The sequence below is a fragment of the Pseudopipra pipra genome, chromosome W (assembly GCF_036250125.1).
Source record: "Pseudopipra pipra isolate bDixPip1 chromosome W, bDixPip1.hap1, whole genome shotgun sequence".
In the NCBI taxonomy this organism is placed as follows: domain Eukaryota; kingdom Metazoa; phylum Chordata; class Aves; order Passeriformes; family Pipridae; genus Pseudopipra; species Pseudopipra pipra.
The window spans coordinates 63,855,143-63,927,231 of record NC_087580.1 but is presented as its reverse complement, the minus strand read 5'-3'; the positions used below and the strand labels follow the sequence as shown (position 1 = coordinate 63,927,231).

The 72,089-nt window shown below is 44.2% G+C and overlaps 1 protein-coding gene and 1 long non-coding RNA gene across 2 annotated transcripts; both read left to right on the top strand.

The window, feature by feature from the left end:
* The first annotated feature begins 3,077 nt into the window (after positions 1-3,077).
* On the top strand, positions 3,078-12,866 carry LOC135406505 (uncharacterized). The gene is made up of 2 exons (XR_010426303.1): positions 3,078-3,813; positions 10,044-12,866. It is a non-coding gene; the product is annotated as an uncharacterized LOC135406505 (long non-coding RNA).
* Positions 12,867-40,024: 27,158 nt separating this feature from the next.
* LOC135405075 (uncharacterized) lies at positions 40,025-59,538 on the top strand. Its single transcript, XM_064639793.1, has 7 exons — positions 40,025-40,122; positions 40,789-41,638; positions 42,210-42,248; positions 43,470-43,543; positions 44,490-44,558; positions 46,595-46,664; positions 59,316-59,538. Exons 2-7 carry the CDS (start codon positions 40,956-40,958, stop codon positions 59,536-59,538), a joined length of 1,158 nt encoding a protein of 385 aa, XP_064495863.1. The 5' UTR covers positions 40,025-40,122; positions 40,789-40,955.
* The last annotated feature ends 12,551 nt before the right edge of the window (positions 59,539-72,089 follow it).

Below are 72,089 nucleotides of genomic sequence, written 5' to 3'. Positions count from 1 at the left end.
GAAGGACATGGACCAAGTCCAGAGGAGGGCCACTAAGGGAACTGAGCCACCGAAGGTCTATCAATATTATTAAAGATTGAAGAAAAAAATAGCGTTGAATGTCTCTGATTTTTCTTCATCCCTATTTGTCAGGTGACCATCTTCAACAACTGTTGGTCCAATGTTTTCCTTGGACCTCCTCTTGCTATTAACATACTGTGGCAGAGTAGTAGAGAGAAGTATAACACTGATTATGTGGATGATTATGATTAGATATGTTGCCTTAAGAGACCACAGAAAAAGAGACTCCAGGCCAAATTAGTGTAGGAGATAAGATAAAGAGAATAGGTCCTTTAATTTCAGGCCTGAGGCCCACAGGAATGCATATGACCACATATGTGGTGGGGGGAAACAGTTTCCCCCTGAAGTTATAAAATGGTAAAACCCCAGGGGGTGGTGACCCTTGAGGTTTTGAGCCAATGAGCACTTTTGCAAAATATAAACATATCACAAGCAGAACGGAAGAGAAGGTAGTTGTAGTTGTTGTTGAAGAGGTGGCCATGTTGTAGAGCCACGAGGAAGGGGCTCGGAACCCCTTGGGTCCTCTGGGCCCCCCCCAGCCACCAGCAAGGGGGCTACAGGGACTTGGAACAGTGTTAAACTGGGATAAGTGCCTGTAGCTAGAAAGCTGAAGGAGTTTCTCTACTGTAAGAAGCAGCAGGAGCAGCGGCAGGAGCAGTGTCCAGAGAGCAGTGGCAGAGAGCCAGAAGAGATAAGACCAAGCAGCAACAAAGGCATGCAGCAACACAGAGAGTACTCCTGGAAGGAGAGAGAGAGCCAAGAGAGAGAGCCAGCAACAGAGAGAGAACTAGGCTCTACACAGAGAGAGAGAGAAAGTTGGGGTAAGAACTGAACAAACAAACCCCAAACTCCTTGGAGACCCCTCCTAGAGAGAGAAGGATGATGGACTCTTACTTGCAAGAGTCTTAAAGCGCTACAACACTGCAGAAAGGAGCTGAAAAGCTCCGAGAAGGAATGCGGAGGGGGTGACCTTGGCCCCCCCCGCTGCTTGAGACAGAGCACAGAGCAAAGGGACTTGAATCCCCTGAAGATACAGACTGTCACGAAGACCCCCTTGCTTCGTGGTATGACCGTGGTGAAGCAACCGTTGTCTGGGTGAACGCAGCCCACAGATGAGAAGACCCTCGCTTGGAGACGAGTGGCCGAGAGGGCTTGGATACCCCCCTCGTGTGTACTGGCAGAGATCCAGCTACAGTTGCTGCGTGAGAAGAGAGCCTGCTGCCTTAGAGACACTGATGCTCTGAAAGTAGAAAAGATCTTTTCCTTCTTCCCTCCTGGACTTTTATTTGGAGAGGAGAAGAGATTTGATCCATTGTAATTACTTTTATGTCATGATAGAGATAGCTAAGATTGTATATAATGTATTGTAGTATTTATTTGTACAGTCATTGTAATATATATTCCCTTTCCCCCATTTTGAGTCTCGTGTGGTGTCTGGAAAACCCATCTCACATTGGGTTGAGATGTGGGAGGGGGTTTGGACTAAGGAATTGGATTTTGGGGTTCTCAAACCATGACAAGGCCTGAGGCCCACAGGAATACATATGACGCATCTGCCCATGTCCAGGGGTTCCACAATTTAAGGTATTATCCCAACCAATCCCAGATTTGTCTGTCCCCCCGATCCTCCCCCTGACACGCCCCTCTGGAAATTGAGTCAGGGGGCTCTGGGACCCCCTCTTCCTCATCTTCCTCTTCATCGTAGCACCTCCAGTCCTTGGAGTTCCTCCAAAGTTCTGGGTTTGAAGGTCGCTTTTGAAGCCAGGTAACACCTGAGAAGTGAATTTAATAAAGCAATGTAAGGATTAGAGAGAGTTAAGCACAAATGCAGGCTTTCAGCAAAGGCACATAGAGCTCAGTATTAGGAAATAGCGGAGACAATAAATCCACTAGGATACAGGACACCCTGACATAGAAGAACATAGACCTGAACAAAAAATGCTAGCACACACAAAAAAGGACATATGGAAGGAAAACAAAGAGAGATAAGAAGAGGGACAAGCCAAACAATTAAGCACTTTTGCCAGATATTGAGAAACCCTGCCAAATGCATAAGGAAACTACCCAAATTAGGGAAGGTTCAAAAGTTTAAGAAGAAGATGATGGTGAGGACAGCGGGTTCATGATGAAGAAAGGCCGGAACGACCACCAAAGTTCTCCCCAAATTGAAGACCACGCCTCTAACTCCGCCTCAACTCCGCCTATTATGAATATTAAAAGTAGATGTTGCAATGTAATGAATATTCATAATATGTGATGTAATTGCTTAGCAAAAAGTGTATAAAAGCTCAAATTGTAAGTTCTTCGGGGAAGCAGTTTGCCCAGGGCGACCTGGCTGCTTCCCGGCCGTGAAAAATAAATACCTCCTGCTTATAGACTGAAAACTCTGTCTCTGAGCAGTTCCTCTGCGCCTTCTTTGGGGCAAAATTTGGCATCATTTTGGCGAGCCAGGCAGGAGAGAGGGGTCTTCCTGAGCCAGGACCCAAGGGGCCGGGACGCTCTCAGGGCCCCCCGACTGAATTTTTGTCGGCAGAGTCTCCCGGACCCCTTGGATCTGCGCAACGGTGGACAAGAATCTCCTGCTCCAAATTAAGAGGTATTTGATCTTTTATATTTTAGGTAAAAGCGCTTTATTGGTGGGGATAGGACGCTATCGCCCAAAAGGGAGTCGGAGGGACGCCTCGGCATTAGCCCTAAAACTGGGTTCGAGTCCCAGGTATCGAAAGCAGCAGGTTAGAGTCCTGCAAAAGCAGCAGGTTAGAGTCCTGCCAGAAAAAGGGTTAGAGTCCCGACACTGCAGTGTAAGAATTGTCTTTACTTTGTGATGTTGAATTTACCTTTTATGCTTTTGTGTTGTGTCTGAAACTGTTCCGCTTTTGTGTTGTGTCTGAAACTGTTCCTACTTTGATTTCCCTTGTTCACTTTCTGTTCTATGTGAAATATTGACTGGTAGTGCATTTAAACTATGCTTGATTCAAAATTTTAACAATTTTTAACCTTTCTGGGACTGCTCGAGGGGCTCTAGGACCCGGGGAGTTCCTTGTACTATTAGAGAACTCCTGGAATGCAGCAGTTAGGAATGATATATTGAGAGTTTCCCTTGCGAACTGTTCTGGTTTATATCAACGAGTAAAAGAAACTATAACATGCTATTTGAAACTTAAAGGTACAGAAAAAGCTCTATCATTAATCTTAATCACTGTTCTTAGTGGTTTGTTCGTCTTTTAAGAATTATGTATATTGCCTTGTAGAATGTTTTTGTAATATGGTGCATTTCGTAAGACGTCTTACAACTCTATATGGGAAATGGTTGCGATCTCAGTTCTGTAAAAGTGAATAAGCTGTTGCCAGCGCGCATAAATCCTAAGATTAAGATTTGTCCTTTCTGTTACTGCTCGCTGTATGTTAGAGCCTTGTGCAATAATTGTGGTAAATATATATTGGGTCCAAGAGGAACACAAGAAATAGCACTCAATCGGACCCTTAGTTTTTATTGCATACGCTGCTGGTCAAATCAAGATCTAGCAGAAACCAAGTGGGTAAGATTCTATTGCCGCCGCACTCATAGACAAGTATTTGTAACATCCTGGTTGCATTTTCTGTAAGAAGTGTGTTTTATAGTTTGCAGCGGCATCCTGTGATTTTGTGATAACATAAGATCGGACAGCCAACAGCAAACCCATATTTCACGGTCTGCGGCGCCCTCTCGCAGCTTTGTTTGGTGACGTAGATTGCTCAGATAGAAACCAGAAGGTAGGAAAGCTTTTTTATTGAGCGTGCAAGTGTGTGAGTGTGTGAGTGAGTGAGAAGCGGCATTGCTGCGAAGCGAGTGGGAGTCCTGCTCTGCGGTTCCTGTTCTCCGTGAGGAGCCAGGCCAGAAACGGACGAAGCGGCTGGAAATTGCGTACATGAAGTGTTGGGGTAAAGTGAGAAATACCTTGAGACGGTGGAATAGAATAAGGAGAGTATTGCGGTTCAAAGTACAGTTCACTGACATACCGAAAGCTACTCAGCTAGAACACATTGATGGAAGCCTAGCCCGGTTGGATGCAGAAGCACGAATCCAGAGACAAGAATTGCTTGATGTAATAGAGTATCACATAAGAGAATTCATAGCAAAATTAGAAAAAGAAAGTGACAGGTTAGGATACGATCCTCTAGTGATAGAGAATTTTCTTGATTGGGCACCAGTCTGGGAACACGATCCCCAGGTCAGCTGGTATATCACTGACGCTCGAATAATAAGAAAATCTGGTAAGACACCCTATAGGTTTACCTGGTAAACCCCTCTGTCTTCCGTAAAACCTTATCAATCGCTACATAACTTAAACCTTACGATAATAATGGGAACCCAGCAAAGTAAAGACATAAATATGAAAACCCCTCTAGGATGCATCTTAAAACACTGGAGAGATCTAGGGGGAGCCCCAGGAGGAAACATAAGCAAAAAGACACTCTTAAAGTACTGCACGCAATGGTGGCCTCTGTATAAACTAGATGATGATGAAAAATGGCCACCTGAAGGGACAATAAATTACAACACTATTTTACAGCTTATGTTGTTCCTCCGTCGACTGGGCAAGTGGGATGAAGTGATTTATTGCGATATGTTTTTCACGCTCAGGAATAAGCCTGAGTGGCAGAGAGAATGCGGAGTAAATGTTGCACCGCAGGACCCCTTGGTTTTAGCTTTGGAAAAGGATAAGAAAAATTTGAAACCAAAAGAACGCTGTTGTGATGCTTGTAGTATCGGACAACAGTGTCTTAAATTAAAAAGAAGGGACAGTGAAGAAGAAAGTAGAATAAGTCTATGGGAGTACCAACCATATGCTCCAGGATACGGGATACCACGACCAAAGCAGAGAGAAGGTGAAAGAGACACTAGTCTATTAGGAGATATTTCACTAGAGCTAGGAAGATTTAGGACCGGATATAGTCCTCAAAAATCAAAAGACAGTTGGGAAGAAAGTAGCCCATCAAAATCGGAGAGCCCCCAAGGAGAAAGCAGCTCGCAGGGACTGAGTAGTCCACAGGGATCAGAAAGTTACAGAGAAGAAAGCAGTCCACCTAGATTAGAGGTCGATAGGGAAAAAAGTAGCCTGATAAGACCGGAGGGTCACAGGGAAGAGAGTAGTCCGCCTAAACCAAAAGACGACAGAAATAGAGATAGCAGTACACCAAGAAAAGAAGATAGCATCTATAGAGTGGAGAGTAGCACACCAAGAGCTGATTATGAGGGCGAAAGTAGCCCATTGAGACCAGGGGGCAATGAAAAGAAGGGTGATTTCCCCAAGACAAGATGTAGTAAAGAAGATAGTGACATTATAACTCAAGGGGAAAAGGAAAACAACTCACAAAGATTAAACATAGTGATTCAAATAGACGATAAAAGGGATACCAGAGAGATAGAGGAAAATGAGGAGCGCAGCCCCGGGCAGGCTGAGCGCCGACAGCGTCTCCTCCAAACCCAGAGAGAGAGGCGGCTGGACTGTGTGAATCATGCTAGAGGGTTGGCAGAAGATGACTGGGCAGGAACGGGGAGTGAAGACGAGGAACCGAAACGGGGAAAGAGAAAAGAAAAAAGAAAGAATAGCATAGATATCGGGGCCCAAGAAGAAGACCCTGGGGAAGGAACTAGTCACCTACACTATACTAGATCTGTAGCACGAAAAGAGGCAAGAGAAAGGATCGGGGGAAGTCATACAATAGCTCCCCTCCGACAGATAATGCCTATTGCAGGAGACCAGGGACGAGTAAAGGTGCCATTTACGACGAGTGATTTGAACAGCTGGAGAGAAGAAGCCCGGAATTTTAGGAAAAATCCAGAAGGGGTAGCTAAGAGATTCGAGTTAATTGCAAAGAACCTAGACATTGACTGGAATGATGTAGAAGTAATGCTATCAGAATTAACAGAAACGGAAAAGGAACTAGTATTAAAAACGGGGAGAGATCATGCCAGCATGTTCCCTGAAGAGTTAGAAGTTGTATTTCCAAGTAGAAATCCGGAGTGGGATCCAAACAACCCTGATTCTTATGGGAAACTGGTGCAATATAGGAAGCTAATAGCATTAGGTCTGCGGAAAGCAATACCTAAAGCCATTAACTGGGCAGCCTTGTATGATGTTAGACAGGGAAAGGATGAAAGTCCCTCAGAATTTCTGGATAGACTCAGGACCGCCATGAGACAATATACACCCCTAGACCCAGCATCAGAAGAAGGGAGACAACAGCTACTAGGATTGGTAATGGGGCAGTGTACTCCCGACATTAGAAGGAAATTACAAAAACTTAAACATCCAGCAAATAGAGATCTAGAGACATTAATGAATGAGGTCTGGGAAGTATACAACAACAGAGAAAAAGAAGAGAAAAAGAAGGAAGATAAGAGAATTGCTCGAGTCGTGGCAGTAGCAGTAGCAACTCAAAACGCAAAATTCCCAGATGCAGGTGCCAGGGGTAGAGGTCGTGGTTACCCTATGAGGGGGAGAGGGGGATTCAAGCCCCAACCCATCAGAGTAGGACCGGATCAATGCTCCAATTGCTTTCAGATAGGCCATTGGAAACGAGACTGTCCCCAGCTAAGAGAAAGGCTTGCAAACACTGCCATTGCACATCAGAGCAGTGACTGAGGGGGACCGGTGAGTCGTTCCCTAGCAGACCCACTGGTTAAAATGGAGCTAGGGGAAGGTGAAAAAGAATTAGATTTTCTGATTGATACAGGAGCAACATTTTCAGTTTTAAATCAAGAACTAGTACCAAAGAGTGATGAGTTTGTACAAGTTGTGGGAGCAACAGGCCAACCAGAAAAAGCTTACTTCCTAAAACCTATTAAATATAAAATTGGAAAGCAAATGGGGATCCATCAATTTCTATATTTACCAAATTCTCCAAAGCCTTTACTAGGAAGGGATTTACTGGAAAATTTGGGAGCCGTAATAAAATTCAACAAAGACAAACTCGAATTCCAGGTAAATGAAGAACAACTGATTGCAGCTTTAAGTTTGACAATCAGTTGCATAGAACCAAAACCTGAGAGTCGTAATATCGAACGGATTATGAGCGAGGCATACCCATTGGTATGGGCCACTGATGTACCTGGGAGATCCAAACAAGCAACACCTATTGCTATTGAACTTATACCTGGAGCAAGACCAGTGGTAAGAAAGCAGTACCCACTGAGATTAGAAGATAGGAAAGGGATTGAACCCATAATTAGAAAATTCTTAGAGTTAAGGTTATTAATAGAATGTGAATCAGATTATAACACACCAATCCTGCCAGTTAAGAAACCAAATGGAACTTATAGACTGGTTCAAGATTTAAGAGCTGTGAATGCCATAACAAAAACACTACATCCAGTAGTAGCCAATCCTTACACACTCCTAACCAAGTTAAAAGACAATTTGATTTGGTTCACAGTATTGGATCTAAAAGACGCATTCTTTTGCTTTCCCTTAGCCCCCGAAAGCCAAAAGATTTTTGCCTTTGAATGGGAATCTGTGAGCAAAGGGAGAAAGACTCAATTAACCTGGACAGTGTTACCTCAAGGCTATAAGAATAGCCCAACAATTTTTGGGAATCAATTGGCCAAAGAATTAGAACAATGGGAAAGGCCACAGGGAGATGGTACTCTTCTTCAATACGTGGACGATCTACTAATAGCAACTGAGTCAGAAGAAGAGTGTGTTAAATGGACTATTTCTCTGTTGAATTTCTTGGGTTTAAGTGGATATCGAGTCTCTCAACAGAAAGCGCAGCTAGTGCAAGAAAAGGTAGTATACCTGGGATATGAGATCTCCAGAGGACAACGATCTCTAGGAACAGCAAGGAAAGAAGCCATCTGTCAGACGCCCAAACCGGAAACGGTGAGAGATCTACGAGCCTTTCTGGGAATGACAGGTTGGTGTCGCTTATGGATCTACCAATATGGGGTACTCGCTAAGCCATTGTATGATTTATTAAAAGAAGCTAAGAGTATCCTGGTTTGGACTCCCGAAGCAGAGGGAGCTTTTAAGAGACTGAAACAAGAACTCATGAGAGCCCCGGCTTTGGGCCTCCCTGATGTAACAAAACCATTCTGGTTGTTCTCTCATGAACGGCAAGGGATGGCTTTAGGAGTCTTGGCACAACAGTTGGGACCACACAAAAGAGCTGTGGCCTATTTCTCCAAACAGCTGGATGAAGTAAGCAAAGGATGGCCCAGCTGTTTGAAAGCGGTGGCCGCAGTGATCATAAATATAGAAGAGGCCAGAAAACTCACGATGGGCCAGAAAATGACTGTGTTAGTGTCCCACACTGTGTCTGCTGTACTAGAACAAAAGGGTGGCCATTGGTTGTCGCCTTCCAGATTCCTAAAGTACCAAGCAATCCTAGCTGAATCAGATGACGTAACCATTCAAGTAACTAACGTTGTGAATCCAGCCTCATTTCTAGAAGGAAGAATGTCAGCAGAACCAATTGAGCATGACTGCCTGGAAACCATCGAAGCAGTCTACTCCAGCCGCCCGCATCTCAAAGAAGAGCCATTAGAAGATGCAGACAACTGGTTCTCGGACGGCAGTAGCTTCGTGAAGCAAGGAGTAAGGATGGCAGGCTATGCAGTGACCACAACGGAAGAGGTAATCGAATCAAATCCTTTACCTGCAGGGACCTCAGCCCAAAAGGCAGAACTAATAGCTCTCACCCGAGCTCTGGAATTAGCAGAAGGCATACGAATTAATATTTGGACAGACTCTAAGTATGCCTTCTCCGTCGTGCATGCTCATGGAGCAATTTGGAAAGAAAGAGGACTGCTAACTGCTCAAGGGAAAACAGTCAAACATGCAGAAGAAATTCTACGATTGTTAGAAGCAGTCCAGCTCCCAACACAAGTGGCCATAATGCATTGCAAGGGACACCTGAAAGGTAACACTGTTCCAGAAATAGGAAATAGGAGAGCTGATGCAGAAGCTAAATTAGCTGCTGCAAGAACTGAAGAAGTGGTTATAACAGCTCTAATACCAGGGGAACTAGATACTGACTTCCAACCAAATTATCAAGACTCCGATCATAGGTGGATTCAAAAGAACAAAGGTAAATTGTTGGATAATGGATGGGGCCAATTAGAAACAGGACAGCTAATAATACCAGAGAAATTAATGTGGCAATTTGTAAAAACAGAACACGAGAAGGCACATTGGAGTTTAGATCCACTTTATCAGTATTTACAAACTAGAATAGCAGGACCAAAATTATTCACTACCATAAAACAGGTTACATCCCAGTGCGAACGATGCCTGAAGCATAACCCAAATACAGGGACCAAGATACACCAAGGGGCAATAGATCGAGGTAAATTCCCAGGTGAAGCATGGCAAATTGATTTCTCTGAACTCCCAAGAAAAGGGGGGTATCGGTATCTATTGGTACTAACTGATACATTTTCTGGGTGGCCTGAAGCGTTCCCCTGTAGAACAAACAAAGAGAGAGAAGTAACTAAAGTCTTACTAAATGAAATTATACCACGGTTTGGAGTACCAAGAAGTATATCCTCAGACAGGGGTTCACATTTTTGTGCAAAGGTTGTGAGAGCAATAAGCAAAGCACTGCAAATTAAATGGCAATTGCATACGCCCTACAGGCCACAAGCCAGTGGGCAAGTGGAAAAGATGAATCATCTTATTAAACAACAAATTGCTAAAATATGCCAAGAAACTAACTTACAATGGTATCAGGCTCTGCCTATTGCTCTGATTAGATTGAGAGTCAAACCTCGATCGAAAGAAAGGTTGAGCCCATTTGAAATTCTGTATGGTAGACCTTATGCTATGCAGATTGTAAATAGCGATGCTGTAGACCAAATAGGCAATCAATATATATATGATTATGTAATTGCTGTGGGGAAACATTTTGATAAAAATGCCACGATAGTAATAGAACACCAGCCCAAGCAACCTGACTGTAAATTACATCCGTTTAACCCTGGTGATTGGGTGTATGTTAAGAATCTTCTAGGAAAACCCCTACAAGAAAAGTGGGAGGGACCTTTCCAAGTGCTGCTGACCACCTTCACCGCGGTTAGGATCAAAGAACGACCTACATGGATTCACTACTCCCGAGTCAAGAAAGCTCCGGAAGATAAGCGGGAAGACCTGACATCATGAATCCGGCTCTTTCAACATTGATCATTGGACTTTTGATAAGTATTGTTTTATCCCAAAACCCTACTCCAGAAGGGCCGTGGTCTAGTGCACGCACACTACCACGCTCCGAGGAAAACCCAGACTTTGAGATTTATGTTCTACATAACAATCAACCCTATACGATAGATGAATGGGATAGTGGAACCCATTTCATAGCACAAAAAGAAGACCAAATTCAAGTAGGATGCCGAGAAGTCGAGGCTTTAGTGGGAAAAACAGATAAACTAGCATTGACAATTGAATTCTGGCAAGAAGCCCCTAGACAGAACTTAATTACTCATAGCCAAGTAGAAGATGGGAAGCCCATCGTCTGGATTGAACGGAAGGGACCAGTCTCATGTCAATGGGATAGTACTGAAGGGGGTAGAGCACAGTGTGAAATTATATTCAAACTAGATCAATCGATGTCGTTTTCATGTAGCAGAGAAGCCAAGATTCTTGAACCCATTGGTGAACAAGGCATTGTAACCGGTAGAGCCTTTAAGCGGGCCATTAGATTAGCAACAGACTCAATTGTGAGCCCGTCTCGTGAAACCACTCAGCCTCTAGAATGCAGGAAGATACATAATTTAACCTTTATAGGACCTCAAGTAATAAGACAATCGAACGAACTAAAGTTGTTATTAGATCCTACATATTCTCTGAAGAAAATACAGATGAACATTCAGACAGACATTACACACTTACAGGGAGATTGCCGACCATTTATACAGCACAGCCTCAAAGGCTGGAATGCCTGGTTAGCAACTAGATCACACCGCAAACGAACACAAAGAGATATAAGCGGATGGGTTGGTACAGGGTTCGGCATATTGAACACTATAGACCAAGAAGTATTAGTGAACAAATTAAGTACCGTCACTTCTAATTTGGGAAAGCTTAAAGTACCTTTAAGCTCGTCTATGCTAACCTTAGCAGAGACACAGTCATTAGTGGTCAAATTGATGACCTTAGTAGCCAACCACACCGCTGAAGATTTTGTTAAACTTGCTGACTATACTGGAGAGATTAGCAAAGAAATTGCACTTGCTATCCAGTGTGTTCAGACACAGCAATGGGTACAATCAGTAGCAGCGGGAATATTAAGAGAAGGAATGTCAGGTATACTGCCTCAGGAAATAAGGGAGAGTATATTAAGAGGTAGCTCCACCACACAGTTTGAAAGAGACCACCAGGTTTGGTGGCAACTAGTTAATTTCACTTATGATCCACAAGAGGAACACATTGAAACCTATGTCCTTACTATTAGTGCCGCAGAAGAAAGGGTTATATTTCCTGTTTTAACATTAGGAGCTATGTATCAGAATGTCATTGTCAAACCTGTGGACCATAACGTTTGGGCAAATTATGATAGTACTAAGAACAAGTGGCAATCAATTAGTACAGAAGCATGTATTCCTAAAGGGCAATTAGGTTATATCTGCGAAAATGCCATTGTAGAAGCTGAGGATCTATGCTTAGATGCCGAAGACAGTGTATGCACTTTTGAAATGCTTCCACACAATAGAGCGCCATCACAAGTATTCTATATAGGGAATGGATGCGCTTGCATTAGAACTGCCTGTAATGATGTTACTATAGATAATTGTCATGAAGTGACTAACGATACTAACTTTTGCATATGCAACTTCACAAAAGTCATGGGTTGTGACTTTAACTACACTGTTCCCATAACTACACAGCAGTTAATCGAAGCTGAGTATACTTTATATCATGAGATACCCAAGCTACAGATAGGCATGGATGTTAAGCTTCTCAAAGAGATGCTTGTGCATCCTGAAGTAGAAAAGTTAGTTCAGAAGGTGAACCAAACGACCCAACGCATGTTGTGGCAAGTAGAGCATAATTCTAAAGGTATAAAAAATATCCTGACAAAAGTTGCGCAAGTAGGCCAGCATCATTGGTGGGACATTTTCACAGGATACTCCCCAACAGCAACACAAGTCTTTCACTACCTAATACACCCCATATTGATTATAACTATGGCCATGTTCTTGTTAACTCTCATGAATATATGTCTGTGGTATAAGTTAAGATCCATGGTCAGAAGAACCCAAATAATCTGGGCAATGATGAAAGCCTATCAGCGCCCCTTAGGATTAGAACTTGACGAAAGAGTTCGTAAGTTTTAGAAAAGGGGGGAATGAAGCCAGGTAACACCTGAGAAGTGAATTTAATAAAGCAATGTAAGGATTAGAGAGAGTTAAGCACAAATGCAGGCTTTCAGCAAAGGCACATAGAGCTCAGTATTAGGAAATAGCGGAGACAATAAATCCACTAGGATACAGGACACCCTGACATAGAAGAACATAGACCTGAACAAAAAATGCTAGCACACACAAAAAAGGACATATGGAAGGAAAACAAAGAGAGATAAGAAGAGGGACAAGCCAAACAATTAAGCACTTTTGCCAGATATTGAGAAACCCTGCCAAATGCATAAGGAAACTACCCAAATTAGGGAAGGTTCAAAAGTTTAAGAAGAAGATGATGGTGAGGACAGCGGGTTCATGATGAAGAAAGGCCGGAACGACCACCAAAGTTCTCCCCAAATTGAAGACCACGCCTCTAACTCCGCCTCAACTCCGCCTATTATGAATATTAAAAGTAGATGTTGCAATGTAATGAATATTCATAATATGTGATGTAATTGCTTAGCAAAAAGTGTATAAAAGCTCAAATTGTAAGTTCTTCGGGGAAGCAGTTTGCCCAGGGCGACCTGGCTGCTTCCCGGCCGTGAAAAATAAATACCTCCTGCTTATAGACTGAAAACTCTGTCTCTGAGCAGTTCCTCTGCGCCTTCTTTGGGGCAAAATTTGGCATCACTTTGTCTGTGGGGTATCTTGTTGTTCAAGTCAGGGTGCAAATGTTCTCTAACAGAATGAAGGCCTACCTTGAAAAGAAGATTAAATATGCTAATGGAATTTAGAGGAATTGATATGGAATGGGAAAACAGGGTTGGGTAAATGTGTAAACTACTGTGCTAAAGGGTGAGGGATATAATACAGCTACTTCTAAAATCTACAAAAAGTTAAAAATCCAAAAATCCATAGGCATCAACCTGAAGGGGCTCCCCTCTTTGGTGGCTTCCTGCGGGGGCTGGACAAGAACTCTGCCTATTGATAAAAGGTATTTATATTTGGTCTTGCCTATTTTGGTTTTGGAGTTCCCATAAGATGAAGATGGGATGCCGTCTTGCTGGACGTAATGGAAAAGGATGCTTTTCCTGGGGTGATAGCCCTTGAGAGCTGGTATGTTCCAGATTTGTTTGGTTTTGGCCAAATATTGTTCATTTTGAGAGAAACAAGGTATCTAAGTTTCCTTTTGGTTGTTCTTTTGTTTATGGTATTGGTTCCCTTAAGTTCATAACCACCGTATGAACTGGGAATTGGGGCACTGCTATTGTGTTATGTACTCCTGGAGTGTAGCAGTTGTCATAGTATTTTGTTTGTTATATGTTACTTTGGCAATTTTGTGTTGTCTTGTTTTGTGTTGGAAACAAAATCGAACTTCTGAAGTTTTTGTTTGTTCCGAACCAGTCATAGAAACATCTTGTTAAGGGTTTTTATGGGAGGGGGATCTGAAAAATTGACTGTGAATACACCACAGCCTAAGACCTAGAATTAGAATTTGTCTGTTCTGTAATTGTTCATTATATGTACGTACTTCATGTAATATTTGTTTGAAATATATTCTTGGACCCCAGTCTATCCAAGAAATAAGGTTAGATCGGACTCTAAACTTATATTGTATTAGATGTGGAGCTAATCAAAGTTTGTAGGAAACTCGGTGGGCTAGGTTCTATTGTTGCACAACTCATAGATATGTGTATCTCTTGAAACATTCAGATGTTATAGTGTGTATTTTGTGGTCAACAGCGGCATCTTGTGGATTTGTGTGGATATACAGGCTTATTGTGAAGACCAGGTACATTTGTGGTCTAAGATCGACATCTTGTGGATTTGTGCAATAGTACAGATTGGTTGTGAGTTTCATGGATTTAGGAGGTTTCAATCAGTTTAAATTTGAAGAGTAGATATTATTTTGGCAATATAATAGTTGTGATCATTAGTATTTGATAGTTCATGTTAATAATGAGGGTCAAAATGAATAAAGAAATAAATGTCAAAACTCCTGTGGGGTGTATATTAAAACATTGGAGAAATCTGGGAGGAATTCCCAGGGGAAACCTGAGTAAAAAGACTTTTTAAAAATATTGTCAAAATTGGTGGTCGATGTATACATTAGATGATGGTGAGAAATGGCCACTGCAAGGAAGCCTTAATTACAGTACAATTTTACAGCTTATGTTGTTCTTCCACAGGGAGCAGAAGTGGGATGAAGTGATGTATGCAGCTATGTTTTTCACTTTAAGAAATAAACCAGAACGGCAGAAAAGTTGGAATTAATATAGCCACCCAAGATCCTCTTGTTTTGACATTAGAGAAGAGTCAGAAAAATAGTAAGCTGAGAAAACACTGTTGTGATGTATGCAGTATAGGTCAAAGATGTCTTAAGCTAGGAAAGAGAGATAGTGACAAGGAAAGTATCATAGACCCTCAGGAACTGCAGACGACTCATTTTAGAGGACAAGAGCCAGTTAGGCAGGGACCTGGTGTTATTGTTTTCCTTGGCTGAATGCCCAGCCTCCCTCCAGAGGGAAAGGGGAGGAGGGAAGGGGGAGAAGAAGGGAAAAAAACTATGAAAAATCTAAACTGCCAAGAAAAGCAGCTTTATATGTACACAGAGATGGAAAAAAAATAATAAACACTATACACACAGAGAAAAACTAACAACGAAGACTGCTTCCCACAATGAACCCTCTTCTCCCCTGAAGAAGTGGCCCGTCCGCCACCGCGCAGCTACCCGGAAGAGAAGAAAGACCTTACTTCCTTCTCGTCTTTTATATCTGAGCTGACATGACATAACATAGTATGGAATATCTTATTGGTAAAATATACATCAGGTGATCTATCCTATTCCATTTCCCTCTCAGAGAGGGTTTACAATCTCCACCCCTTATTCCTTACCATTTTACGTCACACTCATATCCTATATTCCCTATATTCCACGCTTATACAGGTCTTGTCTTCTGCAGTTGTCTCATCATTGAGCACCAGCATCTGGTTAGTTAAAGTCTTCCTCGTTTAGTGACTTTTCCTGTAACATACAACTCAGAATATGAATTAGTTTTTCCCCAAGGTTAAATTTCCTTAAGGCACACACTGGGTTTCCCCATCTTCTCCCATTATCCACCAAGTATATCCCGGTCCTTGAGCAAAAACAATGCCACAAATGGGTTTGCCTTTGCTTGAGGGAGGGTTAACACAAACTGCTTTTCCTAACGTACCTCTCAAGTGAATTACTGGGACTTTGTCTCCATCCACAGTATGAAGGGACTCTGATTGGGCAGGGCCTGTCCACTACTGCGCAGCTACCTGGAAGAGAAGAAGGACCTTAATTCCTTCTTGTCTTTTATATCTGAGCTGACGTAACATAGTATGGAATATCTCACTGGTAAAATATACATCAGGTGATCTATCCTAGTTCCGTTTCCCTCTCAGAGAGGGTAACAAACCCATTACACCTGGCAGCCCGCAGGAGTTGGGACTAGGTGCAGCAGAAGATTCTGAAAGCATAACAGAGAGCGTAGAGGACCCAGAAAAGGGAGTGAGCAGCACATATCGTGGTCGAACTGTGGGACAGAAAGCCAAGAGTAAGACGGGGTAGAACAAAAGCTAGAACTGAGATTAGCCACACAGTCACTCCTTTGTGGCAGGTAGTAACACCTACAGGTAATCAGACAAGAGTAAAAGCACCTTTTTCAGTGAGTGATTTGAATAACTGGAGGGAGGAAGCTAAATTTTTTAGGGAAAATATTGAGAAGGTGTCTAAGAGATTTGAACTAATTGTGAAAAATCAGGACATTGATTGGTCAGACATAGATATGATACTATCAGAACTGACAGAAACAGAAAAGGACCTTGTAATAAAAACAGCAAGAAATCATGTGGAGGGACAGATTGCCACGAATGTTTTAAGAGGGAATATAGATGTAATTTTTCCACTACAAAATCCTAACTGGGATGCAAACAACCCTGATCGGTATAAATTATTGGAGCAGTATAGGAAATTGGTCCAGACAGGATTGCGAAGCGCTATACCTTAAGCAGTGAATTGGGCTGCCTTGTACTATGTAAGGCAAGGACGGGACAAGTCTCCTACTGCATTCTTAGACAGGCTTAGAGCTGCCATGAGGAAATACATTACCTTGGATCCATCATCAGATGCAGGCAAACAACAGCTGGTGCGGTTGCTAATGGGACACAGTAACCCTGATATTAGAAAAAGGTTACAGAAAATAGATCACTCTGCTAATAAAGATTTAGAGGTGTTAATGAATGAAGCTTGTGTGGTGGTTTGAAACTCCCAAGAATCTAATTTTTAAGTTCAAGCCCCCCTCCCACAGTTTGCCCCTGTGAGAGTGTTTAGTGATGGTATGGACTTGATATCTTTTTAATCTCATGTGGAGAGTTTTCAGACAAAACACAACCATTCGTTATTGGGGGGAAGGGGAAAATATTTACAAAGGTTTATTTACATACATGTATATATTTACATTAAATTAAATTTTTTCTTTTCTTCAATAAAAGTCCAAGAAGAAAAGAGAAAAGTCTGTCACTCCTCAGACCACAGTTCCTTCATTTCAGTTTTTTGTGACACTGGTTAGTGTCCTTCATTTTCCCAAGGCAGCAGATTTGCGTATGGCAGTCAGGATTTTTGTTCTTACTTTGTGGAAATTCCATCCCCGAGCCCGAGCCTTCGGGGGATTTCCTTGTAGATCTTCACTCCTCTTGGGTTAGAACACTGAAGGCAGCTTTCAGTTCAGTCTTACCAAAGCTCTTTTGCTCTGTCTCAGCTCGGTAGCATGATATAAGCAGCAGCAGCAGAGGGCACCTCCTCCGCATTCCGTCCTGGCTCAGATCTCAGGACAATTTTGGGTTTTCAGCTCCTTTCTCTCTCTCTCTCTCTAGCTGCTGCTGCCTTTCGGGACTCCCTAAGGGTTTGGAAGTCCACCCCTCCTCTTCAGAAAGTCTCTGTTTTTTGGGAAAGTAATACAGTCTTACCCCAAACCAGCTCTGTTGAGTTTTCCTGTTTTGTTGCCAACTCTCCCTCCTGCAGGAACATCTCTGCGTCTTTCAGCTGACTTCATGTTATCTCATTGCTACTGGCTATCTTTTGGCTTTTAGCCACCATTGTCTCTGTTCAGGACTGCTCCGCTGCTGCTTTCAGTGTCTTCTGCTACTGCTGACAGTAAGGAAACTCTTCTAACTCTTAATTACAGGACCCGGTCCAGCTTTGACACTACCGGGTCTCCCGTAGCCTCAGCTGAGGGCTGGGGGCCCTTGGCCCCCAGAGGGGCTCACTGGCCCCCTGCTTCCTCCTGGCTCAGATCATGACTACCCACCTTCTAAACTATCTTCCCTACCTTCTCTTCTGTTTTTGTGGGTATGTAATTTCCATAAGAGTGCACATGGACTATTGATTGGTCCAGTATTATCAGTGGGGCAAACCATTACTACCTCAGAGTAAAGGTTTTTCAAACCACCACAGCTTGGAAAATGTACAATAACAGGGAGAAGAGGGAAGGGTAGTGGTCACTGCTCTAACTCAGAATCCAAAGGTACCAGGACATAATATTAGGGGTCGTGGCCGAGGACAGGCAATACAAGGGAGAGGAGGCTCACCTTTCCAGCAAACAAAAGTAGCACAAAATCAATGCGCCTATTGCATGCAGGAGGGACATTGGAAGAGAGATTGCCCTAAATTGGCAAATAGAAACTCAGAAGGGGCTGTCATAGCCCACCAGGATACTGAATGAAGGGGACCAGCTGGTTTATCCCTAGCAGACCCATTGGTTAAAATTGAGCTAGGGGAAGAAAAGGAAAAATTGGACTTTTTAATCAACACTGGAGCTATGTTTTCTGTTTTAAATCAAGAACTGATACCTAAAAGTGATAAATATGTTCAAGTCATGGGAGCCACTGGCCAATCAGAAAAGGCTTTCTTTTTGAAACCACTAAAATTCAAAACTGGGAAACAAATGGGAGTGCATCAGTTTTTGTATTTACCAAATTCACCCAAACTCCTATTGGGCAGAGACCTACTAGAAAATCTGGGAGCTGTAATAGAATTCAAGCAAGGCAAAATTGAATTCAAAGTAAAGGAAGAACAATTGTTAGCAGCTCTGAGTTTGACTGTGAGCTGTACAGAACCAGAACAAAACGATCAAGATATTGACCAAATTATAAATCAAGTGTACCCCCTGGTGTGGGCCACTAACATGCCAGGTAAGTCAAAATGGGCAACTCCTATTCAAATAGAACTACAACTAGGAGCTAGGCCAGTAGTTAAGAAACAATATCCACTGAGGTTAGAAGATAGAAAAGGGATTGAACCAATAATTGAAAACTTTTTGAAATTAGGACTTTTGATAGAGTGTGAATCAGACTTCAACACCCCAATTCTCCCAGTCAAGAAACCAAATGGAACTTATAGGCTAGTTCAAGATTTAAGGGCAGTAAATGAAATAGCTAAAACTACACACCCTGTGGTAGCAAATCCTTATACACTTTTAAGAAAATTAAGGGATAATTTGATTTGGTTCACAGTGTTAGATTTAAAAGATGCCTTTTTCTGTCTACCCCTAGCACAGGAAAGTCAAAAGATTTTTGCTTTCGAATGAGAGTCTGTCAGCAGTGGGAGAAAAATGCAAATCACATGGACAGCGTTGCCCCAAGGATTTAAGAATAGTCCCACCCTTTTTGGTAACCAGCTAGCCAAGGAGCTAGAGCTATGGCAACAGCCACTGGGATATGGCATTCTTCTACAATATGTGAATGATCTAATAGCAACTGAAACAAAAGAGGACTGCATTCAGTGGACATCTCTCTTAAATTTCTTAGGTTTAAGTGGTTATCGAGTCTCTCAACAGAAAGCTCAACCGGTCCAGGAGAAAGTCGTGTACCTGGGATATAAAGTGTCAGGAGGACAACGATCCTTGGGGATGGTGAGAAAGGAAGCCATTTGCCAGACGCCCAGACTAGAAATGGTGAGAGACCTTCGAGCGTTTCTAGGAATGACAGGTTGGTATCGTTTATGGATATATCAGTATGGGCTAATTGCAAAGCCCTTGTATGACCTGCTGAAAATAACTAAGAATAACATAATCTGAACCCCCTAGGCAAGCAAAGCCTTCAAACAACTGAAGTGAGAGCTCATGAGGGCTCTGGCATTGGGTTTGTCTGATGTGATAAAGCTCCACCTGAGCTCCACCTATACTCCGCCTATCATTAATATGTATAGATAGATGTTGCAATCATATGAATATGTGTAAGAATCATATATGAAAATTGTATAAAACCCCTGATTTTGTGTGATATCTCTGAGTAAGTTTACTGTGGTGCAAACCACGCTTGCTCCCAATGTTGTAATAAATACCTTTGTTGCTCAAAAGATTCAAAGTCTCTGAGCAGTTCTTCATACCGGGTTTTTCGGCATCGGGATTTCATCCAAGAAGGTTGGGCCATCTGCGGAGGAACCTTTGAGGGAAGAGGTAGCCCCCTTCCCCCCTCTGTTCTCGTGTTGGCAACAGTTTGTACCCATCGACAAGGGGGGGAAATCTCAGCCAGAACCAACCACCAACAGGGTAAGTCCATAGGAAGAACCCCTTTTTCCCCTTCCCCTTCTCGGAGGGGGGAGGAATCTCCATTTTGGCTTCTCCCAAGCATCGGGGCCACGTGGTCACTGTCAAAGCCCAACAGTGACCCCTGCCGACCACGAGGGAGAAACTGCAGGCTCTGCTCCTCCAGAGATCCAACAACGCCCCCTCCTGATTGTGGTTAGAATTGCGCCAAAAGGCAGAAAGTACTGAACTGTTTTTGGAGAGAACCTTGGGTGCAGGATTGTTTTTTAGTTTTTTTGTGTTCTTTTAATGTTCTACCTATACATGTATATCCTTTAATAAAGGACTGTTATCTTTTCTTTCTCCATATTTCCTCAGTTGGAGCCTCCTAATTTTGGATTTACAATTGCTTAGAGGGAGGAGCTTGGTCTTCCTCATAACTCATCCTCCTTAGTAAACACTTCATTCTCATTAAACTGAGACAGTTGCCCAGAGAGGTGATGCCTCATCCCTGGAAACACTCAAGACAGGGCTCTGAGCAACCTCATGTAGTTGTGGATGAACCTGCTCATTGCAGAGGGTTGGACTAGATAAACTTTAAAGGTTCCTTCCTACCAAAACTCTTCCATCATTCTACTGGACCCAAGACTGACCCAGCTGAGCATCACCTTTGATGACCCATCTGGCAGCTCTGCTAAAAAGCTGCTGCAAATACCTCAAGACCTAAAGGAGCTTTTGTGCTGTGCTGAGCTCTGATTATGAGGGGGTGGGGGTTGGCTTTTGGCTACCATGTGCCCAACAAAGCTCTCTCTCACTCCTCCTCCTTCTTCACTCACCTTGGTGCCTGCAGGGTTGTTTCTCTCACGTTTCTCTCACATTTCTCTCACTCCTCTCAAGCATTGGAACACAATGTCCAGGGAAGTGGTTGAGTCGCCATAGAATCATAGAATTGTTAAGGTTGGAAAAGACCTCTAAGATCATGGAGTCCAATCATTAGCATAACACTGACACCTTCACCAGTAAACCGTGTCCCTAAGTGCCACAGCTCAATGGTTTTTGAACACTTCCAGGGGCGGTGACTGTAAGACCCCAGGTTTGAGCTACGAGCTCTTTGAAGGTGTTTTACTTTAAAAAATACACAAGGTGCCCAAAAGTATCTGCCCTCCAGATATTTTAAAAGGACCTTCACTTCTTTTAGTACCTTGAGAGAGCACAAGGGATAAGATGCTACACACGTTTTCTCAGGAGGTCAAATAATACACTTTTACTGACAAACTTTAGAAAATAAGGGAGCTTGGGAAAAGTTTAAAGGGCAACGTTCAACCAGAATAGAGCATTTCACAAAACATTGACTTAGCGCATGCTAACCCACTTTTCTGGTGCTTGTTCCTGTTCTTCGGCCTCAGGAGGGTCGTCTCTTCTGTTCTTCTTCGTCATGAACTTTTCAACTTTTCCTGACTACGTACTGGGAGCTTGCGAAAATCCCCCCTGATTCAGCTTGTTTATCTCCCCGGATGTCCATTCTATCTAATTCATGACTACTAAGTTGACCTTTCTATTATCTTTTCATTAGTACAGAACATACGTAGGTAGAGCTCTCGGAACAGGGTACCACTTGTCTCTGCTACCCCTTACATTAATGTTGCAATCCTCAGAGCGAGGGTCTGTAATATCTCCTCAGAACAGAATTCCAGCATCTCAGAACCCTTACTCGGTTTCACCCTGTGTGAGAGAGGGAGGGGTGTGCCTGCACAGCCTCTCCGCCGAGCTGCAGGTCCTAGTGTGAGGTAAAAAAAAAAACAAGAAAAAAAGAAAAATTAATTAAAGACCCTACACGCACAATCGCTATTGAAATGGGGGGTAAATCCAGCGAAGAGGCTGCGGAAAAGAAAGAAGACAAGGTATCAGAAAAACCATTTCAAATCCCTAAAGATAGCCCTCTGGGAAGGATGCAAGATTCCTGGGGAGAGACAAAAAGGATGCAGGGAAAGGATAAATCCACAATGATCCAATATTGCATGTACAAATAGACAAAAGGGCCTATAAGGCAAGGCTATCTCTATTGGCCTCAATTTGACTCATTTGAGGGTTGGATTTGCAGAGCATTAAATCACTATGTCAATGCAAAAGAGCCTTTTAATGCAAAAGAGAGTGATTATGCTGCATGCTGGGTGGGGTCTATAGGATTATTCCCAGTCTCTATAACAAACAGAGTTAATAAACACTAGAAGAAAAAGAAGGACCTAATATGGGACCCTTTAGAAAACCTTCCAGAAAATCCTCCTTCCTATAATCCTGAGGAGAACGAAGGAAATCGGGCACAAAATCCAGATACAGCCCCTCCTCCAAGCCCTCCCCGGACACGGGAGAGGGCTAGGAAAAAACAGGAGTCAGAAGCACCTGAAGCACCTGAAAAACTCTATCCCCTTAGAGAGGTTCCAATGCAGGGAATGCAAGGGGATGTGGGATATGTAAATGCCCCATTAACCAGCTCTGAAAGAAATGAAAAAATTATTGGAGGACCCACTGGGCTTGGCTGAACAATTTGATCAATTTTTAGGCCCAAATATGTACATATGGGATGAGATGCAATCTATAATGGGAACATCGTTTTCAGTAGAGGAAAGGAACATGATTAGAACCGCAGGAATCCGGATTTGGGACCGAGAGCATCCCCAAGGGATAAAAGGACAGGGGGGAGAACAAAAAATGCCAATTGCATGTCCAAACTGGGACCAAAATATGGACGGGGGAAGACAGAATATGATAGATTACAGAAATTGCATTATTAAAGGAATTAAAGAGGCAGCCCCTCGAGGACACAATATGGCTAAGGTTTTTGTTGAAAAGCAAACCAAGGATGAGTCATGGTCTGAATGGTTAGAAAGATTAAAGAAAAACATACAACAATATTCAGGGGTCCAGTTGGACAGTCCAGCAGGGCAGCAGTTGTTGAAAGCCTTTTTTGTGACTCATTTGTGGCTGGATATTAGACAGAAATTAGAAAAGTTGGAGGACTGGAATAAGAAAGACATGAATGAGCTATTCAAGGAAGCTCAGAAAGTGTACGTTTGGAGGGACGAAGAGTGGGAAAAGCAGAAGATTCTGTTAATGATAGCTGTGGTTGAGGAAGTGAATAAGCAAGGGGGGAAATGAACCCCAGGGCAGAGAAGAGCATGGGTACCACAAGGGAAATATGGAAATGGTCCAAATAAATATAAAGGACAGGGAACTCAATACCCTGGAGGACCTTCCAGAGCACTAACGAGACCGGGGATGCAAACAACCCCTCCCAATGTACAAAGAAAGGGAAGAGTTTGTTTTTACTGTGGACAGGAAGAACATTTTAAAAAGGAGTACCCTAGGTGCCAAAAAGACATCCAAGTCTTCCAGTTACAGGAGAGCTCAGAATAGGGATGTCAGGGGCTCTACCTCCTGGGGTCAGAAACAGGAAAAGAGTCCTTGATAAATTTAAAACTGGGACCCCAGGAGGATGATACCATCTTTCTAGTAGACTCAGGGGCTCAGAGGATGTGTGTAACTCAACCCCCATCGGGAATAAGAGTATCAAACCAAACAGTCACAGTACAGGGAGCCAAAGGAGAACACTTTGAGGTACCAATAGCCCCATCAGTATTAATAAAAGGAAATGGGAAGGTGATTGAAGCAGATTTACTGATTACACCCCAGGCGGGGGTGAATCTATTAGGTAGAGATCTAATGGGAACCTTGGGAGTAGGGGTGATACCTCAAGGGGAGGGGGCTGAAGCTAAACTCTTCATCTTAAGTGAAGATTTGGGCATAAATCCAGAAGTATGGGCTGAAGACGGGAACAGGGAAAGATTGAAAATAGAACCTTTTACAGTAGAATTGTATACAGAAATTACGATTCGTGTTCGCCAATACCCCATTCCCTTAGAAGGGAAAAGAGACCTTTCACTGATGATAGAGAGTTTAATACATGACGGGTTATTAGAACCTTACATGTCACCATACAATACCCTCATCTTGCCAGTAAGGAAAAGTGATGGGAGGTATCAATTGGTTCAAGACCTGCAAGAAATTAATAAGATAGTTCGTGTTCGACATCCAGTAGTACCAAATACCATGCACCATAATGAGCAAAATACCTCCAGAGTGCAAATGGTTTTCAGTGGTTGACTGGAAAGATGCATTTCGGAATTGTCCCCTGGACAAAAATTCTCGAGATATTTTTGCATTTGAATGGGAGGACATAGAAACAGGTAGGAAACAACAAAGATGGACAGTCCTCCCGCAGGGGTTCTCAGAAGCACATAATTTGTTTGGACAGGCTTTGGAAAAAATAATAAATGGATTTGAACCAAGAGAAGGAATTATTGTTCTACAATATGTAGACGATTTGCTGGTGGCTGGGAAAACTCGAACAGAAGTAGAAAAAGGAACAGTGAGGTTGCTAAACTATTTAGAAGAACAGGGATTGTGTCAAAGAGCAAACTTCAGTTTGTAGAAAAGGAAGTAAAATATCTGGGATACATCATAAGCAATGGTGGATGGAAACTGGGTCCAGAAAGGATAAAGGGAGTCCTGGACCTTCCTCTACCAATGACTAAAAATGAAGTGAGACAATTCTTGGGGTTGGTAGGATTTTGTAGGCTGTGAATTGCAGATTACAGTAGTAAAACAAAGTTCCTATATGAAAAATGAATGGATACTGCCTCAGGAAAAGTTTACGGGGCAGAATATTCCTCAGAAGAAATTGAAAAATTTGAGAAACTAAAAGAAGCCTTGACCCAAGCTCCAGTGTTATCATTACCAGACCTAAAGAAACCTTTTGACCTTTATGTAAATGCCTCAGAAGGGACTGTGAAGGGAGTTGTTACCCAAGACTGGGGGGGAAGTAGGAAACCAGTAGCTTTTCTGTCAAAGATGCTGGATCCAGTAATTAGGACGTGGCTGGCGTGCATGCAGGCAATAGCTGCTATGGCCATCCTTGTGGAAGAAGTGAGAAAACTGACATTTGGAGCAAAAATTAGGGTTCATACACCACATGCAGTAAGAACAATTTTGAGCCAGAAATCTGGGAGATGGATGACAGGCTCCTGAATCTTAAAGCACAAAACCATATTAATAGAAAAAGATGATTTAAGTATAACAACCAATTCATGTGTAGATCCGTCACAGTTCTTATATGGTCAGAACACCATAGAAAATGGTGAAGTTAAACACAATTGTTTAGACATTATTGACTATCAGACAAAAATCCAAGAAGATTTGATGGATATCCCTATAGAAGGAGGGGTGCACCTGTTTACGGATGGGTCATCAAGAGTAGTAGAAGGAAAATGAAAAAGTGGTTATGCAGTGATTGATGGAGAAGATCTCACTGTAATAGAATCAGGCAGTCCCCCAAATACTTGGTCCGCTCAAGCATGCGAGGTGTATGCAGTAATTGGTGCTCTATGCATAATTGGCAGTAGGATGGGAACCATATACACTGATTCTAAATATGCAGCTAATAGAGCTTGCTGTTGTACTACAGATGTAGCTTTCGTCTCTTGTAGCTCTGTTGTCAAGTGCTCCGTTTCTCTAAATCTTCTATTCGACCAATAGCAAACAGGAGTGCTCCTGCCATACAGCCAATATGGATTAAACACTGTGATTTTTGAGTGTAGGATGTTTCCACGAACTGCACCCAATACTTCATTAATTCTGTTGGGCTACTGATATTCCACGGTTCAGGACTGACTCCCATACAGGTCTCTAAGCGGCCCCAGAGAATATACCAGGGCTCCTGAGTCCAACCAGAATGCTCCATAAAAGGGGCACCTGCCAAATCCCCTTTCTGGGAGTTCAAAAGTTTTGCTAACCAACTCATGCTCTTTCCCCTTACCTGTAGTCCCCCAACTCACTCACAAATAAGGTTTTTGTTTTTCTTTTTTTTTTTTTGTTGGCTGGCCAGTAGCCGAGACTGTACGTGGCAACACTGCAGGGGTCTGAGAAGAGAGGGTTGAGGGGAGGGAACACAGACAATACAGCTAGCACAAAAAAACAAGGAGTGGTGGTGTACTGGGATGAAGTTATGCTGATATTTTTGGTCTGTGTTTGGCCCTAACCACCTGCAGTAGTTTATAGTCCTCCCTGTCAAGTTCACTGATAAAACAGTGAATTCGTCCTTGGAGGGAGAACTTCTGTATAAACTGTTTTAATTGGTGTCCTGTGATTGGTTAATTGTCCGTCAAGGGCATTTGGAGGAGAAAGTGATGATGAAGTGAGGAAGGCTCGCCCCCAGACTCAGTTAAGAAAGACCTCCAAAACACACTGCGCATGCGTGAGGGGATTTCCGAAGTTCTCACGCATGCGCAGAAGAGATGCACTTACATAACCAAGAGGGTGGGATTGGGAACCTCTGGCGGGGCGGTACTGGCCACACCTCCCCGGGCAGAGGTGCTCAATGAATTGTATAAAAGCAGACACGTTTTCTGTGGTGGGGGCCGGCTCTACACAAAGGACCAAGTTGCTGTTAGCGGGGACGCCTGCTGAAGTGGGAGTTTGCCAACCCTTCGGAAAATGCAGCTGCTGCAGAGGACTTTATAAGTAGTTAGAGTGGGTAAGACCATCTTATAAGTGACACCTGGGTGAGTAGGGTGTCGTGCCTTCCTCTTTGGTTTTGTTATTTTTCCCCCCTTCCTTTTCCCCTTCTCTCGAGTGTCTGTTTTCATTGTTAGCCACCTTTTGTAATAAATATTTGCTTTGTTGAGTAGCAATGGTGTCTAGTTTTTCACGTTCCAGTATATCTCAGATTCCCCCCCTCGCGGGTCCAGTCACTCTCAGCAGGAGGCAGCAAACTCCTCAGGCTATGCACCCCACCTGATGATCCTACCCTTTTAAGTGGCATGACTCTACAAAACTATCTACTCGCAGAGTTCACCCTTTCCCCAGCAACGGTGTACTTCACGTTCGGCATTGCATCCTCGTCGCCAAAAATGTAATAGTGAGAGTTCGAAAGGATGCCGAAATTGAAACCAAACACTGTTGAAAGCTCAACAAAAACCAATATTTATTAGAAAGAAGTGGCCAAGTAAACGGGAAACCAGAGAGAAAGAGAAACAATGAGGGAATACAACACCCAACTCACTCAGGTGTTACTTGTGAGGTTATCTTACCAACTCCGAATGCCATAAAGTCCTCTGCAGCAGCTGCGTTTTTGGAGGGTCGGCAGGCTCACATGCAGTGGGCGTCCCCGCGAAAGGCAACGTGGTCCTTCGTGTGAATCAAGCTAACCCAAAATGAACTATCTGCTTCTTATACAATTAACTGAATGACATCTACCTGGGCAGGTGTGGCCAGCATCGCCCAACTAGAGGTCTTCAGTCCCACCCCTCATTATGTAAGTGGGATCTCTTCTGGATGAGTAACTTGGGATTCCCCTTGTGCATGTGTGTTATACCTCAGGGGTCTTTTCTAATTGAGTCTAGGGGTTTACTTCATCTCCCTCTTCTTCGCTTTGCCTTTCAAGTGCCCTTGAAAGGCGATTAGCCAATCAGAAGACAGCAATTAATTTGAGTTTATGCAAGATACTTGTTTCAAGGACAAAGTTCCCGTTTATCAGTGCTTGTTTTCTCATAACTTGGCAGGAAAAAGATAAACTCTCACAGGTAGCTGGGCCAAACACAGACCAAAAGTATCAGCATTTAATTAAGCCCTGATACAGCACTTCAAAAGCAGAAAGAGCTTTCTGTCCTGACCCCTTTTGTCTGGGAGGAATCCTCAGTGGTATTCAGTTCTGGGAGTAGGACAAGCAATTTAGGTTCCTGCAAGTAATGAAAGAAAGCCCTTATCTTCCATCTCTCATCATCAGGAGTGGTGCCACCCTTGACACTTCTTATGCAGCAAGGGCTTTCTGTCCTGGCCCCTTTTGTCTGGGAGGAATCCTCGCTGGTATTCAATGCTGGGACTGGCGATTTTAGGGCAGGGTAAGTACAAGCGAACAACATCCCTTTTCACCAGGAATGGCAACCATTACCCTTGTAGTTTCTGGTGCAGCATGTAGGGCACTCTGGGCACTTCAAAAGCAGAAAGAGCTTTCTGTCCTGGCCTCTTTTGTCTGGGAGGAATCCTCTCTGGTATTCAATGCTGGGACTCGGACTGGCAATTTTAGGGCAGGGCTCCTGCAAGCAAACAACAGCCCTTTTCCCAAGGAAAGAAAGCCTTTACCCTCATGTTTTCTTGTGCAGTGTCTGTGCCACACTGAGCACTGCATAAGCAGCAAGAGCTTTCTGTCCTGGCACCTTTTGTCTGGCAGGAATCTTCATCCATGTTCAATTCTGGTAGTTGGAGAGGCAATTTCAATGCAGGGTAACTGTAAGCGAACAAAAGGTTTTTTCCCCAGGAAAGGAAGCCTGAAACAAGAAGCTAGGCCCAAAAGAGTTAACCGAGCAGATCTGGGCCTGCTAAGAAGCCCCCCTAACATCTAATCGATCTGTGTCACCATGGTTAATTCTGTTCTGCTTATTGGACCAAAACCTAGAAGAATACTAGAGGCACAATATTCAATAGACCTAGAGGTAATAAATTAGGGTACAGTAAGATAAGGTAGACATTTGATTAGAAGAAATAGGCCTGAACCCAGGGCTTCCTCCAAGCTTCACTGAGTTGGTCGAGAACAATGGAAAGGTAAAGAGATCAGGCTAATGAAGAGGACCAAAGACCCCAGACTCATGGGAGGAAGAGCTAAACCCCTACCAGAATTGAGGGCCAAGAGAAGCACTGCCCCAAGCTCCGCCTGAGCTCCACCTACACTCCGTCTGTTATTAATATGTATAGATAGATGTTGTAATCATATGAATAGGAATTTAATCATATATGAAAATTATATAAAACCCTCTGATTTTGTGTGAAGCTTTTGATCATGTTCTCTGTGGTGCGAATCGCGCTTGCTCCCGACATCAGCAATAAATACCTTTGCTGTTCCAAAGATCCAAAGGTTCTTTAAATTGGATTTTTCAGATTCAAGCCCTTACCCTTGTGAAAACCCTTAGCCTCGTGCTTTCTGGTGCAGTGTCTGGGCTGCCCTGGAGACTCCATAACCAGGAAGAGCTTTCTGTCCTGGCTCTTTTTGTCTGGGAGGAATCCTCACTGGTATTCAATTCTGGGACTCGGACAGGCAATTTTAGGGCAAGGTTCATGCAAGTAAACAACAGCCGTCTTACTAAGGAAAGAAAGCCCTTATCCTCTATCTCTCATCTGCAGGAGCTGTGCCACTCTTGGCACTTTTGATGCAGCAAGAGCTTTCCGTCCTGGACCCTTTTGTCTGGGAGGAATCTTCTTCCATATCCAATTCCTAGAGTTGGACTTGGCAAATACAGGGCAATTTTAGGGCAGGGTAAGTACAAGCGAACAACATCCCTTTTCGCAAGGAATGAAAACCATTATCCTCATAGTTTCTGGTGCAGTGTGTAGGGCACTCTGGGCACTTCAAAGGCAGAAAGAGCTTTCTGTGCTGACCCCTTTTGTCTAGGAGGAGTCCTTGCTGGTATTCAATTTCAACGCAGGGTAACTGTGAGAAATATCTCTAATTAAAATTTCATAGACGGCCAAATAAAGTGAAACAAAGAACTTTATTAACAGCACGCTGGGTGCACCAAACTCATGACCAGGTTTGAGCACACCCGAATGGGATGAACGAGCCCTTTTAAGACCCTTCAATTTGCATAACCACTCCCTCGCTCCTCCCATGCCAGGTCTCGCTCTTTTCTTCCTTAAAAGGCGATCTTTGCCTTCTGGCGCAGTCCATTGTTTGTCTTCATCCACCTATCAGGTTGTTTCCCTGTCCCTGGCCTCATGGTCCCTTGGCAGTGAGCCCAGGCTGGTCTCACCACCTTACATTCTTCCCAGCTCTCCTTCACACTGTAGCAGTAAGTAGGCAGAACTGTAAGTAGCAGTAGGCAACAATAAGCAGCAATAGGCAACCCCAAGTAGATCTGTATGTAGCAGCAGGTAGACAGAACTGTAAGCAGCAGCAATAAGTAACTAAGCAGAACCACAAGCAGTCCACTAGTCCTTGATCACAAAATGGCTCCTCAACTTTACAAACAAAATGGCCCCCAGATGTCTTGTCACGAGGCAGCCATGGAAACCCCTGCTTGTAATAAAACCATATTATTTATTTCCCACAATTCCCCCCTTTTTCTTTTTATTCATGGTTTTATTTCAAGCTAAACATTAGATTTCTTTTCCAGATATTGATCGCTATGTTTGTTATTCCTTCTCCATGATCACCTAATTGCAAACAGCAGTCTGAAGTATTGAATTTACCACACACCCCTCCTTCTTCTGCCAAGAGGTAGTCTAGCGCCAGCCGGTTCTGGTATATGGCTGCTCTACTCTGAGTTTGTTGGTGGGCCAGTAACTCCAAGCCCTGTGCTGTTTGGTTAGTAAATATCTCAATTTTTGCTTGTAATGGTATTATTTGGTTAAGCATGTAAATAGGGGTTCTATAACCTCAGCTCCCATCATATGCCCATGTGCTCGGGCCATATGTTTCTATAATTCTTTGAGGAGGCCATTCATTTTTTCCCCATCTCTGAGTTCCCCCAATTGTCTTCTTTTCATGTTTTAAATTGTCATACAGTGGAACCCCCAATTCATTATTCAACAATGATAATGGTGTTTTATTTTGCTGTACTTTCTGTTTTTCTTTTGTAACGATTTCTTCCTTTACTAAATCCTGATTTTCTCCCTCAGACGAAATGTCTCAACAAATCCACTCTTCATCCTCTGGACAGTTTGATCCTGGTCTGGTTCCTGTCGGTCCCAAATTTTTTGCTATCCAATACTGCTTATAGCCCTCTACACAAGTTTTCCGTTCGTTTTCGTCATAACATACCTCATTCACATATTTGTGTGTTCTAAAAGCAGGTATCACACCTTCTTTATAATAAGCATTGTGATAACAGTTTGGACAGCCGCTCTCAACAGTAGCAATCACCAACTGTAATGCTATTATAGTAAGCAGAGGTCCAGCATGGCATGCACCTCCACTCCCCATGCCTATTGGTTTCCAACCATCAGCAGGGTAAAAGATCTTTGTGGCAGGTACAGAGGCCAACCTGGTCTTGCCCTCTACTATACTTTCTTCAGTGATATTAAGGGTCCAATCAGTGTACTAAACACTGGTAAAAGTTATTATACTCGTCTAATAATGGTATTCAGTTCACAATGCTTTGTATAAAGAGATAATGTACTCGCAGTTACTACACTCTGATCTAATTGTGAGACGTAAGTCTATTTCTTGTGTTCGTATCCTGTCCTTACAGCTCAGCTTGCACTTTACCAATTTTCTCACCAGTGTAACTTCCCATGAACCAGAGATCCTGCTTCTTCTCTATTGTCCTTATTGCTGTCTCAGTAGTTATTACTGCTCTAATTCTTGGGCTAATTAATTTTCAAAGATGGTATCGCTGAGGTAGCACTGTTCAGGTTAACTGAGTCAAACAACTTTTTGGCTTTTTCTAGCTAGCAATGTGAAGGGACCCGAACCCAGCTGTCAGCAAAAAGGAGTCTAATCATCTTGAGCTATAAACCTTAGGCAACAGGGGCTGACAAGAATCCTGTGATCTGAAGAGCTGGACCCTTCTCACAAGACCCGTAAAAGTTCAACCTTATGGATTAAACCTGGTTCCAGCAGAAATAAGAAAGGACTTTTGAGATGATTGTATCAGACCATGTCTAAACCTTTTTAATCCCTTTCCCCCTATTGAATCTTGGTTGAAGGAAATATTAACCTATTGGGTAAACTGCAGTAAAACTTGTGTAATTCCCTAATTAACATAGCTCGTCCTCCTCATTAACATGTCCTGCCCCCAAGACCCTTATATTGCAAAGTGCGTGTTCAATAAAGGATTCCAGTTTTCTACCCCATATGTGGGACCACTTAGTTTTTGACGGCCCACTAATGTCTCCTCAATCGTGCGGCCAGACCACTTCTAATATTTAGAAGTTCGCTGGCTAACAACTGGCTGGAACAAGGAAAGTGACTCTCCTTGTGTTCAGTGGATGAGTGCACGGATCAGAACTGAAGAAAAAGGGGAAGGTGTGCACAAAATTTTGGCCTCAGAAGCAGGATGTCCGTGAATGGGTAATTACTTTTTAAAAGACTTTTATAATGTTTTAAAAGTAGGGGAACATGGCGTCAAATATATCCACCAAGCAGAATCATGCTTATTTAATTCTGCAACGCGTACTTAATCAGCACAGAAAGACATTGGATGAATCGTCCTTACAAAGCCTGCTGCTCTGGGTTTAACATAACTTCACAGAACTGAATACAACTAATTTTTTAGATGACGCTTTATGGGACAAACTGGGGCTCCCAACTGTGGGAGAAGGCAACGTGGGGAAGTAAAAAGGCTGCAAAAGTTTTGAAACCATGGCGAATTTTGTACGAGACTTTGAGAGATCGAGCAGCTGCAGAGCAAACCCTCCCTGAAACCCCCAGTAGCAACTCAGACACCCCAAATGCATGCATACCTCTGTGGGCCTCCCCAGAAGATGAACTCCCCATGCCTGTGTCTCTGCCATTAGGTGAAATCCCTTCCAAACTGCGTGAGGAAAGATAATTTCACAATAGCGCTACTGCACCTGTGCGGGGGGTTTCTCAAAAATACAGTACCAGAAATTTTCCAAGCACAAACATTCTGGGAAGCAACATCCAGAGCAAAAAGCAATTCTGACGGCTTTTTGTCTTTATCTCCCCGCCAGTGTCTGCAAGCAGAGCCCAGGGGCAGTAGGACACATCGGTGGAGACAACGGAAGGCAGTGAGATCATCATAAAGTGTTCACACGCCAACCGAAGGATCCGCGATTTTATCAGTTTCTACCGGCAGCTGCAGGGTCACAGCCCCGAAATCCTCCCGCGCGCAGCTAAAGGGTGCAGAGAGCTGTGAGTGCCAGCGGGGGGGCTGTCGTTGTCGGGAGATGGACCATGGACCTTCTTCTAACTCTCCCGGCCCGTCTTGGGGACACGGCGCTGTGAAGAACCTGCCAGCTTTCCCTGGAGAAGGCGCTTCTCCTATGCACGGGAGGGATGTTCTGCCTCTCGTGCCCCTCGACCCTTCTCAAAAGCGCGTGCCGTGGAGGACAATTCCGGAGTCTCCCCGGGTCAGCAAAAGAGAGATGAGAGGGAAGTGGTGTTGGCCACGAAAAAGCTAATGGTCTCTCAATCTTGAACTCCTCGATACCAATCCTCACCCCTCCCACCTAGCCCGGCCCCGCCGCCTCCGCAGTGCAGAGCTCTGACCTCCGCGTCGCTGCTGTCGCTCTCGCCGGCCCTTCGCATCCAACCCGCACCCGACGAGAGCCCGAGAGGCGTCGGCGCCCGGCACAGTAACCGGGCTGAGTTGGATGAGGAGGACAGTGGACGGAGACGAAGACAGAGGAGGGAGAGGGGGCGGAGAGGAGGGGGAGAGGAGGCGGCCCGGCCGGAGCAGAGACGGGGCTATCGGAGGCAGCGAGAGGCCGGGCGGCGGATCGGTGCATTCGGAGCTGGCGGAGAGCGGGACTGGCGGCGCTGGTCGCGGTTCTGCTCGGTGCGCAATGCTGGCGCCCGGGGACCGGGGGGCCGCGGCTGGAGTTGCCGTGCAGGTCCCTCGAGGCTGCCGTCCTGCCTGGCAGGTTCTTCCCAGAGCTCAGTCTCCTGACTAGCCTCCCGTCCGTCCCTCCCTCTGCTCCATAAAGTATTCCCTCGGAACACTCACCGGTCTTTTCTTTGTCGAGCCGTTCCCATTTCCTTGCTTTACTCTCTGTCCTTCAGAGACCTCCTGCAGTCCGTCCTTCCCCTTTTCTACTTTCCTTTCTCTCTTGCTTAGCTCAGTCGCGCAGCTTCCCTTTCTTCATTGACTCCAAAATCCACCTCTCTTTCCCGCACTCAAATCTCCAGCAAATTCCAATGGACACTTCCACAACTGCACACCTTGACAGTCTCGTCAAATTCTTCTCCGTACGGTCCTGACTGTTTCCGTGCCCTGTCTTCTGGGAAACAACATCCAGAGCAAAAAGCAATTCTGACGGCTTTTTGTCTTGATCTCCCGGCCAGTGTCTGCAAGCAGAGCCCAGGGGCAGCAGGACACATTGGTGGAGACAACGGAAGGCAGAGAGATCACCATAAAGTGTTCACACGTCGACCTACGGATTGGCGATTTTATCCGTTTCTACCGGCAGCTGTGGGGTCACAGCCCCGAAATCCTCCCGCGCGCAGCTAAAGGGTGCAGAGAGCTGCGAGCGCCAGCGGGGCGGTTGTCATTGTCGGGAGATGGACGTTGGACCTTCCTCTAACCCTCCCGGCCCGTCTTGGGGACACGGCGCTGTATTCCTGCGCCCAGGCAGACACGGATTCATTGACACGGTCGTCTTTGGAGCTTTCAGGGGATTTTCTTAGAAATGCAAAACTCTTTTAATAGTTTCTACAGTGCAGCAATGTAGCACTCCTATGAAAAAAGGGCGTTTCACTACTACACGAAGCACGGATTGCAGGAGTTCTGTGAAGGACAGAGAGAAAAGCAAGGGAAAAAGAAGGGCTTCATAAAAATAAAAGCGATGAGTGTTTCGTGGGAATGCTTTATGGAGCAGAGGGAGGGACGGACGGGAGGGTAGTCGGTAGACTGAGCTCTGTGAAGAACGTGCCAGGCAGGATGGCAGCCTCGAGGGACCTGCACGGCCACCTCAGACGCGGCCACCACGGTCCCCGGGCGCCAACCTTGCGCACCGAGCAGAACCGCCACCAGCCCCGCTCCACAAGGAGCCGCATCCGCCAATCCGCCGCCCGGTCTCCTGCAGCCTCCGACAGCCCCGTCTCTCTGCTCTGGCCGGTCCGCCTCCTCTCCGCCTCCTCTGCTTTCTTCTCCCTCCCCTGCCCTCCTCAACCAGTTCAGCCTCGGCACTCTGCCCCTCAACCTGCTGCAGATGGGCTGCTTCCGCCACATCCAGTTCAGGTGTGACAGGCTCTTCTCTTCTCCTCTGAGCAAGAGGAGCAGGAGGAGGGACACAGAAGAGCTCTCCTCACAGAGGTTGCATCGCCAGGAAGTCCAAAGGAGGTGGGAGATGCTATGCCACACACGAGCTTTCTCCCATGCACTGCCTCGCCGTAGCACTCGTGCCGCAGCCCCTGACAAAAGCCCAGGTTATCTTTGTCGCTAGCAGAAGTGCTCCTGCTGCCAGCAGGGATGCTCCCCTGGACAGGCCAGGAGAGGCTGACCCGGGGAGCTGAGCCGGGAGGGATGTTCTGCCTCTCGTGCCCCTCGACCCTTCTCAAAAGCGCGTGCCGTAGAGGACAATTCCGGAGTCTCCCCGGGCCAGCAAAAGAGAGATGAGAGGGAAGAGATGATGACCACGAAAAAAGCTCATGACCTGTCAGTCTTGAACTCCTCGATACCAATCCTCACCCCTCCCACCTAGCCCGGCCCCGCCGCCTTCGCGGTGCAGAGCTCCGACCGCCGCCACTTTAACACCGCTGCTGCATGCCCTCCGTATCCAGCCCACACCCGACGAGAGCCTGAGAGGTATTTGCGCCCAGCACAGTACCGGGGTTGATTTGGATGAGGAGGGCAGGGGAGGGAGAAGAGGCGGAGAGGAGGCGGCCCGGCCGGAGCAGAGAGACGCGGTTGTCGGGGAGAGCTCAGTCTCCCGACGAGATTCCCGTCCGTCCCTCCCTCTGTGAAGAACCTACCAGGCAGGACGGCAGCCTCGAGGGATCTGCACGGCAAACCCAGCCGCGGTCCCTCCCGGTCCCCGGGCGCCAGCCCTGCACAGCGAGCAGAACAGCGGCCGGCGCCCCCAGTCCCACTCTCCGCCAGCGCCGCATCCACCGATACGCCATCCAGCCTCTCGCTTTCCCCGACAGCCGCGTCTCTCTACTCCGGCCGGGTCGCTTCCTCTCCGCCTCTTCTCCCTCCCCTGCCCTCCTCATCCAAATCAACCCCGGTATCGAGGAGTTCAAGATTGAGAGACCATTAGCTTTTTCGTGGCCAACATCTCTTCCCTCTCATCTCTCTTTTGCTTGCCCGGGGAGACTCCGGAATTGTCCTCCACGGCATGCGCTTTTGAGAAGGGTCGAGGGGCACGAGAGGCAGAACATCCCTCCTGGCTCAGCTCGCCGGGTCAGCCTCTCCTGGCCTGTCCCGGGGATCATCCCTGCTGGTAACAGGAGCACTTCTGCTGGCGACAAAGACCTCCCGGGCTTTTGTCAGGGGCTGTTGCACGAGTGCTACGGAGAGGCATTGCATGGGAGAAGCACCTTCCCCCGAGAAAGCTCGTGCGTGGCATGGCATCTCCCACCTGCTTTGGACTTTCTGGCGATGCAGCCTCTGTGAGGAGAGCTCTTCTGTGTCCCTCCTCCAGCTCCTCTTACTCAGAGGACCAGGGAACAACCTGTCACATCTGAACTGGATGTGCTGGAACCAGCACATCTGCAGCAGGTTGACGGGCACTCTGAGGCACAGCCTAAAGGTTCATTCTCTTTCCCATCGCTCTCAACTCAGTAGAAGGACATGAAGGACCAGCAGGGAAGGGCGTGGTCCATTCCCATGGGCACTGGCATCTCATCCAACCCACAGAACTTCTTTAGCCTTCCCTGGAGAGACACAGAAGGACTAGAGAGGGTGACTCTCTTTGCATTGAAGAGACAAGTCTTGAGCACACACCTGGTGGTGGTGTGGGGAGATGACCCTGAGCAAGTACAATTGCCATCAGCCTCCTGGGGGAGCCTTGAAGTTATGGGGACAAAGAGTGTCTCGGTGTCACTTTGAATTTACGGTACTAAACCCTGGCAAAGCCCCTGGATGCAGCTCTGGGATGTGCTTCTGTGGACAGAGCTCCACGTACCCATCCGTGGGGCTTCTCAGATAGTGGCAGAGCAAGTGGCTGATTTGTTTCCAGGATCCGGGCGTGGCAGCAGGAGCCCCAGGAGGTACTGCCCCTGTTGCCATGAACTGTCTGTCTGGGTGTGTGCAAGGGAAGGACTCGTGTGTCTGAAACCCCTTGTGTGAGCGAGCAGTGAGCCCCCGCCAAGGCACCACTGACTCTTGGCCAGTTGGCCATCCACCACGACCCCAGAGGACATTTTCCAGCACTGCTATGCAGCATGTCATTCCCAGTCTGTCCGTACAACCGAGGTTGCCCCATCCCAGGGACAGAATCTGGCACTTCCCCTTGTTGAACTTCCTCTGGTGGATGATTGCCCAAACCTCTAATTTGAGGTCTCTCTGTACTGCCTCCCTCTTCCATGAGGCCCTAGAGCGTCACAATGGCCCTTTGATTCCAGGGGAATCTGCAGTGTTCCGTGTTCCAGGTGTTACCTGAAGCCCCATATTGTCACAATGGCAGTAAAATGAGAGAGGATCTCCTTTCTAAACGACTTAGTATATCAGAAGTTTTATCTTAGATAAAAATGATATCCTAATTCTTTTAAGACTTCAGTTATTTTTTGGAGAGAGAATGTAGATAACACATGGAGAGTGTATCGTATGCCCATCTTCAAGAAATTAGCTTTCATGCCTCAGAAATCTTCTTTAATAAGAGATTGTTCTGTTAAGAAGAAAGTCAATTAAATATTGTTTAAGCAAATGGGAAGTTCTAAGACACGTCTTAGTTGGTCCTAGAACATTTCATTTAGGAGTTAGAGGTCGGATAGATCAAGCAGAGATGCTATGAGGCCGGCTTAGCGAGCAGACCACTGTCCGAACACGACTGCCCCCCCCCGAAGAAATGGACGCTAGATGGCAGTCTTGCTCCACGAATAAAACCCAAGATGCTATATGACCTCAAAATCATAACCTAATTCTCCACTGCTGGTGAAGGGAGGAGGGGTCTTTCAAGCGTCACTGTATTTATATTCCGAAATTTATAATAGATCTTTGATCCATGCATGGCAGAGTACCCCATGTATTCCCAGCTGACATAATAAAGAAATGTTCGATCCAATGGTTTCTGGTCATTGGATTTAATTCTTTTTTTTCCCCCTTTGATTCCATGAAATTCCAAAGATATCTTTTAGGGTTTGTTTAATACCATGAAGTCCCATCTCTGAGTGCCCCTCAACCTGCTGCAGATGTGCTGCTTCCAGCACATCCAGTTCAGATGTGACAGGCTGTTCCCTGGTCCTCTGAGCAAGAGGAGCAGGAGGAGGGACACAGAAGAGATCTCCTCACGGAGGTTGCATCTCCATGAATTCAAAGCAGGTGGGAGATGCCATGCCACATCCAAGCTTTCTCTGGGGAAGGTGCTTCTCCTATGCACTGCCTCTCCGTAGCACTGGTGCCACAGCCCCTGACAAAAGCCCAGGTTATCTTTGTCGCCAGCAGAAGTGCTCCTGCTGCCAGCAGGGATGGTCCCCGGGACAGGTCAGGAGAGGCTGACCCGGGGTGCTGAGCCTGGAGGGATATTATGCCTCTCGTGCTCCTCAAAAATTGTCAAAAGCGTGTGCCCTGGAGGACAATTCCGGAGTCTCCCCATGCCAGCAAAAGAGAAATCTGGAAGCTTTGGCTTTGTGCTGCAGTTGGTGTGTCAGCCTGGAGATTCCATGCGCAGCAAGAGCTTTTTGCGCTGGCACCTTTGGTGTGGGAGGAATCTTTTTTTATATGCAATTTTGGGAGTCTTTCTCTCAGTTGGTAGGCAGGTCTGAAAAGAGGAAATGACAGCCCTTATCATCAGGAAAGAAAGTCGGCAATTTTTGGCTTTGTGGTGCATTTGGTTTGTCTGCCTGGAGACTCTATGGGGAGCAAGAGTTTTCTGTGCTGGCATCTTTGCTATAGGGGGAATATTTGTTTGTATGCAACTACAGAAGTCGGACTGTCAGTTGGGAGGCAAATCTGAAAAGAGGAATCAACAGCTCAGTTCCACAGGAAAGAATGCCTGGAAGATTTGGCTTTGTGGTTGTCTCAGTCTGATGAGACTGAACTGTTTGCTAAGGAGGATGAGTTATGAGGTAGACCAAACTCCTCTCTCTCTGCAATTGTAATGTCAAATTAAGGGGCTTTACTCGAGGAAAATGTGGAAAAAACAGAAGAAATAACAACCCTTTATTAAAAGATATATGTATGTTGGCAACTGAATTTATCTCCACCTGTAACACCCTTCTTCCTCCCTTTCAAAAACCAGACCCTGATGGAACACAGAGGCCAACAAAGGACAAACAACTGTGCTTGAAGCCCCATCTACTGACAAACAGTAGAAGTGTTGCTAAGCTACAGTGATATTCCAGAGAACATCCCTTGGCACTACTGGCATTGCTTCTTAATAAAGAAGTAAAACACAAACATTTTGAGATGTGATCTACAAAATGTTCTCTTTGAATCACACAGGACATCTCTCCCAAGAAACCAACTACCAGAAAGCAACAAATCCATACAGACTAAAAAGCGATATACTTTACCAAATCCACCCTATTCTGTTGACACTCCTAGACTTAGAATTAGCAAAACACAAACAGGCATGCTGACCTCAAACCTGCATTTGAACACCCACACTTTCCAGCCTGTGTCAGGAAAAGGTCTGCATGTTACTTCTGCCTAAGGAAGCATCCCGAAGGACATATTTCTCACCACTTACTCTTGACCCAAAAGAAAATCGACTCAAAACCTTGCTGCAGAGTGCCTGTACAGTGCAGTGGGGGAAGACACATCACTGCCTGATATGAGAAGGGTAAGGTATCACTTCTCATTTGAGTCCACAAAATGAAAACACATCACTGGCAAGCAACAGTCTGCTGAGTTCTGTCACAACATCATCCATGCTTTCCTTTAGGGCCATGAGCTCCCTAGTTCATACACGTTCACTAACCCTTAACAAAGTATCCATCCTTCCGCTGTGTTGTGGGCAGCAGCCGGTCCCTTCCGGAGAGCCAGAGGTGCGGCCCCCGGCGCGTTCCCGGGGGAGGGGCGGGGTCGTTCTTCCGCCCCACCCTGGGGTCTTCCGCTTCTCCCTGAGGAGCGGGAGGCCGGAGTTGGCGCGCCGCGCCCTCCGGGTTCGGGTCCGGGCCCCTTGCACAGACACTTGTGCTCCGAGGGCTAGTCTGTCGGGAGCCCCGTTTCCGTCAGGCTGCCTCTGGAGAGCTGCCTTCCATGGGCGAGTGAGCGCGTACAGAGCCGGACACTTGTCCGGGCACGCCACAATCGTGCTCATCTTGAGTTTTAAAACTCTTCCTGTGTAGGAGTACTCATACAGGTAAGTTCTTTAACAGCTCCTTAAACTTTTCCTTCCAGGTCATATTACTGGATTATTTTGTGGTGGTTTATTAGGAAATTATAATAAAGTAGATAAGAGACATTAATGGATTCCTTTTTGATGTTTCAGTTCCACAGTTAGATTTGGATGTGTATGAGGCAGTGAGACAGAGTGTTTTCACTTTTCCCATCCTCTTTGCCCTTCCTGTTAGGATGTTAAAAATTAATTTAGTGGTGTCGTCTTTCCTTATGAGCTGGTGTAGAAGGTAGGTACCCACATGGTAGGGTAGGTAGGGTAGAAGGTAGGTAGGAAGGAGGTTAAGACACATGCTTCGAACTGAAGGGGATTGGTTGGGTTTTAGGAATTATTTGTGAAAAGGTTTGTAGTGGGAAACACTGAAAACTGGATAGCAAGCTAAATGTAACATTTCTGCTCCCTTTTTTTTCTGTTAGGAAATACTGGAAGTACACTAAAATGGTTTTTTATACACTCTAGTTTAGAGAAGGCCTTCTTTTAGCCTTCAGGAACAAACCTGGTTTTGTGATACCTTTTGTTTGTTTGTTTTCCCATTTTGAATTTTTGGTTTATTTTTAGGCATTCAGATGTCAACATGTATCTGTTTAATGTAAAAAGATATTAATGTCCAAATGTTTTGTGTATTGATAGGAAAGACTAAAAAGGACGCACTTAGGCAAGACTCTCCAAAACAGAAAAAGAACGCATCCTGGAAACCAGAAGCTGAAGAACTGATATTGTCATGGTCTGGATTGGAAACAGAAACATCTGATGCAGAAAAATGTAAAACAAGGGTGCTGCCAAGTGAAGATTTGCCTATGCCCTCATCTGGGCATCAACAAGAACAGACTGTGTCTCCAAAAAAGTCTCTCAAGTCTTCCAAGAATCTGCAGTCAGCTTCAAAAGCTTCTCAGCATTTAGATAAGAGGAAACAAACTGCTAAGCAGGAACTTCCTAAGGTTAAAGCAGCTAAGAAAGTGGCGTTAAGTTCAAGGAAGGAGCTTAAAAAATCTGTCCAGAAAAGTAGTAGTAAAAGACCTCAGTTGCAAAGAGAGAAGAGTTCTGACAGTGAACCTAGTGAAGAAGAGCATGAAAGAGAGCCTGTAGATTTGAAAGATGTGTGTACCACGCCCTTGCGTCAGAAATTAGAGACTCCCGTGATTCAGAAATTGGCTGTGTCTGAAAAGCCTAGAAATGTGTTGCACACATTGGAGTCACCTGGTGGTGCAAATAACCAATCTCCTGTGAAAGCACTACAGCATCCCATGGACAGTGTGAAGAATTCAGAAAAGAAGCAGTTGCCAGCCAAGTATTCAGGGAAGATACCCGGAAAGATTCCTTGCAGAACCAATAAAGCTGTTTACTCAAACCCTGAGGACACTGAGTCTCAAACAGATTCTGACAGATCTTCTGTACAGAACATGGCAAGGATAAACCAGAAGTTATCAGATGTAAAAATAAAAAATAACAAAAGAAAACGGAACAGGCAACATGGACCACAGTAAGCTTTTTATGTGATTCCTTACAAGCGTGGTATAACTTGGTAGATAATTAAACACACCTTGTTAACGTTTAAGCAGTGATGGCCCAATTGAACTACGAGATAGTTTGAGATTGGTCAAATAGTTAATAGAGAAACCAAGTGGTGTAGTCAACATCCTGTTCTCAAATGTGGGTGCCAAATCTAGTGTCTTTTACATGCGGAAGTTTGTGCTGGTTAAACTGTTCTCGTGAGACTTGTGTAGTAGATACAATCCTACCACCACAGAGTAACTTCACTGTCAGGTTTGTTGTATTTTTAAATGAAATTTGGAAAATACAGCATTTAATTCTTCAGCTATTGTATATATTTTTGTGGATGTAACTTTCTAGTCATAGGCAATCTAAAGACGGAAGTTTAAGGAGTCTAAAACCAGTTTTTAATAGTTGTTCTTTGCATTGTTTTTTAATTTTTTTTTAATGTCTTTTTATGGTTTTGTTCAGGATATAAAATTATTGCCCTACAGGTTCCTTTCATTAAGTAAAATTGACTCAGCCCTAAAAGGTACTAAGAATAATTTTTTCTCTTCTAGATATTCCTTTGTGGCTGAGAAGGCTGTGAACTATGAAAGGTAATTTCTTGAGTTGTCTGAAAACCTTGAATTTAATCTCACTTCTGCCCCACTGAGACAGAAGAGTTTGGTAGTACTACCCCATTCTGTGCTCTACTAGTGAAGCACCTAGTAGAAAAGAATTGTAATTCACGTTTGAGGATTTTAAATACTGCATTAATACAGTTAATAAACTAGTAAAATTCTTCTTCCTGTCATAAATAAGGGGTCATGGTAGGTTTCTTGCCTTAGGGGATTTTTTTCCTTTGAGGTTTGCTTCCACATTAGTGTGTGATTTTGGAACAGAAATACCAGTGCTCCTAGAACTAATAGCAGCTGTACTAATAAAGTTGCCGTTAAGTGGGGTATACAGCTGTATCTATGATCCAAACTTTTTGCATGTAGATAGGCATGTATCTTCCCCTTCATGGGATGGGAACTTAATGACAAAGCAAACAGGAGTGGCAGTCTGTGAATTTATTGAATTCTTAAGCAGTCATTCTGCAGAAAAAGGGATTTGGGGTTTTTAATTATAAGGGAGACTACTGCAGACTTACTTGGACGAATTTGTACTGTAGGTTTGGTAATTTAGATAATTTAAATGCATCTTTTGGAGTTTAGGTGGATAACAGGTGAACTTCAGTGGCACAGTAAAAGCAGTGAAGCACAGCCACAGATGGAGGAAGAAGGAAGGTGAAGGGTACTGATGCTAAGGCTGCAAGAGAGGTCCTGTTAGAAGTGATTTGGTTGCTAAAGAATCTCTGGTGGAGTCACACATATAAATTGTCATTTTATGGGGGAGATTTCATGACAGACTACTCATTACAAAGACAAATTATTTTACTGTCCATTCTTTATAGTATGCAAATCATTTCTTTAAAGCAGTATCATAATCACAGTATATGGAAAATTGTTTGAAAGGTAATGCTACAGAAGAAAGTATCTTTATTCTGGAAGGGAGAAAAAAAGAAGTTTAAGAAACCTGTTTAGAGAGGAGGTGTGAACACTAATTTTTCTGCCTGGTGACTGAGTAGAGGAGGAGTTGATGAATTTCAGACCTATGATTTCTAACTAGCAGTCATTTGCTTTAGTGTCTAATCACTGTAGACAGATGGTTAAAAGAAAAATAAAACCCAGACCACATGATCTGAAAAAAACTTAACTTTTATATATATGGTAGTGCTGTAATGTTCCTTTGACATTTAACATCTTTAAGCAGGTTTATTTTTTATTCTTTTGCAGTGGGCCTGTTCTAGAACATTGTGATAAATTTGATTCCAGCACTAAGTCTTGTGAACAGTATGATACATCATCAGGTAATGTTTAAAGTTGATATTTTCTTGCATTTTATGTATAAGCTTCTTATAAACTGTAACTGATGGTTCAGTAATTTCTGTTGTATTCAGCTTGTCCAGAACAAATGCGGATTTTATTGGCTGTGGTTACATTTCTGTCCAAGTAGGTGGTACACTATGCCAGCTTTATGTTGTGTTAGCTTTGGAAGAACAAGCCCTCCAGGGTTTGGCATCAAGCCTACTGGGATAAAGTTATCGCTCCAAAATATTTTGAACACATTTTTTCAGGCTCTGTTTGTACCAGTTTGATGTGTTGACATGTGATGGTACTAAATGCAATCACTTCAGGCCACCCTGGACCAAAGTGTACAGCCCGATGGCCTGTTCACCCAAGAATATTTTGGTTTGGGGTGTTTTGTTTGGTTGGTTTGGTTTGTGGTGTCTGTTTTTTTTTAAAAGTTTTGTTTGTTTGGTTTGGATTTTAAGTTTCACAACATGAGTTGTACGTGTTGTCATAATGGACATGAGCCTTGGAGATAAAAAGTCATTTTGTTAGTATTTTAGAGCCAAAAGTGAATATGCGAAGGTTATTAGTTCATGCAGTGCTTTCTTCAGAGACCTAATTTTGTGTGTGTTCTTGTAAGAAGTTTGTTCTAAAGCTAGGTTTGAGTGATATAAAGCTGATTGACCTTGCACTTTGTCATAATTTTCCAATGTGTGTTTTATCAAGAGGGATAGGTCTGAGAAATATTTACTTGAATATATAGTTTTCATGTAATTTTCAAGCTTACTGATTGCATATACTGCTTGTCTACATTGGGTTTCATACATGTTTATAGCAAAATGTGTTAAGAGGGAACCCTATCGTTGGGACTTGTATTACCCTTGGTTGCTTTTAGTGGGGATATTGAATAAAAGTCAGGAATAGTAAATGCCTATGGTGGTGGTTTTTTGAATGTGTTTACAGAGACTTTTGATGACTTGAATTACAAAGTGAGAGATCCATTGTCAGACAACATAGCAAGGCATAAAATAGGTAAGATTATTTAAAATATCATAATGTAAGTGTGTAAATACAAATGTATTTCGAACTTGATGTAAAGTTTGTTGAAGGAGACTGGCATGCAGCTGCACACTGAGCTACCTGCACTGAATGTATTCCTAAACAACTGAGTCAAGACAACCCCACAGTTCAGTGAGAACAGTAAGAGTTTGTATTAGTTTTACGCAGTATAACTGATGGTGCAAATAACCTGCCTTCTGTGGTGGTCTGAGTCTGGATAGGATGGAACAATGCGTGTGCAGTCGATTGCAGTCCCATGCTTGTCTGTTTTATATTGGGGTTTTTTTATGGCCTTCATTATTATTTTATGCACAACACTTTAGTTGTCTACCTTCAAAACTATTTCATCGAGTTTTTTATATTTACCATTTTTAACATTTAAATATCTTGACTAATTTGCTCTTAGTTCTTAAAGGGCTTTTATTCTTCCTTACAAATACTAAAATATATCTTAATGTATTCATATATGGCAGCTTAGACAACTTGAAAGTTGAGACTATGTAATAAGTACATCTGAAGATAAATATCTGAGAAATCTTGGAAATACGTGGAGTTTCTGTTGGCAGAAGTGCCATTCTTCTGGACCTCAGAAATGGGACTTGTGAATCTGGAAGAGGAGGAGCTGCGTATGCAGTCTCTTACTCTCCCCTTGCCATAACTAGGGCAGTGCCTTTTCACTGTTGCTAATGAAATCCCTCAGATTTAGGCTGGGTCCTATATATATAGAACAGGTTTAATTCCTCTACTCAAAACCTTACAAAAAAACCCCCGAAAACCCCTTAATTCAGTACTAGTGGGACCAACCTCTGCTGCTGACTGGTTTTAGCAGTGATGTAGGTGAGGATTCTGGAGAATAACAGGCTCTTTTCACAGAGTTGGTTGATCCTGCCTTTGGCTGTCATAGTTGGTAACGAATAATGAGACAAAATAAAATAGTTGATAAAGCAACAGTATTTTGATAGGAATACAAATTTCTACAGAACATGATATACTTTCCTTCCCTTAAATCACACTCATGTGAATCACAGTTCTATTTTAACTAAACACTTCAACTTTCTATCAGGTAAGACTTTCCAGAAGTAACTATAAATTTCAAATAACAGGAAAAACAGTGTGTACAGCAAAAATCTATATGCAGCTTTAAACAGGCATCCTGCTAGTCTCCAGGCAAGCTATTCTTTTCATTAGAATGAATTATTTTAAACAATTTAATTCACCTTTCTTAAGACAGGCTGAGGTTTTGCAAGAAATTATTTGACATTATATGGTATTCTAACATCAAACTAAAGTAAACAAACACCACTATAAAGGATGCCTGTTCTCAACCCTGCCATTAACGGAATAGCCTATTTAAAAAAAATAGAATCAAAACATTAAAATTAAATATACAAACTAGATTATTGGCATCATTTTCCCAGCACACTAACAAGGCCTTCAACTTGTTTCCACCCTTCAAGAAAGATACATATATATAAAGTTATTGTACAGATAACTATCAGGAGTTAACAAGCTTTTGTACAAGCATCACCTTTCAACTCTACTGTTCACCATTTAGCTAAGAACTGTGTCCATATATCTAGCAAAGTGGCCAAAACCAACTCCAATGGAGTCCAAGACAGCCATACCCACCAGCAGTAACAAGGCAGCGTGCTCCAACCTGAGACCATAAAAAATTTAAGTGTCCTGGACAAAAAGCTGAAAAAGCTTTCACTAGAAAAAAACCTGGAAAATAAGCTATTAAACAAATCTAATTGCAGAGTATTTACTGTTAGAGCACAACAAACTAAGAAAAAAAACCATTATCAACAACTATTACAGATGGTTAAATTGTAGCCTATAAACTGTTACAAGTGGCATATGGAGCTTCTTCAATGCTCATACAGAACTAAATCCTACAGAACTAAATTTGTACCCCAGTGAAACTGTACCCAAAGCTATACTGTGACATTGCCATAACTAACTTACGCTTTGGCTCTGCATTGAAGTCCTCTTCCTATTTTTGACAACAGGAGCTGAGCAAAGGGTTGCATTTGGAGAGTTTACTGTAAGATCACTGCTGCAACCTATGAAGAAAACACTGTAAGTATGGGGATCTTGGAATTGTCCAGGTCTCATTTATTTTAACAAGTTGCTACAGCTATTAAGGTCACATAAATCCAAACAAGAAAGGAATCAGCTACTCAGGAAAGATTACCTTTATAAGACAGCTAAGACACAGTTTTAAGCAGCTGGGAGGGGGGTGCTTTTCAAGACCCTGAGAAAAACTTTATTTTTATCCATTTTATCTCTAATTTTTATTTCTATTTACTTACCACTAAATATAATATAAAGAAGAAATTATTTCTTCTTTTACCAGCAAATTGAGTAAAACACCAAATAAGAGCTTACTTTCAAAACAATCCTCTATGAGTTTCAGTACGTTTTGACCTGGCTGTACATCAATCTTACTTCTAGAAAGAAGAGGAAAAAAACATATTTTAAATCAAAAATATCAAATGTTCTTATCCCAGCCATATGAAAGCAACAAAGTTCTTACTTCTCAATATTTTAAATTATTATGTCCTCTAGTCTCAGCTTCAATATACTTTTACCTATCATTTCCACACATAGATATCTGCAAAGAAACTTGTCAAAATAAGAATTCCAGGGAAAAAAGCCTCACTGCCACAGATTATGATGAGAATGAAGAACTCTCTCTACATAAAAGAAAACACACAACTACTTCCCTGAGGTAAAAGAGCTTTGGGATGAAGAAAGTCTCTCTTGAAATAAACATTTTTTGGGCAGAAGTGAGTGATTCACTAGCCAGACAATGTTGATCAAAACCAAAATAACACTAGAAAAGACATGGAGTATTACTCCCATAATGATCATTATACACTGTTGATTTGGTAGATTTGGTAAGCTCGTGAAATGCAAGTCTAAAAATGGATTCCAGCAACAAGAACTTCACAGGCTTCTGACGTGCCTTTAAAGAATGCTACAGCACTACAAATACTCCAACTCATCTCTAGCATTTACCAGCAAGGTCCAAATACGCTGGAACTCTGTGTGGGCTTCATTTCTCTACTTCTCGAAAGGCAAAATGTCTGCACAGACTACTCCTTCCGTACTCAGGCAGCCTAGTTAGGAGCACCTTAGGTATAGCAACACCATAGTTTGCTGCCTCAGCAAAGGAAACAAAGGAAAACCTTGGGGCTTTGTCCCCCAGCACTGTTTGCTCCTCCCACCACTAAGAAATACAAGAAATTTGGGAAACATGGTATGATCGGATTAATAGGATACACCGTATAGCTTTGACATTATGCTCTCGGATAAAAATCCACATAAGTTTTCCAGAATCTAAGAATAAAACTTTAAATGCAAATTACCCTCCTCCATGGCAGAATCTTGCTCTGTAGTCTTTTTTTAAATGGTTCTGTGAAGAAATAAGAATAAGTTCATACTAGGCATAATGACACTTGACAGGAAAACAAGTAAGCAAATATCAAGCATTCTCCAGTCATCGTAAACTAGTGGGAGAGTGGGAGTTACTGCAGCCCTGTTTTCCTTAGAATGCCACAGCAGCTACAACCCCTGTAACAATTGCCAGAAGTTCAGCTTTCCACAAGAACCATCAAAGCATCTGTTGCATTTGAAGTCAGAGAGTCTTACAGGAGACTTACGTGACAGAAATCACAGAGAATGTAAGGATTTGGTTACCATTTACTCAAGTGTAATGACTAATCTTTAAAGTAAGGAAGAGGAATGATCTACCACAAAGCAAGCCAGGACATAACCAAACATCCGCTGCTGTGTGTTAACTGCTCACGTGATGGTTCGTACCTGTTTGCCACAGGCACGACCACACCGACAGGCAGTGAGAACACATCGCTGTGCCATGGTAAAACTACAGCCTCAGTTAAGTCCCAGTGCCACCTCACACACTTGAAACCCAAATATAATCAAAGTCATTCAAATAGAAAACATGACTCCAGTCATCTACCACCACAACTGGAGCAGTAATACTTCAAACGGCAACATATTATCAGTGTTACCTTCTACACCAACAAATGAAATAAAGCCACTGACCTGGAAACAGGCAAAGAACATCAAGGATACAAATGGGAAGAAAGGTCTAGAAAAATTCAAGCGCTAAGCAGAGTGCAGTTTTTCACAGATGTGATAGGAAAACATCTAAAAAAATGTAAATGTTTAGCTGAAAAACAACTATGACCTCTTATTCATTTGTGTAAATTTAAAAAGTATGTGCAGCTTGGAGATTATCTAGTGCTAACTCAACGGAATTCAGCTCGTTTTTCTGAAGTTGGCTATAGTGACAGTACTTTGCACTTTATGATTCCTCTTTGGATATTACTTCTGGTAACAAAAATAACCAACACCACATATGGATTGATTGCACTGGAAACTTTCAATATCAGCCTTAAGCGGCAGAAGGAAACTCTAGGTCACACGGGAAAACAACTGACCAAAAGCCACCTCTTCAGAAACTGTGCACACTCCAGTCAATCTGACACTCGGCCTTAAACCTCTTCCCCTTGCAGCAGTGTGTAGCACAATCCACTGGCACGTAGCCTTTCGCACTAAAGAGACTGAAAATCTCCTTTGAACAGTTCATTTATGAGTGTGTTCGCATTGTCCTACACAGGAAGAGTTTTAAAACTCAAGATGAGCACGATTGTGGCGTGCCCGGACAAGTGTCCGGCTCTGTACGCGCTCACTCGCCCATGGAAGGCGGCTCTCCAGAGGCAGCCTGACGGAAACGGGGCTCCCGACAGACTAGCCCTCGGAGCACAAGTGTCTGTGCAAGGGGCCCGGACCCGAACCCGGAGGGCGCGGTGCGCCAACTCCGGCCTCCCGCTCCTCAGGGAGAAGCGGAAGACCCCAGGGTGGGGCGGAAGAACGACCCCGCCCCTCCCCCGGGAACGCGCCGGGGGCCGCACCTCTGGCTCTCCGGAAGGGACCGGCTGCTGCCCACAACACAGCGCACAGACAGACCGACAGGCAGGCGGACAGACCGACAGACAGACACACCCTCACCATCCCCGCACTCTCTCACCAAGGCCTCCGTCATCCCGGGCCGGGGCTCGCGCGCGCCCCGCGCGCCGTTTTCGAACCTGGGCGCCTTTCCCGCCGTGCGCGCGCCCACGGCCGGTGGGGACAGCGGCGCCCCGGCCACGCCCCCCCGCCTCCGCCTCATTGGTCGGCGGCCGCCGCGCGCCAGTCAGGGGCGCTACTTTTTGGCGCGCGCACGTTGTGGCGCCTGCACAGGAATGGGGGCTGTCTCCGCCGTGGGCTACTTTCTTGCCTTCCCTTCCTTAAGGGGACCTGCACGGCGACGGGTCCCCTTTCTTTGTCCTCTCCTGGGAAACGCCAGTTCAAATTCTCGAGTTTCCAAATGGCCACTGTCACTACGGGGAGATGCAGTTTTTTCTTTAAAACGCTAGTGAAGAACTTAACATTGAGCAAAAAACAAGCATGTTATCATGCTTGATAACATGAGGGCGCAGTGCCTTACAGTGCCCGCGAAACGCTGCCCAAAAATATAGTTTTAAGTGAGGGTTTTTACTGCACACTTGTGACTAGTACACCATCCCTGTTCTTTCTGACCACTATGGGGAAGGCCCACTGTTTTTATGGAAGTACAACATAACATGAGAAGTTTGTGCTTTCTTTTCATGAAAATACTTAAGGTCACTTTGTGAACCCGGTGCTGCTCCATGTTCTGGATCCCTTTCCCCACCCACGACGTGGGGGAGCCCAGTTCTAGCTCCATATCCATCTGAAGAACCATTCCGACGTCTTGAAAGGACAGGGAAAGGGAACTCCAGCGACAGGGTTTTTCAGGCCCCGAGCCTAGAGGGGAGAGGTGCCCTCCCCTCCCCCCACGCACGTGGTCCCATGGCAGGCACAGAGACAGCACACCGGCGTGGAGAGGAGACAAGAGAGCGTTTATTGTTGGGAAGGGGTTTATAAAGCTTTTAGGAGGGTCAAAGGGGAACCAATCACAAGTTCAGGGTCACACAGAAAAAACCATCAGGTAAAGGGTCAACAGCCAATAGGAAGGGGTTTACAAGGACCAATGAGAAACAGCTCAGGACACCTTCCCAGGACACCTTGTATGGGAGACAATAGCCCTTCACAGGGGGGTGTTGGGAAGAGGGAGGCAGTGACACTGCAGAAAATACAAAAAGCCATTTTGAAACATGTTTAAACCAATTTCTCATCAGATTCACTGCTACACCATGTACATCAGGTTAGAGTTGCAGCTTTTCCTCACTGTGAAATTGAAACTTGTGTGTTGCTGGGAGAAGTGAGAACTTAAAATACTTTGCTGGATCTCACTTTTGCCATGCAAAATTATTGACTTACTAGCAAGACAGTTTTGCTGGTATTAATGCTGTAACTCACGGACACTTTTAAGCTTGAGTCTCAATAAGCTTTCTGCACCATGGATAAGCACCCACATTAGCTACTTGAACAACCACAGAAAAGATACATTTAAATTAAGATAAATGCTCAGAAGCTCTCTGCTCAAAATTTATCAACCTTTGGAGAAAGGTTTAGATTGATGCACTGTGCTGCACATACGCCTTCTGTAATTGCACGACAGGAGATGATTAACTGGGATTGATAAACCTTTCAAGCTAATGTCAGCTTCCTCTCTTCAACCAACTGGCCTACAGCCACATTGTTTCAAAGATGCAAGGAAAAATCAACAACTTTTACTCGTGTTTGATAACTCAGATATACAAACTCTTTGCCTACCTCAAACCCACATTATTTCAGGACGTTAGATGCCATGATGAGGGTGACAGGGTTTCTGCATTCGCAAAGATCCAAGTGGTGCCAGAGTTGTTCTTTCTATGTAGTCACTATTCTTGAACAGCTTTTTGTTTTGTTTTGTTGTGTTTTTTAATAAACATTCACATATTTATCCTACATAGGAAAAGGGTGGGAAAATAAACGTGACCTCAGGTCTGCTGCTCATAATTTCTGGGAATCTAACCCAGTTTTCTGGGACTCTAACCCAGTTTTTAGGGATACTGCCGAGGCGTCCCTCCGGCTCCCTTTTTGAAAGCGCTTTTCTTTATCAATTACAATACAAAAGTATACATACCTCTTAATTTGGAGGAGGAGGTTCGTCCGCCGGGACGTGGATCCAAGGAGTCCGGGGAGGCTCTGTCAACAAAATTCTGTCTAAGGGGCCCCGAGAGCGTCGCTTGGGCCCCCTGGATCAGCGCCCTGGGGAGTCTACCACTCCTGGCTGGCCAAAAATGATGCCAATAATTGCCCCCAAGAAGGCGCAGAGAACTGCTCAGAGACAAAATTTAGTCTTTAAGCAGCGAGGTATGTTTATTAGGCAATGTTGGAGAGCAGCCAGCTAACGGCGGAGGGGTTCAGACAGAAATGCACACAAATCAATATGATTGGCAAAAATGTCCGCTTTATTAGAGGAAAAGCAGCTTATATGCTGCTTGTGATGCAGAGACGTGATTCTTTTTCAGGTTACATTGGATACATAAGGTAAACACACTGAGCTGTACATTACTAATTGGACCACACCAGGTGTCCATAAAACTTGTTTTCCTGCCAGCATAACTCCTCCTTCACCCTGGCACAGGACCTGCAGTCATATTAGTGGCGTAGTATTTTTTTTACTGTCTGCACCCAGCCATGCCAAGGTGAAGGTCGCAGAAATGCAATGGAAACTGTTCACACAGTTTCTGTCCTCCGACAAATCCCCCGTTGAAGTTTGAACAGTTTAAATTGCATTTCTGTAACATTCCTTATTGTATCCATAACATCTCAATAAGCGCAAACATACAACAACACCACCATCACCAATAAACTCAACAACCTATTGACCCTAAGATGTGTGCTCTCAAAGTGTGCCTAAAAGTACTTCTTTAAATGTAGGGTTTATTCTTAAAACTTCCACTCTGTTCAGAACATCCTTGGAAATGGAACTCCATTAAACTCTGGGCCATATGTCTTCTGTTATTCTTTTTCACCCCTTGGCCCTTGAATAACACAATGACATGATCGTATATTAACACTGGATCTTCCGTTTCTATTGCACTCTTTGCATACCATTCTATTGCAGCCCGGAGAGTTTGTTCAGGATTTCTTGCCATTTTATGGAAAGGTATCGGTGTATTTGTTTATCCAAAAGTGTTTGTGTAAGTGAATATTCACACATATACATGCATACATTTTCATTCATTCACTTTCACACGGTGGCCACCATCATTCAAACACACTTCACACACACATACTTTTGAATCTCATTTTACTGTCTCATGAGTTACGAAACCATACTAATTCTCTAGTACCTTATGGTGTTAAAGCTTCTCCACCAAACAGGTGAACTTTCCTCCACCAATACCCAGTGAATAATCTAAGATCTTAACCTTCTATAATTATATGCTTAAACATACTAAAAAATTGTGCTCCAACAAAACTAAAAATACTGTGCCTTAACAACACTAAAATGTGCTCATAATGCTGACAAATTGTGCTCCTGTAATACTTACTTTAAAGTTTGTACACTCTCTTAAATCCTTAATTTCATGTGCTTAAAAAAAAATATACAAAAATATACTAAAAAGGTGTATATGACTAAGAAAAACTATGCTTATAATACCAAAAAGAATTGTGCTCCAAAAACTGTGTTCTAACAATATTGAGGAAACTGTTAGCCACTACAGCTCCTGATGTTACCATTGTTACCTGCAGAAAACAGCATCAACCTTGTTCTTTCTTTCCAAGGTTTCATTCAGCATGCAGGCAGCTACCAACACCTGTGTACAAAAAAAAACTTAACATATGAAACAACTTTTGCAAATGAACTGAGGGGGTTGCCACCTGTTCTCTCCCCGTTTCTGTCTTGCAAAAGTGTTTTACAAATTCTTAAATCACTGACCCCTATACCAAATACATAGCATTGTCTGGCAACTTGGTAGTAGTTTTCAAACTGGACAAGCAATCCACCCTTTTAAAGTTTTTCTAGTTTGGATATGATATAGAATTTTACCCCAAAAATTGTTATTGCACAATCACATATAATCTTGGGAAGACTCATAAGCCAAAAGGTTTCTGTCATATGCTGATTCCAAATAAATCTTGCTACCCACTGTAACACTACTGAGATGAAACACAAATACAAGCACTGCAAAATAGTTAATGTCTGATGTAGAGTTCCCAAACCACACCAGTCTGCCTGATCTTCACAAACATCACTGATGTGACATGAGCAGCACAGAAACAGAGCGTTGTATACAGCGACAACCCTTAGGCCTCAGGATGTTAAAAGTTCTATAGTTTTCCATTGTCTTCCTTTCCCCTTAGTGACACGTCTGCCCTATCTCAGTCAAGAAATCATCTTCTAAATCCGCATCTAAACAGACATTCCTCTGCTCCACAGTTTGCACAGGCAACACGGAGACAAAAGGTGTTTTTCGCAGAGTGTGATCTTTTGGCAGCTCTGGATGAGTTGTGGGGAGAGAATCCTCCTCTGTCCTAGATACCAGTGACAAGCGGTCTGCAGTGGAGCTGCTTTCCAAACAGCTGAATGTTTGTGTACATTCAGTGGTAGACCTATTTCTGTTTTCTCACTTTTTCCTCTTTGGCAAAGGCTGTTTGGTTCAAGTTGGCTGCCAGAATGCAGGAGTGCTTTTGATTCCTGAGTATGTTCTACCTCAGTGCTGGCTTCCTGCAGTTCATCTTTGTCCACTTCTTCATGCATCAGGCACAGATTTGTATTAAACTCACATTGAACTTCACAAGCTACAATATTAGTAGGTTTCTTTGGATTCTGAGATACACTAATGTCTTTAAAATCCTTTCCACTGCTGTCTTCAGTTACACTTTGGCTTCTGGATTGTCAGGTAAACTTTCAATCTGTCCGGGTGTAATTTCCAATATATTTTTTTTTTTCTAAGTTGATTGCACTACTGGTTAATTGGTTAATTATTTCTGCATCACTGTATGTTTGAATTCATAATGATTCAGTGAAGACAAGTCTTCATCCTTGGATTCATATTCTTTGTGAGATATGAATGAAAGCACCTCTGGCATAACCTCTGCCAAACTATCTGTGTTTGTTTCCATACAGATTATCTCTTTTTCAGACATCTCTACTGGTGCTGCAGATTGGCTGTAACTTGCACTGGCAGCAACAGCTGAAGGGTGACATCAATATGGTGTCTCCTGTGAGGAAAAAATCTGTCTCTGTTGTTATGTCTTCTGCAGATATTTGTCCATAATCCGTTTCTTGCATAGTTTTCAAATTACTCTCCCCAGACCTGAGGAGACAGTCTGTAACAGTTGATTCTGCTCCATGTCCAGCCAGTGTCTGAAACTCATAGCTGCTTACTAGAGAGCAGTTCTTATTTGCTAAGTCACTGAGAAAGAAACCTTCATCACAACGTGTTGGTATTTTTTGTATTGGCAAAAGCTGCCCATGGTTTCCAAATTGGATGTGTTTTACTGCAGATATCTGTGTTGAGGTCATATTAAGAGCAAGTCCCATAGAAGATTCAGCAGTAGATGCACTGACAGATGCACTTCCCCTGCCTGAATCTGTCACACTTAATTGTGCCATCAAGTTATTATAGTCATTGTCAAGCTCATCTTTTGAAAAAGTTCGCATTTAAGTCTATGACAGTGAAAAAATACTGTTTGATCATTCTGTTTAATACTCAGCCCTAAGCTACATGTGCAGTTCAGAAGGATATAGAAGGCCAGATTCCAGCTTGCAGCCGGTTCCTTAGATGTGATCTACATCATCTGCTCGTATTTTTAGTTCTTTTACCTATGAAATTTCGGTAAGAGAACAAAATTCACAACATAAGCAGCACAAAGGAAAACAAATAACTAGTTGTAAGAACATGTAACTCCATAATCGTGGAACAACAGCACAGAACAGGTAAAAACTACACCTGTTATATTAAAATCCTAAATCACTCACAGGTTTTAATTAATTTCCCGAATGTAAAGCTAACTAAATCTAGCTTTGAGATCGTTATATTGGGAGGCAAACTAGAAAAATTTTACTAAATTCAACCTGACTCTAGTAACTCAGCTTTATTGCAATCTCTACTGATTTCCTGACAGATTATCATGTGGTCTCCAGACATTTCTGCTTTATAAATCAAATGGGCATAAAAAGTTCTAATTCACGCATCAATAGTTTTGGAAAAGTGTAATTTAGCAATCTGCTCTTTTATCGGTATAAACACACGCATTTTGCATCTTGTTAGGTTATTTTAAAAATAATCTGAAATTCATGTAGTATAACTGTTGACATAACATCAGTGCCAAGAGAGATAAGTCAAACTTCACAGCATAGTGTGTGCCTGAGTAGTGTTTTTAGAAAAGCAATTAGGCTGTATGCTATATCAGCAGTTATAAAACATTTAAAAACATATAATACGTTTCGTTTGACCAAACTGCTCTGTACATACTGTACGAATCCACGACAGAAGATATATATTAAAATCTGAAAAAAAAACACATGTACTTGCTGCTATGTTATAAATAGAATATTAACAATTGCTTAAACAGCACATGAAATGCAACTCAAAGTTGCAACTCTGTCATAAACACAGAAGAAAAAAAGAAAGGAAAAAATAATGAATTCACTAAGCTTGACCAAGGAAAAGAAATAATATCAGACAGGAATGTAAACTAAACATCCAAATGTTAAAATCAGCTGAGTAAACCTTTTTAAATACAATTCTAAAGATGTGATTTCCACTGTCACAATAACTTCTCAGTTTATAACAGGAAGATAGAGAGATGTTTTACCTAAGAATTAAGGAAATCCTCAGCCTGCTAGCTTTCCATTTATCTTATTTGCAGATTTGTAGTTTTTGGTGTATAAGTTCTACTCTCTCCCTAGTCCTGAGAAACTGCTGGAGGTGGTTTGAGTCCCACCCAGTTGCTAAGCAACAAATGATCTCTATTGTGTGAACCTTATGTCTCCTGCTAAGACTGAACACGAAATTTGGGCAGAAGGTCTTTACAGGGGTAAAATGTAACTAAAAACAAGGCAATTCACTAAAGCTTTTATATAAAGATTCATTCTCTGGGAAACTCTTAAAATTTCTTGCATGCTAACTTTTAGTAAAACACAATCTTTTAGTTTTAAGTTATCTACAAGTGAGTAGAAGGACTAAAGAGAGAGATTCTGCTTTCTGTTCTCAATTACTGACGTGCCTGGATTCTGCGGGGCAACTCCCCCGCAAGCCAGTCACCGCCGAGCTGCTGTTTCCCGGGCTGCTCCGTGCGCCGTGCAGCTCCCGGGGATCCCCGTAGAAGTCTGGCTGGCTCTGCAGAAGTAGCTGTCGGCGTTGCCTCTGTCGCTGAGGTGCCTTTGCCGCCGAGGTGCCCCTGCTGCCTTTTGCCGTGGCTGCCAGCGCTGCCTCCCCCACGGCCGAACTCGGCGCAGCGGTAGCCCCAGTGCGCAGCTCCCAGCCCTGGCGCGCGGCCCCAGCGCCCGCACGCCGGACTCTGGCAGCTGTTTGAGTAATCCTAAAGGGAATTTTTATGCTGTTATGTGTACCCGAGACACTCTAACGGGAGGAAATTCTCACGGACTCTCACCTCTGGCTTTTAACAGTTACTAACAAACGTATGGCCGCTTCTCCACACACACACAAGCACGGTACCGTTAACAATACAGTGAGCTCACAACAACGTTGGACACACAACACAATTAACACGACAGTTAACAAAAAATACGGAAAGGCAGTTCTCTAGCCTGCCTCTCCTGTCAACGAGAAGTGGCACTTTTTCGGTGTTGCTCGTTGTGCTAATATAGCATCTTCCAATGCAAGGCCCAATAGCTGCTACTTTCTTTCATATGTACCACACCTGGAAACGGCATGGTTCGTCTTTTTTTTTTTTTTTTTTTTTTTTTTTTTTTTCGAAAACAGCGTCCGTTGCCATGGTAGCGATTCAGTGGCTTTCTTCCGGGTTTCATGGTGGCTTCAGGCGCCAGCGGTGCAGCGCCATCTAGGGACGCGGAGGCTCCCAGCAGTGTCGGTCCAGTTGACACATGCGCAGCAGCAGGCACAGTGAGGAGCGACACTGCCGACTGCGCAGCCGCAGGAGAGAGCGGTGCTGCTGGCACGGCTCCAGCTTCATTCGCCGCCGCTAGTGATGTTCCTGCAGCCCCTACACGTCCTGCTGCTACATGCACGGTGCTAAACGGAGGTGATCCCGCTGCTGTTAAGGGTCCTAGCATTCGCAACATCGCAGCCGCAGGCACGGGGATCCCCCCTACAGCAGACCGAACGGGGGGGGACCCACCGTAGTCCCGCCATCTCCCGACAGAGCCGTCCGAACCTTCATGAGTTCCCGTCGCTCAGAACTTAACTCTCGTAGCGACTGAACTGCCAGACGCCAAAGCAGAGTACACGTTCTAGGGGCTCCTGACCCCGTAGAGATCTCGTCCCAAAAGAATTCCTTTATAGCGTCCCTTGTGGACACCTGAAAGGCGGTTCGAGCAGCGGGAAGTACAGTCCTCGCTCTCACCCATGCCATCAACCCCTTAGGGGCGGTTCCATCAGAAACAGGCTCTCCTAGAGAGAATATATATCGGAGGAGCGTTTCCGCGGCCTCATCCCCTTCGGATGCCGCGGGCCCCATGCTCTCTCCCTCGGTCGACTCACCGGGCCAGGGTGAGATTCCTCTGTACCATGCGCATGGCTTTGTTCCGTGATGCCGGGGACAGCATCACCTCCCACGACCGCTTCCCTCAGCTCCTTCCGTTCGCCTTGCGTCCCTGCAGAACTCGACGAAGTAGAACTCCCTGCTAAACGGGCGCCAGATAACGGCGGAGGGGTTCAGACAGAAATGCACACAAATCAATATGATTGGCAAAAATGTCCGCTTTATTAGAGGAAAAGCAGCTTATATGCTGCTTGTGATGCAGAGACATGTGATTCTTTTTCAGGTTACATTGGATACATAAGGTAAACACACTGAGCTGTACATTACTAATTGGACCACACCAGGTGTCCATAAAACTTGTTTTCCTGCCAGCATAACTCCTCCTTCACCCTGGCACAGGACCTGCAGTCATATTAGTGGCGCAGTATTTTTTTTACTGTCTGCACCCAGCCATGCCAAGGTGAAGGTCGCAGAAATGCAATGGAAACTGTTCACACAGTTTCTGTCCTCCGACAGCCAGCTCGCGCTGGACAAACTGCTCTGCCTTTTCCAGTGAATTTACAGGTTTTTATACAATTTCTACAGGTGATTGCGACATGTTTACATAAATATTCATATGATTGCAACATCTGATTATAATAATCATAATAGGCAGAGTCTAGGCGGAGTCAGGGGCGCGGTCTTCCATTTGGGGAGAATCTAGGAGGGTCATTCCTGTTCTTCATCCTTATCAGCCCCTGGCCCAGGTTCCGTCATCTTCATGAACTTTTCAACTTTCTTGATTTTGGCAGACTACATGGAGAATTTTGCAAGATTCTTAGACTCCAAGCTCCACTTTGCCCCTTACTTATCTTACTTAGGTTGGGTGTGTGTGCATTTCGTTTAGTGTACGGTACCACCTAATCTCTATCTCTAGTTTCTGGCAGTACATCCTAGCTAAGTGTTGGCAAAGTTCTTTGAGCCTTCGTTTATACTTATATTCTTATATTCTGCTTATATTCTTATATTCTACTTATATTCTTAAATTCTGACTTATATTCTGCTTTCTAGGCCTTGTCTGGCTTCACCAACAAGAAAACGCTTGCTCGCCAGAAACGCCCCAGGCTGCCAAACCAACTGCACCAAAAAGACAAAGCTTCCTGCCTATCTTTCCTGCGGAAAAAGGCAGTCTTCTCCTGTTTTCAGCCCTGCATCCCAACTGATAGCCCGATTCGCAAAATTGCATATAAACAAATATTCCTCCCACACCAAAGGTGATAGCACAGAAACTTGATGTGCATGGAGCCTCCAGTCTGACAAAACAACTACACCACAAAGCCAACGCTTGCAGGCTTTCTTTCCGGGTGATAAGGGCTATTGTTTCCTGTTTTCAGACCTGCCTCCCAACTGCCAGACCGACTCCCAAAATTGAATACGGACGATGATTCCTCCCACACCAAAGATGCCACCACAGAAAGCTCTTGCTCCCCATGGAGTCTCCAGGCTGACAAACCAAAAGCACCACAAAGCCAAAGCTTCCAGGCTTTCTTTCCTGGTGATAAGGGCTATTTTTTCCTGTTTTCAACCCTGCCTCTTAACTGCCAGCATGACTCCCAAAATTGCATACGGAGATTACTCCCACACCAAAGGAGATAGCACAGAAAGCTCTTGCTGCTCATGCACTCCCCAGGCTGACAAACCAACTGCAGCACAAAGTCAAAGATTGCTGGCTTTCTTTCCTGTCCAATAAGGGCTGTCATTTCCTATTTTCAGATTGGTCTCCCAACTGCCAGAAAGACTCCCAAAATTGAATTAAAAAAAGCTTCCTCCCACACCATAGATGCCAGTACAGAAAGCTCTTGCTGTTCATGCACGGCCAAGGTTGACAAACCAACTACACCCCAAAGCCAAAGCGTCCAAGCTTTCTTTCCTTGTGATAAAGGCTGTCATTTCCTGTTTTCAGACCTGCATCCCAACTGCCAGTTCGACTCCAAAAATTGCATACAAAGATTCCTCCCACAGCGAAGATGCCAGCACTGAAAGCTCTTGCGCCCTATGGAGTGTCCAGGCTGCAAACCAATTGCACCACAAAGCCACAGCTTAATGGCTTTCTTTCCTGGCGATAAGAGCTACTGTTTCCTCTATTCAGCTTTGGCTCCCAACTGCCAGGCCAATTCCCAAAATTGCATTAAAACAAAGACTCCCCCCACAGCAAAGAGGCCAGCACAGAAAGGTCTTGCTCCCCATGGAGTCTCCAGCCTTACAAAACAACTGTAGAACAAAACCAAAGCTTCCAGGCTTTCTTTCCTGCTGATAAACGCTGTCAATTCCTGTTTCCAGACCTGCCTCCCAACTGCCAGAACAACTCCCAAAATTGCATACAAACAAAGATCCCTCCCACAACAAAGATGCCAGCACAGAAAGCTCTTGCTGCTCATGGACTCCCTAGGCTGACAAACCAACTCCACCACAAAGCCGAAGATTGCTGGCTTTCTTTCCTAGCGATAAGGGCTGTCATTTCCTGTTTTCACACCTGCCTCCCAACTGCCAGACCAACTCCCAAAATTGCATACAAACAAAGACTCCTCCCACACCAAAGAGGCCAGCACAGAAAGTTCTTGCTCCCCATGGAGTCTCCAGGCTGACAAACCAAAGGCACCACAAAGCTAAAGCTTCCAGGCTTTCTTTCCTGCCGATAAGCGCTGTCATTTCCTGTTACCAGCCCTGCCTCCCAACTACCAGCCCAACTCCCAAAATTACACATAAACAACAATTCCTCCCACAAGAAAGATGACAGCACAGAAAGCGCCCGCTATTCATGGACGCCCCAGCTTGGCAAACACACTGCACCGCAAAACCAAGTTTCCAGGCTTTCTTTCCTGGGGATAAGGGCTATTGTTTCCTGTTTCCAGACCTGCCTCCCAACTGCCAGACCAACTCCCAAAATTGCATACAAACAAAAATCCCTCCCACAACAAAGGTGCCAGCACAGAAAGCCTCTTGCTGCTCATGGACGGCCCAGGTTGACAAACCAACTGCACCACAAAGCCAAAGTATCCAAGCTTTCTTTCCTGGAAATAAGAGCTGTAATTTCCTCTTTTCATCTTTGGCTCCCAACTGCCAGACCGATTCTGCCGAATGGACGCTCCAGGGCTGTCATTTCCTGTTTTCACACCTGCCTCCCAACTGCCAGACCGACTCCCAAAATTGCATATAAACAAAGATTCCTCCCACACCAAAGGTGATAGCACAGAAATCTCTTGTTGCTCATGGACTCCCTAGGCTGACAAACCAACTCCACCACAAAGCCGAAGATTGCTGGCTTTCTTTCCTGGCGATAAGGGCTGTCATTTCCTGTTTTCAGACCTGCCTCCCAACTGCCAGACCAATTCCCAAAATTGCATACGAAGGAAGATTCCTCCCACAGCAAAGATGTAGGCAGAGAAAGCTCTTGCTCTCCATGGAGTCTCCAGGCTGAAAAACCAACTGCAACTCAAAGCCAAAGCTTCCAGGCTTTCTTTCCTGCCGATAAGCACTGTCATTTCCGGTTTTCAGCCCTGATTCCCCACTGCCAGACCGACTCCAAGAATTGCATATAAACAAAGATTCCTCCCACACAAAAGGTGATAGCACAGAAATCTCTTGTTGCTCATGGACTCCCTAGGCTGACAAACCAACTCCACCACAAAGCCCAAGATTGCTGGCTTTCTTTCCTGGCGATAAGGGCTGTCATTTCCTTTTTTCACACCTGCCTCCCAACTGCCAGACCAACTCCCAAAATTGCATTCAAAGACTCCTCCCACTGCAAAGATGCCAGCACAGAAAGCTCTTGCTCCCCATGGAGTCTCCAGGCTGACAAACCAAAAGCACCACAAAGCCAAAGCTTCCAGGCTTTCTTTCCTGGTGATAAGGGCTATTTTTTCCTGTTTTCAGCCCTGCCTCTTAACTGCCAGCATGACTCCCAAAATTGCATACGGAGATTACTCCCACACCAAAGGAGATAGCACAGAAAGCTCTTGCTGCTCATGCACTCCCCAGGCTGACAAACCAACTGCAGCACAAAGTCAAAGATTGCTGGCTTTCTTTCCTGTCCAATAAGGGCTGTCATTTCCTATTTTCAGATTGGTCTCCCAACTGCCAGAAAGACTCCCAAAATTGAATTAAAAAAAGCTTCCTCCCACACCATAGATGCCAGTACAGAAAGCTCTTGCTGTTCATGCACGGCCAAGGTTGACAAACCAACTACACCCCAAAGCCAAAGCGTCCAGGCTTTCTTTCCTTGTGATAAAGGCTGTCATTTCCTGTTTTCAGACCTGCATCCCAACTGCCAGTTCGACTCCAAAAATTGCATACAAAGATTCCTCCCACAGCGAAGATGCCAGCACTGAAAGCTCTTGCGCCCCATGGAGCGTCCAGGCTGCAAACCAATTGCACCACAAAGCCACAGCTTACTGGCTTTCTTTCCTGGCGATAAGAGCTACTGTTTCCTCTTTTCAGCTTTGGCTCCCACCTGCCAGGCCAATTCCCAAAATTGCATTAAAACAAAGACTCCCCCCACAGCAAAGAGGCCAGCACAGAAAGGTCTTGCTCCCCATGGAGTCTCCAGGTTTACAAAACAACTGTAGAACAAAACCAAAGCTTCCAGGCTTTCTTTCCTGCTGATAAACGCTGTCAATTCCTGTTTCCAGACCTGCCTCCCAACTGCCAGAACAACTCCCAAAATTGCATACAAACAAAGATCCCTCCCACAACAAAGATGCCAGCACAGAAAGCTCTTGCTGCTCATGGACGGCCCAGGTTGACAAAGCAACTGCACCACAAAGCCAAAGTATCCAAGCTTTCTTTCCTGGAAATAAGAGCTGTAATTTCCTCTTTTCAGCTTTGGCTCCCAACTGCCAGACCGATTCTGCCGAATGGACGCTCCAGGGCTGTCATTTCCTGTTTTCACACCTGCCTCCCAACTGCCAGACTGACTCCCAAAATTGCATATAAACAAAGATTCCTCCCACACCAAAGGTGATAGCACAGAAAGCTCTTGCTGCTCATGGACTCCCCAGGTTGACAAACCAACTCCACCACAAAGCCGAAGATTGCTGGCTTTCTTTCCTGGCGATAAGGGTTGTCATTTCCTGTTTTCACACCTGCCTCCCAACTGCCAGACCAACTCCCAAAATTGCATTCAAAGACTCCTCCTGTTGCCCGTAATCCAATAAAAACACAAACCAACAGAGTGCCGGTTTATGCGGTGCTTTATTCGGGGCCCCGGGAACCTGCGGGCTAACGCCCCAAGTCAGGATTCCAAAGACCCTCATTCTCAGTTCAGCTTTTATACACAAACAAGTTTACGTGCAGTTTCCACAGCAAAACAGTTACAGTTTCCACAGCAAACCAGGTGCAGTTACAAACAAGCTCATACTTCATACTGATAACAATTAATAATCATCTCCTCTAATCATAAATCTGCTTAAGTTGTCTTATCCCTAGAAACTGTTTAACAGACCTTTACCACATCCTAGGTAACAAATCGTTATATACATGCTTGACTAGATCCTTTGATTATGGTTTCCACTTCACACAAACAAAGTTGCTACTTTGGAGTGTTGCTTTCTAGGCCTACTGTTCTACTAAGCCTTAGCCATTCTACTACTAAATTAAATTGCTTTGCAACATGTCCCCCCTTTTGAGCATTCTTTAGGCTTTGCTTGCAAGGATGCTCAAATACAGCAATCTTCAGGCTGCAGTTTCTTGATAGGCAGGAGGTGATCCATTTTGCGGTGAGATTACTTCTTTTCTTGTTATAGCTTTCATGATGTGTCTCGTATGTTGACCTTCTTTTCCAATCATTCCTAAAAGACACTTGTAAACAGTTATGGCTATGACAATAATTATTACAATCAATATTCCATACTGGATAACAGAAGATATCCATCCTGACACATGAAGACCTAGGGAGCTGAATAATTGTCCTATCCAATTGTGTTCTGCTTCTTTTTGCAGTTCATGAACATTCTCGTCAATTTGTTCTAATTGACTAATATCTTTCTCTACTTCTTGAGTGACATTTGGGATGTGTACACAACAATGCTCGTCCTTTGCATGCAGGTAGCCGCAAACTCCATGTTCCTTAAGTAATATTAGGTCTAATGCCATGCGGTTTTGTATAGTCATTCTAGAGGTGGCTTGTAATTGTAAATTTAGATCTTTAAATCCCTTCTTAGTGACTGCTGCTAACCTTTCAGTTTGTCCCATTAATTTAAACAACATTTCTCTGTTCTGGTATGTTGAGATTGGTGTAAACAGAGACTCTAATGCCCATCCAAATTTAACTCCTGCTGATGGTTCATGCCAATCTCCCAACCCCAGGTTATCAATATCTTTACTAATTTCTCTTTTCCTTCGTGGTTGTATTTCTACTGATGTTAACTTATCCTGCTTCCAGAATGGACAGAGAGTAGGTATCCCTAGTGTGACTGGTACAACCGGACCATCTATGGGCATGTGGGTAGTCCACTGGCCATGTCCCATTACCCACACCAAATTTCCTGGTCTCCTGTAGCATGGGACCCTTGTATAACAAGGAATGAGAGATGCTCCTCGTGCGTTGTTGTGGACAAAGAGACTTTTATTCAAACTCGCGCGTCCTTTTATCCTTACAGATCATGTGACTTTCTTAACCAATCAGTTTACTAACTCTGGGGCATGCTCCTTGGGCTCTGTACCTGGGCACATCCTCTGTGCCACCTTGACCCGCCCCTACACATCCCCTCTTTTAATTATATTAAGAAGTCACAAAAACAGTATGAACAAAAATGCAAACAACAATGCAAACAACAATTTAACAATCAGAACATTATAAAACTACTAAGCTTCGCAGTGACCCGGCACATTGCTTGCTCAGTTTCTTAATTCTAATGTAAACCTTTTAAAACCTTCTTATATTCCTATAGGGTAGTGCAACTTGGATAATTACTTTATTAACTGGGGGCTTATCTTAACTGTGTATAAACTTATAACTTTTTTATCTGAGGGTTTTTTAATAACTGGGGATTTCAAACTTTATTTAAGAACAGGGTAATCTTAGCAAACTACAATTTCTTAAAAGCGACCTGTGGCTGAGGTAATGTTATTTGTGAGGTGTTTGTTTTTTATTATTTGACTAGTCACACAACTATTTTCATTCACACACTCATATCATACATCGGTGGCCACCGCATACTGCACACACACATGAACACACACACACACACACATTCCAGAGACTGCTTTTCACCACGTTGGTCATTTCCTAATGTAAACTTGAAAACATAACATAACTCTTTTCCAAACTTCTGCGTTGCTCTGGTTCCTGCTGCTGTGGTCACATATTTGAATAGGGTTTTACACACCTGGAAGAAACCTGCTTGAGTTCTTTCTTATAACTTTTAGGCATAGCTTTCTCTCCATGTCACAAACCTAGGTATCTCATCCATCGTCCTGAAATCAAATCTTACTATGATTAGCAACTTGGGAGAAACAAACGCCTGAGGTGTGTGCTGCTTTTCAGACCTGCTTCTTTCAGCACTGTCACAACTCAAAAATTTATAACATACATGGCTTTATACAGATGTTCTTACAGGTTACACCAGTTCTCCCCCCTTTTGTTTAAACTTAGCACGTTTTTCAATATGTGTTTTTACTGTTTTATGGATTAGTGTGAAATGCTTGATGTGAGAATTTTCCTATTTCATAGGAAGTAACTGCTTAATTTTAATGTTAATCCATTTTAGAGTACCAAGGGTTTGCTAAGCAAGTAACTCATGTGTTTTACACTTTTATGTTTTGTCTAGTGAATGTAGTAGCAGTTATGTTTTGTGAATGTATATCTATTTGCATGTACAATTTCAATATGTCCAATTCAAAAATGTATATCTCTGATCGCCAAGCCTCATTTGCTATTAACTCTCTAGGGTGGTTTCCTGACAGTGTGGCATACTTTGATGATGTAGCTTTATTGATTGTTATTTGAATGGTCTCTTAGAGAACCTGTATTCTGATGGAGAATGAATGAAGCAATTGCTTGCTTTAAAACTCTGGGTATAGTGTTAAACATTGCTGCTTTAGCAGCTTTCCAGTTTCTGTCAGTCATTGGCTGTGGCAGGTCAGGATGTGATTTTGCGTGCATTTGTATACAAATCATACCTTTTGTAACTCACAGGAACCAATCAGAACGCATTTCAAAAAACAGGTAAGGGTTAACAATATCTCAAGGAAATTAACTTTCAAAACAGATTATCAACCTCATAGCATAATAAGCACAATCATAACATCAAAGGATTGTTTTAAATTTTTCCCAAGGTAATGACAATCAGTCCAGAACTATACAGAAGCTTAGTTCATGGCTTGTAGTTTTCTCACTGTTCCGTGGCAGGATTTATTTAAGTCTATTGCAGCATATTGTGTTTTCCTAGATGCATGTGTGAAGGCCCTGAGGCCTTTCATTGGTTCAGTATTGCATCTGGTGTGGCCTTTAAAGGTAAACTGTTGATTTCTGCCACAATCTGTGCTTAAGGAGATGGATTAAAATATTACCACCAAAACTTGCCAGGGCATCTTGAAATCCAGCGTCCTCAGCTGTCATCCTATCCAAATTGTCCTTTCAAGGCTGGAATGTTGGTAAAGGCAGGATTTCTTCCGTCCAGATCCTCAGTCGTGCTCTGCCCTAAATGACAAGCTTACAAACTCAATAGCAACTTACACAGATTTAGGTGGTGGGGTATGACTGAAAGAGCTGTTTTAGAACTAACAGCAGCTTCTCTCAGTTTGATCCCACTGAAACAAAGCTGCAATGCTTCATACCTGCTGGAAACAAAAACTAGGCAGATTTGCTTTTCAGGATCTCCCCTGTTTTGTTTGCTCTTTGTTACCTTGGTATAATTCTCCAACAATTGGTTTGCCTCTGTAATCAACAATTTGTCAGACCTTAAGTTGGAGTTCTCCCCTAGCAACACAAAGAGAGGGTGTAGGTTCCCTCTGTTTATGGCTAAAACCGGTTTTAAGCAACTGGTAGCCTTCTGAGGTTTCTGCAACTCGTGTAAATACAAATGTTTTTTACCTCGAGCTGTGTCACCTGTGTAGAGCTTTTTTGCTGTGTTGTCTTTTCCATGGCAAGTCCAGAGTTGTGGTTGTTGGATCCTTCCTGAAACAAACTGAAGATCTGCACCTTGGGCAGTTTTGGTTAAAACAGCAGGAACAATTAGCAGTTCATTTCTTGTGGCATTGGTTATTAATGTGTCCTCTGCATAATGATGTATTATGGCTGTCTGATACTTCATCGAGGTATTTTGCATCTCCTGAGGAGGTACAGCCCAGCAGTGAGTTTGAATAGTCTGTGCACTGCTTAAAACCATGATGGGAAAGAGGGGTTTCTGGGCATCCTCAGGGTGACAGAGAATGGTAAAGGAAAGGTTTTTTGAATCAGTTACCACTTGTGACAAATTTGCTAGAAACCCTTTAAATAGAGGCAGTCCAATCTGCAAGGCTTCTGCATGTGTTTTGACTGCGTTTTCTGCTGTTAGCATCTGCAATGTTTTCCACCTGTCACCTTTCTTTGGGGTACAGGGTACATGGTTATTTTGGGGGCTGGTTATTGGTATATTGTGGCTTGCCTTAAGTAGTTTTCTCTTTTGCACATGAACAGTAGTGCTAAAAAAGAGTACAGCTAACAATGCTATTACAAGCAATACAATACTTGTAGCATATCTTTTGTTTTGCGTACGGCACCCTTGGTACAACTGAGTCATTTCTCTGCTGCTAGGGTGTTTATGGAATGTTGCAATTAGGGGGTTCCAGGGACAATTCTCCAGAGAGTGATTCATTTCTCCACAACTAAAACAACTAGTTGTGTGTCTGACTTCTTTGTGTGTTCTTATCTGGGCATCTAAAGCTGCAGCTAGAGAGGCAGGTAGCTGCTTCTCAGAGCTAGCCTTTTGATAGGGTTGCACTAGCTCAGTAAAGTCACAGTTCTCTCTTGCAGGAGAGCTCTGCAAAGTTCTTGCATTTTCTCTTTCAAAAGCCAATTGCTTGTACAGCATCTCTCTGGCTTCATGGTATTCAATTTGCTTATTTAAAGTCGACTGCAGCTGGTCCAAACATCTTAAATTCAACTCAGTATAACCTTGTAACTCTTCACTGTTGGACAGATAATCATTTTGATCTGCAGTGATAATGTTTTCCATAGCTTTTAGGGCTTGACTGGCTATCTCCTTATGGTATTTTGATTGTGAATCTAAATTATAATTTGCTTTTCCGCCTGATTGATGTGCCGTGGTGTCTGTCTGTAGGTATTTAATATGAATAGAGCAATTTTTCTGGAAATCAGCTAACCAGACTGTATATTGGGTGCCACTGAGAACTAGTTTTATTAGTTCTTTCCAGTGATATGTAGTGAGTGGGTAGATGCGACTCAATGCCTCCAAATATTTTAAAATATTGGTTAAGGACAGACCATAGCCTCTTACCAATTGCCTCAGGTCTTCTGTGGCCATATACAAGGTTTGACTCTGAGGGGGCTGGCCTTGGCTCATATCGTCTGGGCATGCTTGATTTATTTTTAGGTTCTCCATTTGACTAATTGCCTTGTCCAGACATTGTTCCCACATGTTAGTTGAATTCTCCCCCTGTGCTCTATTGATCCCTCCCGTTGGAACTATGTTTGGCTCTTTCTCCCCCTCCTTCTCCCCCTCCTTCTCCCTCTCCCCCTCCCTCCATTCCTCCCATCCCTCCCCCCTTTCGGTCTCGGCAAAACCGGTTCCTTGTGGGGGGATGGTGGTCGGTGCAGGCGGCGAGTGGGGGGCGGGGCTGGGCTCTAGGCCGGAAAAGAAAGGTTGGAGTTCAGTCTGTGTGGGGGAGGAAAATGGCTGCGGCCATGGCTGGTCACGTGGTCGCGGTGCATTTGCAGCGAAAGGGGATGAATACATTAAATTACTCTCCCCATCACTGTAACAGGACTGCCTTGTGTGGACCCGGGGGTCAGAAGTTCGCATGGCAGTGTCTGTCTCTTCCCAGCGACCCGTTTTACGTGGCTCCCGTGTCTCCCGGTATGATCCCTGAGTTTGTATTACCATGTTGTGCTGTGCTTGCTTTCAGCAGTGTGTGCGGGGGGGGTGTGGTGTGGGTTGTTTGTCTTTCTCTGTGTGCCTCGTGCAGGCAGAGTTTATCAGAGTAAAACTGCTTTATGTTGCAAAGTTTAGCAAAGCGCTAGAGTCTGAGTTTTGTTTCAATGTATCAGAGGTTTCTATGGAAACAGGTGTCTTATGTTACCTTATTTCCAGCGGCTGGGAGCACACGTTTTGAGTCCCTTTGTAGCAGTTTGGGCTATCTGCAGTCCTTTTTTGCGGCTTTGGGAGGTCCGGGCTGTGTCGGCTGCGGCGAGGGGGTGCGCTGTGTTTCTCCGGCAGCGTGGGCGGTTCTGCACACGGCTGGGGGCAGCTGCAGCTCTGGGCAGGTCCCGGCGCGGGGGCAGGCTCGGCAGATGCTGGTTCGGCGATGGCAGGTCGTGGGGTTCCGGCGCTGGTGGCTGGTGTCTCGGTGCAGCTGCAAACTGCGGGCTCGGGACGGCGACGGCGGCGGCGGCTCCGGCGCCGGGTCGGGGTCGCGGCGGTCCTAGCACTGGGCCGGGGTCGCGGTGGGGCAGAGTCGGTAGACGCGGGGCGTTTCCGGCACGCGCGGCTCGGCGGGCGCCGCGAGGCGCGGGGCCGGCGGGCGGTCCTAGCGCCGGGCCGGCGGCAAAAAGCGGCGAAAAGCTCTTTTGGGGTTTCCGCGGTTTCTGAAAGGGTTTTCCTCAACTTGAAGGGTCTACACTGTTCTCACAAACAGGCAGGGGTCCGCAGGGGGCTGCCAGCACACGTGCTTGGCTCGGCCGCTTTTCGGGTACTTTCAAACTACGGGTTTAGTAGTTGCTAGGCAACAGGCACTAGGTGCTGGGCCGGCGGTGCAGCGGCACGGAGCTCTGCTTTCCGCTGGGCAGAAAGGCAATGCGGGGGTCGCGCGGTGGGGCTGGGATGGTACGGGCGGCAGCGAAAGCTTCTCGCACGTGATCCAGCAGCAGTCGGTAGCGGAATACCGCATTTACCAAATGACCGACACTTAGGGAATCAACAGGCTTTTCCCTGACGATCTTAAGGTGCTCCGCAGCTCGGGGCTCCGAGCTGCAGCCACGTCTCGCCCAGGGATCAGTCTTAGACGTGCGGGTTCGCTCCAGACAGACTCACCGCCTTTGATGGTGCATGGACCCTCTCCGCACTCTCCGGCTGCCTGCTCTGACCTCTCGGCTTCTTCCTTAACTCTTTCTTCTCTTCTTCCGTGCACTACCTAATCTTTTTTGAGCTCGCTAACTAACTATCCGTCTCTTAGATGCCACTAAGACCACGGGGTTTACTGACGTCAAGGTTTTTTGCGGTAAAGACTCCCATCTCTGAAAAATCGAGACGATCCCGGAGTCACCGGCTAATCTCCTGATCCAGGATATTTATCTCACTTAATATAAGCTAAAATTGTCCCTTTCGGATCGCCATAGTAGCATGGGACCCTTGTATAACAAGGAATGAGAGATGCTCCTCGTGCATTGTTGTGGACAAAGAGACTTTTATTCAAACTCGCGCGTCCTTTTATCCTTACAGATCATGTGACTTTCTTAACCAATCAGTTTACTAACTCTGGGGCATGCTCCTTGGGCTCTGTACCTGGGCACATCCTCTGTGCCACCTTGACCCGCCCCTACAGACTCCTAACTGTAGTGGTATGGCAATCAATGTTTTTCACAGATCCCTTAATCGTGTGATTATATCCTCGACATTCACATCCTAACTGCAAGAGTGTTTTGACTGGCATTAAGCGTATTTCATCGTCTGGGATATCACATGTGTATACTCGAGTACAATTCCAATTCTCTTTTGCACGTGTTTCTGTCCTCCAATTATGATTTCCTCTATTTCCTGTAGAATAAGTTTGATTCTTTTTCCCTTTCCAGTGAATGCACCACTGTACTTTTCCAATATAACTATAAGTCTCTAGTAGGCTGGGTCCCCAAATTGTTTGCCATTCTTCCATGGTTGTAGAGCTAGTAGTATTTTGACACACTTCTTCTTGTTTTTCTCGTTTTATTTGAGCTTGTACTTTAGAACATGGGTGTGTTACTGAACCTGAGATCAAACAATTTCCTTCTAACTTTCCAATTTTCCCACTTTCTACCCAACGAAAATATCCAGGCATCTGTTCACATTGTTTTTTAGTCATTTTGTCTCTCAATAAACATGCATCTGTCATTTCATTCCATGTTCTAGTTACAAATCTGCAATTCCATGTAGTATTCTTAAACATTCTAGGGATTTCTGGTACTGGAATTATTCCCCATGGGATTGGGTCTTCTGCAGCATGAGGCATAGGGAGACATGCAGTGATTTTTGTGACATTCTGTACTTTCCCAAAATCACGAATTAGACCTACAACTAGGTTTTCTTGTTCTACTTCTCTATCTGGAATCTCTAAGTTACTTACTTGTTGGGTTATTCTTTCAGTCCTTACGTGGACGGCAGTAATTCCAGTATCCCACCAGTCATCTCTACTTATCCAGCAAGTATACTGGTCTTCATCTTCTCCTCTTCGTATTTCTTTGATTTTCAAAACTATTGTATCTGCTCTCTTCTCAATCTGATGTCTTTTTCCAACTTTCAAGTTTCGTCCCTTAAACCACCACCCATATTCAAAATACTGTCCTTCTGGAATTTTGTAGCTTAGAATTAGATCTCTTCCTTCCTGGGCCGGGTAAACACTGTGTTCTGGTCTGACTCTTACTCCTTGATGTGGTAC

What these genes read in the sequence shown, in the direction of transcription:
- LOC135405075 (XM_064639793.1), top strand. Translation starts at nt 40,956, where the DNA reads ATGCCCTCATCTGGGCATCAACAAGAACAGACTGTGTCTCCAAAAAAG. An exon ending in AAGGCTGTGAACTATGAAAG is followed by an intron (nt 42,249 to 43,469) that starts GTAATTTCTTGA and finishes ATTCTTTTGCAG; the next exon opens with TGGGCCTGTTCTAGAACATT. An exon ending in ACAGTATGATACATCATCAG is followed by an intron (nt 43,544 to 44,489) that starts GTAATGTTTAAA and finishes ATGTGTTTACAG; the next exon opens with AGACTTTTGATGACTTGAAT.